General features: G+C 40.7%; 5 protein-coding genes and 1 long non-coding RNA gene across 15 annotated transcripts; 3 read left to right on the forward strand and 3 right to left on the reverse strand.

The window, feature by feature from the left end:
• The first annotated feature begins 2547 nt into the window (after nucleotides 1-2547).
• Nucleotides 2548-10295, forward strand: znf740b (zinc finger protein 740b). 6 transcript variants are annotated; one of them, XM_088436630.1, is made up of 7 exons: nucleotides 2556-2649; nucleotides 4220-4363; nucleotides 4541-4771; nucleotides 4906-5025; nucleotides 5142-5271; nucleotides 5991-6109; nucleotides 8654-10295. In XM_088436630.1, the coding sequence occupies exons 2-7, from the start codon at nucleotides 4319-4321 to the stop codon at nucleotides 8825-8827; spliced, it is 819 nt and encodes a 272-aa protein (XP_088292756.1). In that variant the 5' UTR covers nucleotides 2556-2649; nucleotides 4220-4318; the 3' UTR covers nucleotides 8828-10295. The 6 variants fall into 6 exon arrangements, with proteins under 6 accessions (XP_088292774.1, XP_088292756.1, XP_088292765.1 ...); XM_088436639.1 differs by lacking the exon at nucleotides 2556-2649 and adding an exon at nucleotides 2835-3046; XM_088436648.1 differs by lacking the exon at nucleotides 4220-4363 and having other exon boundaries at nucleotides 2548-2649.
• Nucleotides 10296-21477: 11182 nt separating this feature from the next.
• Nucleotides 21478-24535, reverse strand: copz1 (COPI coat complex subunit zeta 1). The gene is made up of 9 exons (XM_088408800.1): nucleotides 24423-24535; nucleotides 23955-24023; nucleotides 23784-23865; nucleotides 23605-23696; nucleotides 23360-23415; nucleotides 23182-23259; nucleotides 23067-23118; nucleotides 22935-22973; nucleotides 21478-21962 (listed from the first exon to the last, which is right to left on the reverse strand). The coding sequence occupies exons 1-9, from the start codon at nucleotides 24438-24440 to the stop codon at nucleotides 21915-21917; spliced, it is 534 nt and encodes a 177-aa protein (XP_088264926.1). The 5' UTR covers nucleotides 24441-24535; the 3' UTR covers nucleotides 21478-21914.
• Nucleotides 24536-30224: 5689 nt separating this feature from the next.
• Nucleotides 30225-36915, forward strand: nfe2 (nuclear factor, erythroid 2). Its single transcript, XM_088439821.1, has 4 exons — nucleotides 30225-30381; nucleotides 31445-31523; nucleotides 31597-31728; nucleotides 34527-36915. Exons 2-4 carry the CDS (start codon nucleotides 31476-31478, stop codon nucleotides 35784-35786), a joined length of 1440 nt encoding a protein of 479 aa, XP_088295947.1. The 5' UTR covers nucleotides 30225-30381; nucleotides 31445-31475; the 3' UTR covers nucleotides 35787-36915.
• Nucleotides 35871-39792, reverse strand: LOC148428007 (heterogeneous nuclear ribonucleoprotein A1-like). 3 transcript variants are annotated; one of them, XR_015868496.1, is made up of 12 exons: nucleotides 39630-39792; nucleotides 39029-39145; nucleotides 38790-38936; nucleotides 38491-38701; nucleotides 38314-38403; nucleotides 38170-38247; nucleotides 38054-38101; nucleotides 37864-37965; nucleotides 37682-37795; nucleotides 37245-37310; nucleotides 36078-36135; nucleotides 35871-35980 (listed from the first exon to the last, which is right to left on the reverse strand). XR_015868496.1 is itself a non-coding variant. In XM_088439831.1 (11 exons), exons 1-10 carry the CDS (start codon nucleotides 39639-39641, stop codon nucleotides 37258-37260), a joined length of 972 nt encoding a protein of 323 aa, XP_088295957.1. In that variant the 5' UTR covers nucleotides 39642-39792; the 3' UTR covers nucleotides 36728-37079; nucleotides 37245-37257. The 3 variants fall into 3 exon arrangements, 1 of the variants encoding a protein (XP_088295957.1); XR_015868495.1 differs by having other exon boundaries at nucleotides 36053-36135; XM_088439831.1 differs by lacking the exons at nucleotides 35871-35980; nucleotides 36078-36135 and adding an exon at nucleotides 36728-37079.
• Nucleotides 38838-47641, forward strand: cbx5 (chromobox homolog 5 (HP1 alpha homolog, Drosophila)). 2 transcript variants are annotated; one of them, XM_088439860.1, is made up of 5 exons: nucleotides 38838-38970; nucleotides 40958-41142; nucleotides 43800-44022; nucleotides 44178-44278; nucleotides 46799-47641. In XM_088439860.1, the coding sequence occupies exons 2-5, from the start codon at nucleotides 41012-41014 to the stop codon at nucleotides 46938-46940; spliced, it is 597 nt and encodes a 198-aa protein (XP_088295986.1). In that variant the 5' UTR covers nucleotides 38838-38970; nucleotides 40958-41011; the 3' UTR covers nucleotides 46941-47641. The 2 variants fall into 2 exon arrangements, with proteins under 2 accessions (XP_088295986.1, XP_088295979.1); XM_088439853.1 differs by lacking the exon at nucleotides 38838-38970 and adding an exon at nucleotides 39892-40397.
• Nucleotides 47642-53988: 6347 nt separating this feature from the next.
• LOC148428009 (uncharacterized) lies at nucleotides 53989-58300 on the reverse strand. Of its 2 annotated transcripts, none has more exons than XR_015864864.1 (5): nucleotides 58200-58300; nucleotides 57764-57887; nucleotides 56207-56307; nucleotides 55568-56126; nucleotides 53989-54625 (listed from the first exon to the last, which is right to left on the reverse strand). It is a non-coding gene; the product is annotated as an uncharacterized LOC148428009 (long non-coding RNA). The 2 variants fall into 2 exon arrangements; XR_015864863.1 differs by having other exon boundaries at nucleotides 56207-56310.
• Between the last annotated feature and the right edge of the window lie 12525 nt (nucleotides 58301-70825).

The following is a 70825-nucleotide window of genomic DNA, read 5'->3' on the forward strand; positions in this document are numbered from 1 at the left end:
ATGTACTCACTTTTGCGAAATAAAATATATATTAAAAAAATAAAAATAAAACATGTCTTTCCCTTATATTAGATCTGAGGGGTAGAACATGCTGCTCTGTTTGGCATTTTTATGCATTCTCTTAACACAAACACAGGCACACATACATACACACAGGCGTGCACACACGCACACACACACACACACACACGTCTTCAGGTAAATTTTTCACACCACTCAATGGAAACATCAATAACATTACTGCAGTGTACTGTATGCAATGTTAAGGCAAGTTACTTCATCGTTATAATATGACTGTATTTGAAATGTAATGCATTACACTACCATTGCATTACTTTTATAATACTCTCACCAACATAATTGGAAATACAGTATGGATTTGACATTCTTAATGTAGATACACTGTATTACACTGAATTAAAAACTCATTTTTGACCACTCTCGGACTCCCCTGCACTCATCTCAACTTTGTAGCAACAACAGAACATAAAACAATGACACAAATACAGTAGACCCCTGGTCTGCGACATCCCTGCCTTTCATTGTTTTCAGTTTAAGACATGGATTGTGACATTTTTCGTCCCCTCTACGGTATTTTTCCCACTTTACGACAAAAACAACAGTCATGACCCTAGGGGTTGGTTGTATTTGTGTTGTTTTGTATCCATCTCCAGACGTTTTTAGGTAATTGCTCTTATTTGCTGGTCCCATCAAACTGCCTGCACTGCAACGCGTCACTCAGATGCCTGTCTGCTATTGGTCAGTGTCACGGTCAAAATGGTAGCATGCTACAGACTGGATGCCGTCTGAGTGATTAAAATAACATCTTTATTGCGCATTTTACTGCTTAATTCAAACTTCAATGGGTTAACCATGGGTCCCAAGATTGTTAGTGATGTTCAAGAGGGAAGTAAGAAGATGATTTGTATGGAAACGAAGCTGGAGATAATCAAGAAATATGAAGAAAGGTAAACTAGCCCAGGCTACCCGTCCTAGGAATGCTGCCACAACAAGCTTGTCACATAAAGGTAAACAAATTGTCATGATCTGTTTTTCGTTGTGGGGTTTTTGGGTTGTGTAGTTTCAGTTATAGGTCCTCTGTGTTCCCCTCGTGTGTCATCACTAATTAACCTCACCTGTCGCCCGCGTGTTCCCTCCAGTAAGTTTCCCCGCCCATTGTTGTCCCCAGGTGTCTTGCGTCTTAATTAGTTCGTTTAGTACTTAAGCCCCAGTGTTTGGCCGCGTCCCTTGTCGGGTCATTGTTCGTCGTCCCCCCGCTGCTTCGTCTCACGCTCCTTGTACGTCTTCCCCTCGCCGTCTTGCCTCGCGTTGCCCTCCTTCCCGTGCTGCCTCCCGTTCCTTGTCGCCCCCCGTTCCTCGTCGCCCCCAGTCAGCTTCAGTTCAACGTTTTGGTTTGCACTTTGTATTTTTTGATTCCTTCAACCCTGCCTTTGTTATTAAATCACCTTACTCGAACCTACCCCAGTCAGCCCTGCATTTTTTTGGTTCCGCCTTTCCAACATCCCGCACCTCCTCAACCCGCCATGCCCCTACGTGACACAAATAATGTTTATATTATTCACTTATGTACTTTAATTGTACACAGTATATGTATATTATATACACATAGCACTTACTATACTATTTTGATACCAATTTTTAATTTGTATAAACAATTTTGAAAGAACATGGGGCTTTACACGCATTAGCGAATTAACATAGGTTTGGATTTCCCGCCATACAGCAAATTCACGTTACCATGCCAACCGCAGAACAGCTTAATCTCGTAAATCAGGGGCCCACTGTATGTACAAACAATCAGATTTTCCAGATAATAATATCCACACAATGAAAGAATACAATTGACAAACTTTAAACAAATTAGAATTAGAATGCAGACTCAATTTCCCTTTTCTATTATTTGCAACTTAAGACTCAAAATAAACATCTATATCAGTTTTGAATATTTTAAAACATGGAGTGAAATTTTTAAAATTGCCTTTTGTGCATGTGAAATTTGACTCGCAGATCATCTACTTCCCCTACCAAAAGAGCTATCCACGCGAAAGATTCGTGCACAGAAAAGAATTGAATCCACAAACGGCAACCCACGTGAAGGATTTGTTTCCAAACGTTAAGTCGTGTATCGTGAAGAGTTGTCGTGCAAGAGAGAGCTGTAGTAAAAAAAACTTTGCACTGGCAGGTTTTCGATTTGAAGTCACAAGAAACACACAAACAATGTAGAGTCGAACTCAAACGAAGACAATTGAAAGCCACAAAATTTAGTGTCGTATTCACACGAAAAAAAAATCAAAACACACAATTTAGAGTCGAATTAACAAGCTATTACTTTTTCGGATACGAATGCGTGTATAATTATGCATTGGTCCTTTCAACAGCGACCTGACTCAATAAAACCGACTGTGGACCAGTTCTGCAAGTCAACGCGATACCCTGCGTCATCGGTCCCTTACTAACATGGCCGCAAATAGGGGTCATTCAGGCAACCACATGGCCACGCCTGTAAACCAATCAAAACACTCCTGCGGGGAACACTTCCGGTAGCGTTTCCTGTCAGTGTTTGTAAACTGAGAAAAAAAAACTGTGATTGCGTCAACTAATAATCCACAAAACTGCAGAAATTAAAAGGTAAGCAATCCCTCATCGAGCACAGTTTATTAGTCTGTGCATAATCGTTTGCTTTTGGATTTGTGAGTGTTTTAATACAGGCTGCGGTAGTGTTTTTGTGTCCAGCTCCGAGCCCGCACGCCCTGCCTGGTGTGCCTTGTGTGTGCTTGGCTGTTGTTGTGTAGTCTGGGCGCGAGGGAGGTGGGGGAGGGTGGGGGTCTCCGTCCCGCTAGAGTTCCCCCCAGAAACCGAACAACTAGCTAGCAAGCTAACAATCCTGTTCGCTTTCATTTGGTGCAGATTCCGTGTCTTGGCGTCACACTTTCACAATCCTTCTGAAAAATCAGAACTCGCGATACAGAACCGTCTTTTTGATAGACTTCCGCACAAGTATCCATTAACGCCAACCTGTTTTCTGGTAAGTTGCTAACTAGCCAACTTGCACAGTTATAAACGTGTCACCTGCTTCAGATCGTATATTCCTGCAAACGAAAACCCAGAGTATTACCAAGATAAAGGGATCTGCAAACAACGGGTAAATTTTCAGGAGACATCTGCAGCTAGGAGATGCTTTTCCATTTGCTCTTGATCGAAAATAGTTTAATCAAGCACAATTTACACAACATGGAATTAGAGCGTTTTTTTTTTTAATTTATACGGTATATGTATGTATATAAGAGCGTTTCTGACGATCATGTCACCTTACTGTGAAGGAAGTAGGGGAATTGGTACCTTTCAGAAAATCGATATTAACATGCAATGTGATGTATTAAAGAAGGAGAGAGCCCTCTTCTGGATAGGCTTCAGCGATTCATTTTTTAATGCAATCTACGGACCTTTATCAAAATACGTGGTGTGATAAATGTTGCGTGTCCAAAACACTCAACGTGATAATAGGCGAGTTGTATTGTAATTCTCCTTCTTTGGATCGTTCACTTATTATTACCTAAAATCTATTTATATTCAACAACAACCGACCGATAGTTACGTAGTGGTTTTTGTTGTTGTTTTGTTTTGTTTTAGCGTAAGGGAAACCCTTGATTTTGTTTGTTTTTTACTCAGACATAAATTAAACGGTGATCTTAATAAATTATTTTCCGAGTTTTTTTCTTTTGAAGCATCACAACAACTACAGCAAGCACAAAGCACACAAGCCATTTGTCATTTTTTTAAAGTTTCTATGCACTGTTGTGTAATCATGAGACTGCTATAATTGTTTTTTTTAATGCTGTACAACATAAGTTCTCAGACCAAACATACTGTTGAGAACTTTTCTCAAACCTTCACATCAATACATCCCTATTTATCGTGCTCAATTGTTTCACTTACTGTATTACATTGTCTGTCCGTGTTTGCCTGAAATGCCTGTGTCATATTTGCTTTGCTGTTGTGCTTTTTGGTGCCCTTCAAATGTTCAATCAATGTGAATCAAGCCGTCGGTGCTCGGTTGCCTGAGAACCTGGCCATTTTTGTGTGAGACCGGTCTGGTCTCATCCCTGTTGCGCCTGCTAACTTGATGAACATACATATGAAAGTAGAATGCTCCTGACTGAAGCATGTAGCTTTGTTTTGTCGTGCTTCTACTTTTCAGGCTTTGGGTGGTTGTGGTCTCTTCTGTTAGCACTCAACCTGACTGAGGTCAGCTCTTTCCCCCTCCCCGCTAAACACATACAAATTCAAAAGTACGGCGATGACACACCATTCAAACAACTCTGTTCAACACCATATGAAATGGGTCAGTGGAAGTCTCTTCATGTGCAGAATCAAAATCATTACAAGTAGTGCCCCCAGGCAGAGGCCTGTGACCTGTCTTTTGCATTTTTACTTCCATCGTTTTGCCCCTCTAGCACCTTCTCACTGTCCCCGTAAGGAGTCCCACGACCTGCTCAGGTGTTGCTGTTTGTGTTGCTAGACTGGCTTGCTCGGCTACGAGGCGGTGCTGTCCAGCATGGCCCTGATGCAAGCCAACAACATTCCAGGTCAAAAGAAGATGATGTCATCCCTGGGTCACGGGCACCGGGCGACTCCTGAGAGCCATCAAAGCCACTCGCACCACAGCCTCAGCCATCACGGACACCAAGGTCACCATGCTCAAGCCAACAGCCACGTAGGCCATCTGTCTACCGGGAGCTGTCCACCACTGGTGAGCGTGACCATTCTCTCGCAGAAAGATTTCATTTCATTGTGCAGTAAAATAATAATATTAGTAATAAGTACGTAGAGAAAATTTTGTAGCCGTGATTGAACCCTATTTTGTGTATTTCTTTTCTCTCCAAGCTTATCCAAAAGGATGGGGATTACCACACCTCGCGAATATTGGATGGGAAGAACATGCATAGCAGTCAGCACATCAAGAAAAAGCACAAAAAATCTGTTAAAGTAAAGGAGGAAGTACGGGTATGTTTCATCATGAGTACACACGTGAATGCACAACGGTATCGCAAAGCATGAACGATTCATGAACGTATGGACTAGGGATGGGATAAAGATACTTATTTTGTCATCCTTGGTAGCCTTTATTGCAGCAGCTCGACATGGATGATGACAGTTCTCTGAAAGTCCAGAAGAACTTCATCTGTGACCACTGCTACGGAGCTTTCCGGAGCAGCTACCATCTCAAGCGGCACATACTGACACACACCGGTAAGGAGCGAAAACCCTCATCAAAAAAGAAAAGTATCTTCACTCACATCCTTAACCATACCCACGTAGTTTTGAGCACAGAATTATCCAAAATGTTTTGATAGGATAAAGATGCATGTAGAAAAAAAAGGAGTTTCTCAAGATTGATTTGTTGTTTGAGACCATGTCCATCAGCCTTCATCAAACCTTGAGAAAATTGTCCTAGCCTCTTTCCCCACTCAACTTCATGGAAATTCCATTCGTCCATTCCATCCTCACATTAAACTATGTTTTTGCGAGCAAAATAACATTCTACAATGTTATTCCACTAAAACCTGGCATAATGACATTAAATCAAATATAAAGTAATTAAATCAGTTTTTGCTTCAATGAGTGGAAACTAGTCATTTAGCCAGCATACTTCCCATATGCAGTACAAAGAAGCAGTCTCAGTTCTTGTCGCTGATATTAGTATTTTTTTTATTCCCAGAAGCTCAAGAATGAAGTCCTGTTTGTATTGTTATATTGTCTTTTCACCTGTACTGCTCCACTGTCTGTGTTCACATAGCTGGTATTGTTCAGTTTGGGTTTTAAGTTAGGCCCTTACTGTCAAATAGAAATGTCAGAAAAATATAAATTTGCTTCAATCCAAATATTTGATAATATATGTACATTGCAGTTTACTTTTCAGTCGTCCTGAGAGGATTGTACCAATACCGATATCTTGTGGATGTCTGCAGGGGAAAAGCCTTATGCCTGCGACAGCTGCGATATGCGCTTCATTCAGCGGTACCACCTAGACCGACACAAGAGGGTGCACAGTGGCGAGAAACCCTATCAGTGCGATCGTTGCAATCAGGTTAGTCAGATTTTCCGGCAACTACATCAGGTACTCGACCTGCGCAACTTAATGAGAACCAATACAAGAACTGTATCAACCTTCCTGAAATTTCCAATTAAAGCATGCTCGGGTTTGCTTTATATTAGGGGAAGGATATTTAGTTCCTTGCAAGAGTATTTTCCCCCTTTGTCAGCTTTCTGTATATTTATCACTTGTATTTTCACGTTTAATCATACCAATATTCATAGCACACACTGAGACAACCCAAGAACTGTATATATAAAATAAGGTTCTCTGAATGATGATTTTGTTTATGATGGGGGTGGGATACAAACCGATCTAACGCCACGTGAACATGTAATTGACTCCTGAACCAACTCATTGACTCTGCCATATTAGATAGTTTACTCGCAAAAACTCTCCGTTTAAGGTCACACTGCAGCTTTTCTATCCGGAGTTTGACTTGGCCCCACCAAAACCAAAATTTTTTTTAGTCTTTCTGGGGTTGAATTGATGGTTGTTTTCCTTCAGGACAGAATTATTTTTTTCCGTTAATCACAGCAAGTTCATCCTGGTCCTTGGGAAGCAAAGCACAGTCCCAGACCATCACACTGCCAGCACCATGCTTTCCTGTTGGCAGTGTGTTCTTTTTATTAAATACTGTGCCATTTTACTCCATGCATATTGGGCTGCACACATTTCAGGAGCCTTTTGAGTTTTGTGACATCAGTGGTTTTTGCCTGCGAACCCTACTATAGATGCAATTTTTTTCCAGTGTCTTTGACATCATCAGTTTTCCAGAAGAACAGCTTGAGCAATGATATATGTCCTCTTTTCTATTTCTCGTGTTTATAAAAAATAGTTAGCCTTACTTGAATGTCTCACTCTATGTCACGCAACCCTGTTATGCATGTACCCAGAATTAGACAATGTTTTTTAATTTGCTTTCTTTCTTTTTTACGTAAATAAGTTTGTCCTCTTGGTCAGCGGTACTAGTTGCTTAAAGGATAGTTACTCCTCCTGAGAGAGTGCAGATTTGCAACGCTGTTGCCTGCAACCCTGTTTTGTGATTAGAATAAAAATGTTTATTTATAAAAGCATGTCATAAAACGTATAGCAATGATCTGTAAACTGCACTAATCCATGTTTATTACCTACGATTGATGAATATGTTGCAGAAAATCAGAAATTTGAAGTTTGACTTTTCATGAATCTTGATTTGACACCCCAAACTGGTTGCCAGCCAATTGCAGGGCACACAGGGACAAACAACCATTCACTCACCCAGTCACATTAAGTGACAATTTGGAGTCTCCAATACACGTGCCATGCATATTTTTGGCATGGGGGAGGAAGCCGGAGTGCCCAGAGAGAACACTCGGGCTTGAGGGAGAACATGCACACAGAAAGGCTGCAGTCAGCCCGAGTTGAACTTGTGACTGAACTGTGAGGCGGATGTGCTAACCGCGCTTCCATCGTGCCACGGTTTGTCTCAGTGTGATATTAAAATTGGTTTCATTGAATGAACCCTTTGCAAGTGATTAAATATGCAAAAGACAGATGGGGGACAATACTTTTTTACAGCACTGTATATAAGTCTGTTTTTGGGCTTGTCATTTGGAGATAAGTCAAACTGCATTGCTGCAACTTGATCTCCTGACCTCATAGGCATTGACCACTCGGTTAGGCTAACCCTAACACTAAATTTAAGACCTGTTGGGCGAAAAAAAAAGTTTGGGTTTTTTTTTTTTTTTCATCCTACGTAGCCCCCCTGGTGCCAGGGTATTTAAAAAAAAAAATGCACCTATCCGTACGCAGTTTAGTAATCCGTACCCTCAGGACCGTGTGTATGGTTTACTGTAGACGCTGAATTGAGAAAAAAAAAAAAAAAAAAAAGCTATATTGAAGGAACCAGTTGAACAACAAACTGTCGATCTTGACCAATCCAAACGTCCATTAGTAACAAGCAGGGCTTGATTTCCGGGCTCAGCAGGGCAATCAAAGATGTGCTGCCTGACCATCAGCGGCCAATACTGTCAATAACACGCTTTTAGAAGTCTTCACGCGGCACGGTTTCGTAAACATACGGTTTACCAAACCATACGCACGGATTACTAAATAGAGGAAACGGATTACTAAACCGTGGGTACGGATTAGTACAAATAAAAAAATGTATACCCTGGCACCAATAGGGCTCCGTACATTCCCGACTGTCAAAGTTGTGTTTATTTTGTTGTGTTTGTGTAAATTTCTGTCTTCATGAGAATGTGATCTGCTGGGCCTTCCTAATCACTATTCGGCCCATGTAATAATATTGATAATAAATATAAATCTTTGTCTGACAAGGGTACAGGTCTCTAGAATTTAAATACAGCAGTGTATTTAACAATGTATCTCCATTAACTTGATGCAGCTCTTTTATTTATGGGGGGGGGGGGGGGTAAATATTGATTCTTAACTGCGCAAGTGGATGGACGTGGCACAGTCGCATGCTGTTTGCGTATAATATTGGCGGCGTATACATGACTTTATGACAGCCATCATTCTCGTCTCACTCCTCAGACCTTCTCACGGACAGACAGGCTGCTGAGGCATCGGCGCTTGTGTACCGCCGGGATCAGTAAAGATGACAGCCAGTGTTGTGATAGTCGCTCATCGGCATACTCGCAGGGCACATCTGGTCACACGGCATCCTGGAGCCCCTTACAGTCATCTAGCAGCCGCCTGACTGTCTGACCTCCAACCCCCTGCTCACCGCAAAGACCTAATGGACAGTCAGCGACTCAGTGATGTTGATTGGCAGCTTCACAGAGACCTGAACACAACTTAGATTACACACCTAGCTAACAACCAGACATAAAGTAGTTTGTCATAGGTTTTTTTTTTTTTTTAATGTACCTTTTTATTATCCTTTTCTCTTTGTTTTTGTGAGATCAGAGGGGAAAGACAAATTCTCATTTTCCCAACAAGGCTCTCTCCTCACTGTGTGATGGCAATAAGTGGATGTCATGCACTCACAATTTATCACACTGAAGACTTCTAATTGCGCTGCTGGCGTGGAATACACTTAAGGTGTTACTGACAGTATTGGCCGCTGATGGTCAGGCAGCACATCTTTGATTGCCCTGCTGAGCCCGGAAATCAAGCCCCGCTTCTTACTATTGGACGTTTGGATTGGTCAAGATCGACACAGTTTGTTGTTCAACTCTCTCCATCGTGTAAGACTCCGTTACCTTGCAGTAGTAATTAGCAACTCATGTAATATTTTAGGTTTTGTGTTGTAATTGAAAATCAGTGTATATTTTAATCTGTACAAATTTAAATGAATTGTGAAACAAGAAGCTGTTCAACTTATTAAAACAAACAGTACCAATGGCAAAACTAAGGCTCATATCAAATACAAATATGCATTTAGTCCTCCACTTTGCCTTTACTTTTTATTCTGCTTATTTACAGTTGTAACTCCAGTAATGAACCTGTTTTTGGATCTAGTTCAAGTTGATTGTGCAATCTGTTAGTCTTGTTTTTAGGTCCATGTTCCAGTTCGTTCGTTCCTCCTTTCTAGACATTTTGTGGTAAGTGGGACAGAAGTTGTTTTATTTTTTTGTTGTTTTTTTAAGTTTAGCTATTTAGTTTTAGTTGGAGTCAGAGGCCAGTAAACGTTTGTATCAGTCTTAACATGATCGAATGTGACAACACTGTGTCAGTTCCTTTCATCTCTAGTGTGAAATAGTTTAATATCTTCAGTGAAGGTGCCATGGGGTTGGGGGGGGCAATATCCTAGATTCTACTCTGCTGTATATGGTTTAATGTTTACAACACATTGAACGGAAGTAATTAGCTCGGTTGCAGTACAGTTGACCTTTTCCTCCCCAATCTATCTAGATTTTTTTGGGGTGGTTCTGTTGGTATTTTTAAACTATGTTAAAGAAGTTGGGAGGCCCATCAATTACATTGCTCACTGCTTATGAAGTTTATGTATGTTGAAGGGGGTTCTTCTTTACAAATGAAAATATAATTAAGAAGCAACCATTTTTTACCCTCACACTTCAGGTGTTGCTATTTTTTCATTGTTTACTTTTCTGCATTTAAATAAATGTGTAAACCTCACCTTTGTTAAGCATTTCAAGGTGAAATGGTGTACATTTTGCGTTGTGCATGGAGTTTTAGGGTCATAAGTTTCAATAAAACTATTCATTTGTAATCATGCTATACTTACTTATTAAATAGGACAGATATTTACATTTTTAAAACTCCTAAAAATGTTCAATGGCAAAATAATTTGAGTATAATAGTCTTAACACGCTGCAATGATGTGTACACAAGTGGTCCAGTTCCCACTAAGAGAATGTGTGCTTGCGTGCGTGTGTGTTTGTGTGTATGCGTGTGTGCGTGTGACTGTTTGTCTCTATATGTGCCCGGTGATTGACTGGCGACAAGTCTGATAATAAATCTTTTCACCTTGTTGTCGGCTGGTATTTTTACAGGATTCCAGAAAACTGATGGATTAATTTTTACTTTGAAAATGTAATTTATTGTTCGCCATTCCCTAACCCTAATCTTGCACGGACAAAAACTGTTGATTTACAATGTAATGTGCAACAGATTTTTATTATTTGCTTAGTTTCCACATCTAATGTGCTAAAAGGAAAGGCGAGCGCCAAAAGCAATACCCGTTTCTGCCACAAGAGGGTATTGTGTCTTAGTTTTTTTTCTCGGAGGGAGTGAAGTGTCCAATGACGTCAGATAAACAACACTGTCGTGAGGAAGTGTATCCATGTGGTCATTACTCACAGAAAGTCTTTATTTTCGAACATTTCAAGAAGATGGGGCCAGGACGACTCAATTTGCCAAACGCACGCAGCAGATAACTTCGAATTCCTCGAAGGGAAGGACAGTGCGTTCATTGCTCCATTCTTCCCAGCATGTGTCGTCAGCGCAGCTCCCTTGCCTCTGGCACCTCTTTGCCAATGACCAGTTCTTTAATTAAAGCATTAGGTTAGGCTGCATGAGATCAGCCCTGAAGCCTGCTGGGAGTGTGCGCTCTCCCCCCATGGGAGACATCCCTTCCCTCCGCCGTCAGATTTACAGCACCCACAGGCCCCCGGCACTTAACAATGGCCCTCTGTAAGTGAGGGCGATTGGGAGGAGATCAGAACGGGGGTGAGAACACTCCATCTTCATACACAAAGTGCAGAAATCATCCAGGTTTGAAATCATCTCAGCGAGACAGAGCGATCATGGAGTCGGTCCAGAGGTAAAATGTACAAGTGCTGCCTTGCGTGCAGGCTGGAGGAGACTGATAGCCAGCTTTCTACCTGCTCGCCTCGCCTGTCAAAGGTGTAAAAAATGGGCCCTTCAAAGAGAAATTCCACCACCGGCGAGTAAATCTCAGCTGAGAGGAGACAGTGGGGTTCTGACTATGTGTGCATGTGCATATGTGTGTAAAAGGTTCACAGAAACAAGTTCTCAGTACCAGAAATATTTGAATGCCCCCCCCACCATTTCAAAATGGATAACAATTTCACCAACATGCAAACACTGTAGATGAAAGCATGGCTTTCACAGCTGTGTCTATCTCTGTTGCCCAAGGTGAAGGGCAACCTTTTCATCGTCAGCTTTGATTAATCACAGAAGAAGTGGTTGGAATAAGCATTCATCAGGCTTGTGGCAGCTCACCTCACTCTGTTAATTAGTGATGATATTTAAGCTCCTCTGTGGCTGCCATTCTACTACTTCTCATTCAAATTTCCATCACCCTGTGTGAGTTACTCCTATGTTCCTTTCACACCTCGGTGAACACATCCTTCCAAATCCCCACAATCACAAATGGAATATCACAGCAATACAGCAGGGCTTTCCCCTTACTAAAGAAATTGATGAAGCTGAGGTCGCCTACAATGCCCCACATGCATTTCAATGTGAAGCAATTCTGCACAAATGCAAAACAACAAAAAAAAACATTCTTAATCCACAGTGATATAACCTGCCTGGGAGATTTTCTAGTGTAAAGTGTAAAGGCATTACTAAATAATGATTCCCAAATATTGTAATATTCTTTAGTACTAGGGATTATCATTCAGAGATTAATTATGTATGTGGGTAATATGTGGCCTCACATAACCATAACCAAAGGCAAAGTATGGAATATTCACAGGCACAATATTAGACTAAAGCGAAGATATTTCTTTTTAAGTTTTTTCAACGCTCATTTTACTCATTGTGGAGCTAATAAACAGTGTCTTATTTTCTCTATTTAAAGAGGTACTAAGGGTGGTAGTTTCTGGTGTTCAAACTGCTAGCAAGATTTGGATGTGGCCCCTCTTAACAAACATCCCCCACTGAGTGGTGGGTCTAAAATTGGGCCTCTAAAATGGGGGTCTTTTAAAGCCGCATTGTGTAGACTTAAGAATTGTAACTGGTGTTGGGTGAATGCTGCACTCGCACCTTGGTGTCTCAAAGAGAACCTAATTTGGAAGAATACACCAAACGAGCAAATACAAATACAAATCACAATTCACCATTAGTTTCAGTGCACAACAGCGTGGAATCTACAAAACCTGGGCAAGTACGTCAACATCTGTTAGTTACCCCGCAGACAGAGGTGGGAAGTTCATTGGCACAGACACTAGGTGAGTGACACAAGCGCTGTACAGAAAATCCAAGTATTTGCTAAATGCAAACAACATCCACGGTACAAGGAAGCCATAGCTGCTCTTTTTGCCTGTTCTTTTAAAGGTAAATTCTTGTTATATCGCAATGTCTTTGCTGCGGTTTTCTTTTCTTCTCTTCCTTCTCCTTCTTTAATTCACGATTGGCATACAAACGTTCTATTTCCTTTTTTCCGTTTTTATTTGCGATCGGCATACAAACCAGAAACTCTAAAACTGAAGACCCGAAGCTCGGCTGCATACAAGACACAAACTGGCATCCCAAACATGATTTGAATTATATAGGTGAGAGATTTCCTCTTTCTCTTTCTGTAGATAAAAAAAAGAAAAACATGACTGCCCGCATCTGAGCGGCACTCCCCACGTAACATAAATAGTGATTACTAAACCTACGATTATATTATTTATATATAAAAAAAAGATTTGATAGAACACTTTTATTTACTCCTTATTGAAATTTCCAATGGGTTTTTAAAAGGAATAATTATCCAAAGGTTACACATTTTCCCTTTAAGAGGCCAGTTAAATGCCCTGTTGGTCACATACCCAACCCCATGTTCTCATTTTATTTTGTTTTCCCATGAGTCTCGTGTGTGAGCCTCCAGTTTTGTCCCGAAGAAGTGCGCATTTTGTCTCACTCGAGTTGACTCATCTTTACACGATCTTATTATCAGGGCTGAGCGTCTGGAAAATCTTCATACTCCCCCCGACATATTGATCTGTTCCTAACTCCATACCCTCTATAATTCGCAGCTGTGATCCCAAGGGTAGTGGCGCCAATCGCATCCCACTGCTGCTACCACATCAAACAATGCCGTCTCATGTCATGCCCACGAAGCCACGGGTCTTCATTTACCAACGTGCGTATGCACCACTGTGTGATTCATCAAAAGTTTTGTACTTGAAATTATGATTGAAAATGAGAACGTCCTCAAATCATGCGTGCGCTTCAGGAAAAACACACACACACGTCTTTTACCCAAGATCCGCAACCTTTTGAAACCAGTTACTCATACATTTTTTGAGGTGTGTACAGTCAAGTAAAAATCTCAGTGGTAATGAACCTACCTGTCGAGCAGAAATGTTGTTAAATATGCTTTGCTTTTGAATGACCGTCCAACTTAGTTTCAGCAAAGTTCCCGAAGTACACGCTAACAGCTTAGCGTGACGCTTCGGCACTGTGCTGGTCTGACCACGGGTGCTCGACAAGTGCTTGAGTTTATTCTCTGCTCACATTCAAGCAAATGCTTTTCAACTGCAGCTGTAGTTCTTCATTCACCATGCAGATGAATAATGACACAAAACGTACTGCACTGGGAGCAACTCAAGACTTGTTTTTTTGCCTATGAATGGAATATTCTTCAATGGCCAAGTCTGTGACCAGATTTCAAGCCAATGCAGCATGTTTTTCACTTACTGAAGACAAATGTCAAGGCAACACATCCAACTACCAAGCAGCAGGTCAAAACGACAACAGTGAAAGCCAAGAAAAGCATATTGAGGGTGGGAAAAATGACATTTGATGATGTCCACGGTCCTAGTATTTAGGACATTTTGGACTGTAAATAATATCAATGCAAGCATTAAATGTGATGATTATGTATCTTTGAACACGATCATTTTGAGCCTCAAAAAAGGTCCCCTGCACAGAATGGCTGTAGCCTACTGCAAATGAAAATGTATTATTTTTAGGCAACCTACCACAGTAAAGCGGAAAATCTACCGTTTCGTTTCGAATTCATTTAATGTTTCTATTTTCCGGATAACTTTGGACTTTACAAAGGGGAAGAGACTGAAGGAGTGACCAAAAAATTGTGGTTGACTTTGCGATTTAGCCGCACTTCTCATTTGTGGCAGAGCACTGCCTCCACAGTAATTGTGGCAGTGAGCCCAAATCCTTTAATTCTGCATAATTTTCCATATTCATTACCGCACATGAATGGATTAAAACGATTTCATATAAACGTTAACGTTACTATAATGCTGTACTTTCAACTTGTCCAGAATTACCTTGTTTTTTGTAAATGCCCTTTTCTTTTAAGAAAAGAAGTTTTTCATCTTTCTACGCATGTTCATGAAAGAATAATGAAATTTGTATTTCTCAGTGGCCTGAACACAACCCAATAACCTGTTTTCACTTACTGAAAACAGCACAGATGGCAGCAACATCCAAACCCATACAGCAAGTGATGGCCTGGCAAAGCATCGGTGGAAAGGAAACTGAGAATAAATATGCTCAATGGGCTGTGAACAAAATGATGGCTATGCCAAACAACTGTATTCAAAAATAGAAATCAATTCTTGGAATGGAAATCACCATTTTTTGTAATTATAGTTGAATTTGGCCACAAACAGAACATTTATATCATTCCTTTTGGGTAACGAACTAATCAAAATTACTTAGCTTTAACGGCACATAAGAAATAAAATCTTTGTTACAACAACAAAACAACACACACATTCTTTGCCTGGGATTGCAATGTGATGTTTCATGATGTTGCCTAGGTTCACAGTAACAGATGACCGAGGTAAAAGACAGGAACAATGTCATCAACATTCCCAAACAAAAGGAACGACATCAGGGCGTCGTATGGGGATGTGTTAAAGTGCCTTTTTTCTACAAGGGGAGTGTTATGCTTTATTAACATACCTTGGCTTTACGCCACAGTTTACATACAGCTGGTTTGGACAGGTTAGGGCTGAGCTGCTTCTGTAGTGAACAACTAGCGAGCCCCAGTATGACTGGCTCAGTAGGAGCGCTCAGCCTTCTCTCTATAATCACTATAATCGCGCAAGACTCAAGCACTCTCACTCAAACTTGTAGCCAACTTGCAGTGGAGGACATTGCGTGGACAAATGCAATATAATTGAGGCAGAGCTTTTGATTCCTAGTGACTCAACGCTTAATATTTTGACAGAAATTATCTGCAGCGCTTACAAAGGACACAGGCCGTTTTATTGCGGCTGCATTTTGTTTCAAATCCCTCTAAAGTGAATATAAATTGTCGAGAAGAGAGTCGTTAACAATCCTGTCATGTGTGAAAGATTAACACGCTGTGGGTGTGTCCACTAAGTGCGCTGAGACCACACCCTGCTCAAATGTCACTCAAATACCTCTATACTATAACCCGCATTCCCACACTGATACTTATTGTAATTGATCTAAAGGCTGCCAGTGAATGAATCAAAGGACAGTGAGTTAAAATAATCTGTATCATAATTATAGTGACAACAAGACGCATCTTTTGACACCTCGTTTGCGCGGCTACTTTGAACAGTTCGGACCCTATTCCACGAATAAAAAACATACCAAAATATGATAAGTAATAAACGGGGTCCAGCAGCTCCGTATTGAGTTCAAGGAGGGAGGTCAGAATGACATCACTGCTTTTTGTCAGCTTGCCTACGGTGTTTTTGCATTGTGCGTTTGCATCCACCCAGTGGAATCTCATCAAGCAAAGTCATGCGGTTGTTTTGAATTCACAGCTCTTTGTTTTGTGTAGTTTGTTGGTGAAGTGCAGTAGTATTAAACAGCCTAAAACGTCTACTATGAAAATGCATCCACTACGCCAAAGTGCAGTTTAGTGTGAAGTCAGCTAAGATCATTGCCACCGTACGATTATCACATCACAAATTTCCAAAATATCCTAAGTCAGACTTCAGAGGAAAAGTGTAGAAATCAATTAAGAAGACGGACTGATTTAAGTCAGTGCACTCATATTTTACTTCTCAAGCCAAAGCCATGTGGTTGACTTCGCAGTCTGAAAGTCATTGCAGGGCAGTAAAGTAGTCACGTCTGTACAACCCCTGTCATACATGCAATAAAAACGTCTTTTTCCATAATATCTCTCCTTGCAGGGCAATTCAATTCACCAAAATCGCACGATGGCTCACTCTCGGACAAGAACGATGGTCATTTTAGGGAGCCACGATGTCTTGTCACCGGCACGGCAGCCTCAAAGGTACGGCTGCGTCCCTTAAGCCTTGTGTATCAGAGTTTAAGAACAACCCTTCAGTTGGAGCCCAGTAATGAGCCCATAATGCAGTGTTTTTATACTTATTGTACCTTCAGGAAGAGGAACAGTCGTCCAATGCATCCCTAGTTTGTGCTGATTTTTTTTGTTTGTTTTTTTAAACTGACTTCACACAGCAACACCCCGGAGTAGCTGGCCTTACGTCTAATGTGAAATACCAAAGCGAGGGATGCGATATCCTAGGGAAACGCTGAGCGAATTCGCCCGCAGGTTGATAGACAGGGCAGGGGCAGCCATGCTATTTACCCATGGAAATTTCCACGGGTCAAGGTTGTTACGAGGCCGGATTTTTGGTGAGGACGGTCTGTCAGGCAGACGACGATTGTGTTGCATGTTGCTGAGAATTTCAAACAAAAGGTGATCTCGTTTTAAGTTGTACAAAATGAGGTACTTTATGCTCGCCATTCAGATTGAAATCATTGGTTGAGGACTGGTGTGAAATCGTCCCTCTGTGGGGTTTTTTTTTGGATGCCTTACCCAAGCCCAACACACATTTTTCTGATCTTTCTCCCAGCGCACAAGGTCTCTTGAAGCCCCTTATGACGTCAGAGCTATTATGCTGGAGCACCACCTCCCTTCAGGGATAAGACTTTACGATTGCAACCTGACACCGTTTCTGTGTCCTATAAGCCACTGAGCAGTAACTCACTTCAAAGGCAGGAGGCATCAAATCTCAGTGCGCCCATAAATTAAGATGTCAGCTTTTGGCCAATGAGAGAGAGGCGTTAAATCACAGCTGTCATGCTGGCGGCCAATGGAAAGACGATGGTAGTAAATCTGTCATGGCCGTCTCTGTTAACAGTGTTGTGGTGTGGATGGGGAATCCACGGGGAGGGAGGGGGGAAGAGAGCAAATGACGGGGAGGAGGGAGGGGCAAATAGGAGGCTCAGAGGTATGCCGGATTATATGCTCTTTTTACGTTCTTTTTCTCCTGAAGCTAAACACACATAGAGATATAAGTCCAAACTGAAAAGGGCTCCTGGAGGATTTTTTTCTGCATAAAACAAGACTAAACACGCAAGGGGGAAAAACTGACTTGGGAAACATTCGCAAAGCTTAAAGGCTACAATCGTGTGTTTGTTTTCATGCGTGTGTGTGTGTGTATTATTGCTGACGTCTGCAATGAAAATGAATTATCAGCATTCTTTAGTACTGTTTTGTATCATCGCTGGTCCAAAAGTGTTGACTGCTTGATAACAGCAGGAACCCTCGGCTGTCATGACACAGCGCCATCAGGATTATGGCCTGTGGTGGACGAGGTGGAAGGAAGGGGGGGGGGGGTCGTCAGGAGGGGTAAGGTCCATTCCAGATGTGCCCGACTTGTAAGCGTGTGACCATGTATACTTGCCAACTGGGGAAGCAAGGCTTGAAGATTCCATTTGGCCTGTTCCATCAAAACAGCTCCGGTCTTTGCATAAAGTGCTTTTGCATAAAGAGTGGATCCATTTCCATTCCTTCTGGGGCATGCATTCTGGAATGGGCTGAACCGGGGAAGGGAAAATGTTGGGAAAGCGGAGGGGAAATACATCGCATTGAATATCTACGGAATTAACAATGCCCTTGGTAGACCACTTTAATTTTCCTATCAAGTTGGACATTTTCATGTAATAAATCTTACACGTATCATAAAATAACTGATCTTGCAAAGGCTATGCTATTCCAGTCCAAAAGGGGTGGGAGGGAAAAAGCTGTAACTTAACAAAGCCCACAATTTTTTTTCACCAACCTGTAACGACGTCCAATAAACCAACCACATTCACGATGACAGTTTTATCTGACGTCAACAAAAAATAAACATTAGCATCAAAATTTACAGTCATTTTTGTCATTACAATGAATGCTCTTTTTTTCGGTGGGAGCATAAACAGCTTGCTGAATTATGGCGAAGGCAGGCAAGAGTGCAGCGGTGAAGGTGTTGTTTTTGGACGGCTTTTTCAGGAGTAGTCGTGATTCTCCGTTCTATGGGAATCCATAAAGAGACCTAGAGAGGCCAGCGGGGACCATAAAGCACGTCAGGCTGCAGAGTTGCTGCATGCCCAGGCCCAGGCTCATTTCATCTCCTCCTCCTCCTGCACAAGCACACATGCACAAGCACGTGTGCTCTAGCATAACCTTTAATGGCCTCTTTTTTTTTCTCCATTCGGATTAGATTACTGTTTATTTTTACTCATTTCACCTCATTTAGTCATTTATTTCGAGTTCTATTAGTATCTTTACATTATTGCTCCTTACTGGACGGAAATGTCGGAGCATAAAATAGCCTTGTTAATTTTAACACGGCACATCATTAAATATCACGAGGGTCTCGCTCTTTGTCCTGCTCAGCCGATACAATGGCAACCGCTTTAATATATTTATCGCATGGGATCCAAAATGGTGGCATTGTTTTTCTCAGTCGTTTCTCATTTGCAGGCCATGCTATCAGATGGGTGCTCAGGTTCATTGACTATGACATAAAGACTCTAAGCTCACCGATGATGACAATTTATTGACTAATTCACACAGTGCACTCTCTCACTTACACACACACAGGCACACGCACACTCATACCGGCGCAAAAGAAAGTGAGGGACTATTTGACTGTACTGTATGCATCCATCATGTGCAAAGGTCCAGCCCACATGTCTCTGACAAGTTTACTGCATGGTTATGTACAGCGTTGTCAAGCCGTGGTGTTTCAAACTCTTCCTCCGATTCTTGTATAATTAATATAACTTAGCGTGCTTGTTTTTTTGTATTTTATTTTTTTAACGATGGTGCAACTGTAATTAGCGGATGGAAGCAAGTCACTGATCTCCCTGTGGTCCCGCGAGGCTAATCTTGATGAGGCAAAGAAGCAAAGTGGTTGCATGTGTACTTTTAGGATCCACGATTGCATCTAATCACATTTAGTGCTCTCCTAACCTTCGTGTCACCGCGCTCATACACGGTGACTTAAACTGTCCTCATTCTGCGGGCAAACCGGTGCGATAACAGTAAACTGGTGCGATAATGGAGTCCATTTAAAATGATTAGCTATCCCCTCGCACGGCTCCTTCTCTAGTAAAACACTTAGTATGTATCAGCAACGTAGCGCCCATTCATGCTTTCATCGCAGCTCATAAAGAGGCGCTCATTCAAGGTTCTTTCGAATCAGACAGGAGCAGAGCCAATTAGGTAATAAGCCCCACAGGTCGAAGGCGATAAGACAATCATTGACAAGTTTTTTGTTTTTTTCCTATGGCGCAAAAACATCAAGCCGAGTGAATGCATCTGGACCTGTGTTGGCATCGGCTACACGACACATTACATTGCTGCAAACCACACATTGCGTTGCTCTACGGCACCATGCACACGTTTTAGTCCAGTCGTGAAATGTTTACAATTTTAGAGAAACATTGGGAAACAATGGAAAAAAATTGTGCGACTCAAATCGTAAGAAGGTATAGGTTTTGTATGGACTAAAAAAAAAAAAAAACAATACTTGGAAGTAAAAGTGTCAGTGTCATCTAGTGGACACATTGGTTAAGACAGTTTAGCGGTACCCTTGTGGTGGTCAAATAAATAAGTCCTTCGCTGTAATAATTCAACACTTCTTTTTTACGGGTTTGAATTTATTTCTGTGTGTATTTGAACACACAAAAATGCCTGTACATCCCTTAGAAGCCCTTTCGACTGTAATTGGATTCTGTCTCTTCAGACATGGGTGAACGATATTAAGCACACAATATTTTCTGACGTCCATACAATGCCAGACAATTAGCTCCAATCAAGGGTATACAACTTCACTGAGATGGGGAATGCCAACTGTATTTGATCCAGTGGAAGGGGTACAGCACTTTCCCTTGGGTCATAAAGTTGTACAGTATTTCTTGCATTTATGACTTGTTGCGGGCTGACATTACCAATAAAGTGTTAAAGATGCCTTTTGGGTAACTCTTATGACAATACGCACTTGTTTTATACTTAGACATCTAGAGAAAATGACCAGGTATTAAATAATGTCAGAAGCAGAACATTTCCATAAGTACTGGCTACGTGTTTGTTTTTTGTTTGTTATTTTATATATTTTTGTCGGAAAAATGTTGAACCCCGTCAGTTACAACTTCTACGTAACGACAAGAGAATTAAAGCATCATCCAATAAGATGCGCTGACTAGCATGGTTGCAAAGATGGTAAGAAACACCAGCACAATTTACATTGTGTGTGAAAAGAATGCATATAATCATTGTCCCCTATAATATTCATATGATGTAGTGCTCATTCTTAATCCATTTCACTCCGCTGACTGTCCTTCATTTGCATTCAAATGAGTGTATGAAAATAGAGTGTGAAGGTGGGGAGGCATTCATAGATGCATAGGATTTATGACGCATGGTGGCGGAAGAGGAGGAATGAATCAATTAAGACTCAATAAAACATCGCACACACATGAGAACACACACCGGAAACCAATCTGATCATGGCAGCATGAAGGAGGGAGTTGCATTTCGCCGCTCCAGCACTCTCAAGTATCAGTCGTTTCCGTTTAAATGCAACTGTTGCACTGAAGTGAAAATAACAGCAGATGGCGCCATCGCTTTTATCAAACATGAAGGACAAAACCTTGTTCTGGTTAAAAGCCATCCATCCGTCCGTCCATCTATCTATATAGATATATAAAGTCAAGATCATGACAACTACACAGTGTGACAAAAAATCTGTCATTCCATCAATAAAGTTTTATTCAAATTGTTTGATAATTACAGAAGGCTAATTAAATGACAATCTGCAACAAGTGATGACATTACAGTACGTTATGCTCCGATAATAATAATAAGAAGAAGAAAATGGCAAGCTTGGAATGTTGTCACCAGCTATGATGAGAATAATTAGGGAAAGTGGAGAGATGTGCTGGTTTCAATCATGGGAAAAATACAAACCTGGTTAGAGGAATGTCTACCTTATTTAAACTTGTTATACTTCACACAGGTACACAGCTGTACAGAAATGATTTTTTTTTTTTTTTTTTAAGTGAAGAGCAGTCGGGTGAGATGTGATGGGATTTGCAAGCTCACATCAGTGATTGTATAAGAGGAAAAGGAGAATGTGGATCAGTGCCATGAAGACTGAGCTGTGCAGAGGCGCTTCTGCTGTGATTACCGTAGCAGTGACCACTTGATCTGGTCTTTGGCAGACTGAAGGACCTGGGAAGGAAACCTTGTTTCTTAGTAGTGCAAACATACAAGACAATAATGATAATCTACTTTTATACACCTTAATCCTAAATGCCTTTAGGCTTTGTATGAATTGTGGGTGTGACTTCAGATATGAACCAACATTTTGTATGTTGATCCACTTTCTATGATAGTTACAGACTTTATGTGGGACCGCAACCTGGCGCAGCTTAAATGGGAAGTCAACCCCTCACCAAAATTACTTGAAAATATGTTCTACACATAAACAGTGACAGAGCGAGAAAATCAGACTTTGTTTTCAATCAGACTTTGTTTTTATGCTGCTCCATTTAATTCCAGATTGGAGAAAGTTTCATTGTTTTTTTTTTCTGTCATAAAATGAAATAATGAAATAAATTTAATTGGGGGGAGGGGCGTATATAAGGCCCCACATTAGTCCGAACAGAGCATTCTGATTAATATTGCATTTGTGGCATTTGTATGGAGTGGAAAATTCCACCTGTTTTTATCCAACTCAGGGAAAAGTCATTTTGGCACTTGCAGTTGACATCACATCTCATGACATCACAGTTGCTAAGGGCTCAAGTAACAACCAATCACATTCGTCAAAATGGCCTCCCCGAGATGGATAAAAATGGTTGACTTTGCTGCTTAACTCACATAACACAAACACAATATTTAATCAGAAGACAGATTAAAAAAAAGACTTGCCTTTGAGTAGGATGTATTTTCTCTTCTTTATTATTTTTTTCTTTAACCAAGCAAAAATGTATAACTGTTATTTTTAGTGTAATACTTGTTTATTCAATCATTTTCAGTAGTGTCCAAATAGCAAAGTATTCAAAGCTGCAGCCCTATCTTTAGCAAATTTCATGTGAACAAACTCAGATGTGGAAGACATTAATAATGATCTAATTCCAAACATTAATCCGAATTGATTTGTCAGAAGGTTCATGTAAGTATGACTGATGTATTACCAACCTGAGTGACAGTCTGTTCGGTCAAAGGCACATCATCCCCCTAAAAGAACATTTGTTTTATTTTTTTTATTTAGGATCACACAAATCTCACACAATTCGTCTGAATAAACCGAGATTAGGTCGACGGTCTTACTCTTAGGGCCACACGATGAACAACTTGCTGAGGGTCACTCTCAAGGATTACACTGCAGAAGGTAGCAAGCACAAGCCATAAATAAAAGCCTGATCAAAACGCTCTGTTAACTTACCCTCCATCAACAATTTCATCCACAGCAAGGAAGAGCCCCTCCATGTTGTCCAATAAAGCTCTACGCTCAACATTTTTCCTAAATTTTAGGAGAAAGAAAAGATGTTTTTTGTTTGTTTTTTTTCCCTGACAAGTTAATAGAAACTGCCACGTTGTGGTAAAAATGTTCAAAGGCATACCTCAACATCTGACTGAGTGAGTCAAAAAGACAGTTCAGAACAGCCATGAGCATAAGCTGTTAAAATAATAAGTAAAAAAAAAATCTAATTTCAGGAAACTGTACTTTAAATAAATTTTAAAATGAAAGTTGCTTTTAAGTGAATAAGCAAGAATAATACGTCTGTACTGATGTTATTTTGTTCCATATACAAAATGTATTTCCAAATGGTAAAAGTTCAGATGTGACAAACAAGTTTAAGCTTACCTCATTTTCATGTGAACTTCCAATCACATAAAAGAAGAGGTCAATGTTGCTCTTGTAGACAACAGTAAGGCCTTCCAGTAATGCTATCTCACCTTGTGACACACATAGTAAACATACAATTTGAATATAATGTCAAGAGGCAAAATGAGATTTCCTTTTTATGAAATGGAATTTCTTACTGTCTGTCCTATGTGTTTTGTTGAATATGTTCTTCTCAAAAGCTTTCTGTTCCTTCACTGTGGGGTATGTGTCATCGTAATACTGAAAGTAATAGTAATTGAGTGTATTTATTGCTCAAGCAATAGACCTGCTATTTTCTCACAAAATAAACGACATATATTCCACCGTACCTTGGCATAAAGTCTGTCTCCATCATTGTCCAGAATGAGAATTGCCTTCACGGTGTACAAAGATGGTTCCTGTTCAAACAACGCATCGTTACAAACAATAAATGTGATATTATAAACGCCAGCTGTTTGTGTTTCTTCTACTCAGTTAGACATGAACAAATGATCGTATCTCCGTGACAACACACAATGAAAAATTGCAATTGAAAATAGCCCAAACAGTTGGTTGTAGCTCATTGCTTTGGGTACTGACAATAGTCAAATGCGTGAAACTTCCACATCACCGCAACCCACGAATTCCGAGCTAAACTCGAAGCTAGCGAGTGGCTACGGTATGTTCCAGTTAGCTTTCGGCGAAGCTAACAAATAAACGCGTCACTGTGATGGGAACGATACAACAAGCCGTCGTAGGAAACGGAAAGCTTCTTTGACGCAGCTACGGTATCAAATAAAGACGAGAAGCAAAATTACCAATATCGGAGTATCCATCTTGTTTCTTGTTAGCAAAACCAGTGTACAGTTGTGGACTAGCCGCAGCCCACGTGATACGTTTCGGTAAATGAGGCTCTTTTCTATTGGCTGGTGCAGCCTGAACTAGGAAGTCATACCGGCGGAGCTGGTTGAACACGCGAGCAATCTTTTTTATTTGGCACTCTTGCTTATAGTTAAATAATTATAATTCAGCCACTTTTTCTTTCTAAAAGCACCAAGTAACTAGTACCGATTTCATTTTTAAATTGTTTGGAAACTTACAGCAACGCGCACGCTTTCTCCGCTGTCAATCATTCATGAAAACACTCAGCCTGACTGCCAAGTTGCAGAGCAGTTCATTTGATGTTAAAAAGTTGAATTTATGAAATGAAGTTATTTTTAAAAGTTGCAAAGCAACGTTAATAATCGCTAAATGCGCTTGCCATGTGTGTTTAAATAATTCAGAAACCACAGGTAAAACTACAGAAATATATTGACTAATATAAAATTATATAATATATCAAGAACATTTGCATACGCAAATAAAACATGACGAATAACCATAAATAAATAATTAAAAGAACAATTATTTGGTTTTCCTCTAGATGACAAAGTACAATTAACCTGTCTAATTCAATTTATGGAACAGAAATGTTGTTTTGTGCTCAACTAAACATACCAAAATTTGAGAGAAAACTGAGATGAGATCACTACTGGGAACAGTAGTTTTTTTTTTTTTTTTTTTTTTTTTTAATAAATAACATTTAAAAAGACCATAGTCAACCAAAGTCGGTACAGTAAAATAAAAGTGCAAATACAAACACGAAAATGCTTAAAACACACAAACAGGCTAAGACACAGATAAGACAGGACTTCAGGGATGTTAGCTTTCAGGAAACTTTACACTGACTACTCATCTACCTTGTGATTACACAACATCAGGGCAACTGAGGGGCCAGCATCTTGTTACGAATGTTTTAAAATGGTCACAATCGCCGTGGATTGAACCCACAACCTCTGGGTTGCAATTACATTCACTATTTCACTAACCCAGAAAACAAAAGAAGTGAGTGAGATAAAATTGTGAAAATCGACAGTGCAACCTCAGCCTTTGTGTGAGAATCATACCAATTCTGTACGAGTGCAAAAATAGTCAAACTAAAATGTTCCAAACAATACAATGATACTAAGACAAAGGTACATCAATGTCATGTTTTTCATTTCTAAAGAGGACAGGGACATTTTGGGTGGAAAGTTTGCCCTTTGGTGACTTTGGTCTCCCTGTGCTCATCTATTTTTTCACCCCAATACCCTCCTACGTTCAACCAACTCCAATTACCCTACCTCCCACTTCTGGGAAGCATTGGGAAAACCAGGCCAATGGGGTTTTCCCTCTATCTCAGCCTAGAAATGACATCACAGTTTGGCCTGACTCTATATTTTCAGTTCAGAGTAAAGAAAAAAAAACATAACTGTGTATCGTGGCAAAGGCAACAGCATTGTTTTTTTTGTAGACAAGACAAAAGTATATGAAACAAAATAACTCTGTGGGCAACCATGATTGTGCACAATATTTATATAGTTGAACCATGGATTCCAAATTTAGTTTTACTGATAAAAATCCTATGTTCTGCCTGAACAATGTAATGTTGATGTTTGAGCTAGGATGAAAATAACATTAATATTGAACTGGAGGCCACAGTAGTCAACTGGATAGCACATTCATCTCACAGGGCAGAGGTGCAGGTTTTCGTTTGCAGCTCCCGCTTTCCTCCTTGGAGCTTGCATATTCTTCCTTTGCCTGCGTGGGGTTTCTCCGGGTGTTCTAGTTTCCTATCACATTCCAAAAATATGCAGGGTAAGTATGCTGTATTGGATACTATAAATTGCCTTCAGGTGTGTTTGTGAGTGTGAGCGGTTGATCATCTTTGTGTGCTCTGCATTTGGCAACCAGTTCAGCCAGTACACTGCCTATTGCCCTGAGATACCTCTTATAGACTCCAGCACACCCACAATCCTCGTGAGGATAATGAATGAATGGATGGATGTTGAACTATTGTACAGTATGAAACTTCTGTATGTGCTGGCTCAGTCTAGCAGTGGTTAGCACGTCCGCCTCACAGTTCAGGGACCGAAGTTCAAATCCACCCTGCTCCGGCCTTCCTGTGTGGCACTCCAGCTTCCCCCCACACTCCAAAAACATGCATGGCACCCTGATTGGGTATGCGTGGGTCAAGGTGTCCCCCGTCTACTGCCTGAAGTCAGCTGGGATAGGCACCAGCAAACCAGCTACCCTAGTGAAGATAAGCGGCTATAGAAAATGGATGGATGGATGTATCCAGCATGTGATGTAAATGTAAGAGCTGCTGAAAAGGTTAACCCCCTTTGAATGCATGACTAATAAAACCGGAATATTATTAAACAATGAGGCACTGTCTTTCAGTTTTGATACAATAAAGTATTTAGAAATGATTTATGATTAGTTGTATATTTATCATGTCTGCGATGTTTGTTGCCGAAGAATATTAAGTATAGAAAGAAAGTTAACCTTTCTCTCCGTACTGTATGCCAGCTTGACCACAGGAGTTGGTTAGTTCCTTTCCTTCAAATGAAGTGTTCATTTTATCAGTTTTAAGCAGAACTTCCGGTAGCCCACATCCTCCTTTCCCTGCCTTCTTTCTTCATTTCTGCACGCAAACATTCCACATGAATTACCCTTTTCCAACTTCCTGTTTTCTGTTACCTGTGTTGAAAAAATATCCCTGATTGAGATGGAACCAACTTCAATGTATATAAGAGTGATGGAAGAAGAAAAGTATGAAGACGGTGGCGAATAAAAACAATGAAGAGGGTTTAAATTCCAAAAGCTGTCACATATGGTAGAGGTATTATTAAGGCATGAGCATAATATGGCTGCTATTGTGATGATTTGACAAAAAAGGACTTTCATCTCGACTGATTGGATCATGCATTACAGACTGACACTGTATCCTGTACTTTGTGTCGATGGGTATTTACAATTATGTCAGTCGTCCAAATTCTGAGAAATTATCTTCTTTGCATAAAATGTCTTTAATTACCAAAAGTAAGTGCATTTTTTTTGTAAACCCTTTTAAATCCAACCTGAAAACCTAAATGTAAAACCTAAATTGCATGTTTCAGTTCAGTTCAATTGCATGCAAACAGTACAAAACAAGAATTCCTGTCTGTATTTCTAGATAAGATCATCTAACTTTCAGAAAACAATTACGAAATCCAAAAGTTGTTGCAAATCTTTATCTTGATCAAAACACATTGAAATATACGCATACTCCGTTGTGACATTTGGTGAACAGTTCCTCATCTGCTGCTATTGGAGTTTTGATGTGTGAAAACCATACATGACAGATATTCTCAGAAACAAAACAAAAAGAATCCTTTTAAGGTAACATCATCCATTTCACACATACCTACTCAAATAATCAGCTACGTGTTTTTAGTCAATAAATTTGAACTTTTTTTTCCACAAAAGAAACCCCATTGAGAACATGTCTATTTGTTGTCAGCATCGGACCACAATGTAAAGAAAAAAGAAGTTGACAGCAAAACAGGAAATTAAAGATGCAAAAAATAATTAAAGCAAACAAACAAAAAGAAAGACCGTGGTCGATGATCTGGGAACTGTGTCCATATCCAAAAGCGCTGTGGTTGCAGTAATAATATGGTTATGTTGGCGGCTTGTGGCGGTGGTGGTTGAGTCAGGGGCTTGCTGCTAGGAAAGCTGGGAAGTCCTTGCTGGAAGTACTCGGGAAGTCCCTTCCTTCATTTCTGGTAGACGTTCACCTTTCTTGACTGTCAGCCGCCTACATTGTACAGTAAGGCTTTAGAAGAAAAACGAGTGTCTTCATTTTTTTTCTGAATACACCATCTAAAAATGTACATTTCCGTGGCAAACTCAGTTACTTTGGGCAGTCTTAGCCCTAAATTGTAATGTTTTCTGAGCAAAAGCTGATGGAACATGTCTAGCACTGTGGTTTTTTGTTTTTTTTTTGCATTAAGCTAAGTGATCTTGCATGTTTATACATGTTTATCTTTCAAAATATATGTTGCCAATATGATAGTGTCATGCTTTCATGTACAGTATTTACTGACTGCATTTGTCACAAGAGACCATTAACAAGCACCATGAAGAAATCAGAAAATCTGAGAAAAGATTTCCATATGTAATTTAATATTACAGGACATATTCATCATTTTCGAGAGATGTCCTGATCCCGATCACGTTCGATCATGGCCTATCACGACATTTTCAGCTGGTTGGAATCAGAGGGAAAACAACGGAGCTTCGAGACAAATGTATTTTATTATTATCATTATTATTATGGTATTACCATATTTAATTTGTATAGTCAAGAAAACAACAATATAAACCAAAGTACACAGATATCATAAAAAGAAAACAGAAATGTGTTTTATAAACACGCAACATCATAACACAGCTAGAAACAGTGGAAGTATACTCATTCAGTGGAAGAACGTCTTGGTCGCTGTCACTGGGAGCTAATGTGAAGCTAGCGTCATGGAACAATAAGTTCAGCAGAAAGCAGCCAAGGGTGGTCATACTCTAAAAGCAAGTTTTGACCCTCAAAAACAGAGCTGAACTTATTGGGGTCCACCAAAATGGTCCTCACAAGTACAATAAGACAGTAAACCCAGGGATTCAGTCCTAAACATATAGCAAAACTAAAGGCGCGCGCACACACACACATACACGCACACATTTAATTTAAAGGATTTAGGTCGACAGATTCTCAAAATTAGGTGACTCGGACTCAGACGGGGTAAAAAAAACGGTGATCGGGACATCGAGCATTTCCTGTTTTCTGCTTGGATTTACTGTTACTGAATATATGCTGTTGGGGTAAAAGTGTGTAAAATAAAAGGTGAACTAAAATAAACCAAGTAAACGTGGTTGCACAAGTGGGGACACCCTCTTAAAACAGCATTGAAATTGAATCAACCACATATAAACATGAGTTTGATTGTTGTCAGCACACAGTTGTCACAATGTTACGGGCCTTTTTTTTTTAACCCTAAATTAAATGCTTGAGCAGGCTCTTCCTGTCATTTATGTCATTTCTGTTGCAGATGCCTGAGGATTTTCTGCTACCACAGACTGATGGTGACTGATGGCTCTTTTGTCATTTGTAAAATTTCAAAATAATGTGTCCCATCCTATTTTTGTAACAAAAATGGCATTTTAACAGGAGTGTGCAGTGTTTTTATATCCACATTTTTTAAGAAATCAACGACATCATCCATTTTCTATACAGCATGTACTGTAAGTCCTGCTCCTCCATTCTCTCCCGTCTGCTCTCTCTCCCTCTCCCTTGATGCTTTCTCGCCAGGTGAAGGAACAATGTGGTCTTTCTTACCTGTTTCAGGGTGTGCATTCCATTTGTACTCAACTAAGTCTCAATCCCACCCCTGTTCAAAGAAGTCTTCATCTGCGTGCAGGTGTTCCACCTCACACAACTTTAGTTTGGGAGGTTTTGAAAGAACACACTTCTTCCATCACGTTTGTTTTTGTCGTTGTTTTGTTGTCATCGCCAGTAGGATCTTAATTGTGTGCATATTTTGAGGGGATTTGTAAAGCAGCAGAGTGACTGAATCATTGACATGGATCATGCCAGACTGTTGGTTTGTGGTTCGTCATGTGGGCAAAGGGGAAATTTGGAGGTTGGGGTGCAAGCATGCTATTGAAGATGCAAGAACTACTTCAGAGGAATATTGCCTTTGAGTGCTCAGAGCCATCCCACTTTTGCTAGCGACACAGTGTGTCACGGAGCAAAGAGAGCAAGACCGTTGAGATAGAAAAGATCGCTTCGAGAAGTCTGGGTCAAAGAGTCCAGAGCAGGATGGTGCTCATCATCTGACATGTTCACTGGGCGAAGACATACATATACAGAATGTTGCTCAGGTATGTAATTCACATTCGACACACTCTCTGTTGGCTGACTGTCAAAGTCATCGCTGAACTAAATGTGACACGACTCGTCCATGGCATATAGCATGTGATGAGAGGAGCGGACTGTTTGTATATATAACTCATGTTCACTTTTATTGCTTGTCATTTTTGCACAAATAAGTGACGTCAAAGTCATTTCAATGCATTTTTGAGTTTACGTTTATGTCAGTATAGCTTTCGGGCACTTTTTTGTCAAGCGTTAGAGAGCGTGACATTTTCTCATGTCAATTAAAAAGTAGCCTATTAATAATAATGATAATCATTGTAAAATTCATATTGCTCATTTTATTCATCGCTAGACACGTGGTCTATGATACATTCAAAGTTAATTTCGTAAACTGTACCCAATTTTATATGTTGCAGAAATCCCTAAGTATTCACCTGCGTCATCAACAAATTAGAAACTAGAATAAGACTCGACAGTTGATGAACAATCACGATCTATCATGGTAACTGATCATTTAAAGCAAAATCCAATTTAAATACACTACCAACATGTAATTAAATAGCACAGCACTCTTTCAGTGCTCATGCAGTTTTGGCAAGTTGTTAGTCTACTAATCAAACATACAGTGACAGTATTATCCATCAAGTTGCAAAAAAAAAAAAAAAAACCTACCAACCTCTCCCTACTTAACATTTGGATTATAGTTATTAGCGCACCAGTGGTCCAAAAAAATGGTAGCCGCTCTTCCATCAGACCTTGACCAGTCTTGCAGAATATGCTGTTTTCCTGCAGATTGTCTTATCACTGGTTGGCACAGCTGATGGGAGGAGTCAACTGTTATGTGATCATAAAAAAAATTCACTGAAAAAAACTGACAGAATTTCTCATGCATTGACCTTAAATAATATATAATAAATTGTAGTTAAGACATTTGACTGCTGACTTTGCAGAGATCCTGTGTTTTTGTTTTTTTTTACATGTGTTTATTTATGCCCAAGTATGGTTTATGTAGAGGCAGATTAGTTGATGACAATTGGTTATTTACTGATGATAACTGAATCCATTTAGGTTGAAGGACTGCAACAAGAGTGTGTCCTAAATGTGTTCGACAGCCAACTACGTGCTCCAACCAAGGGGAACCTGTGAGGTAGGCACGACAAAGACTGACTTAACAGCACGGCACTGTACTGCATTTACTATGGTTATTGCTCTATTTCAAGGTATTAGCCTGCTCCTCAAGCAGGGTGTGTGGGGAAGTGCCTGTGAATTACTTCCCCGGTAGAGCAAATGGGGCTCAACGCTCAGACATGGACGCAGCCTGGCAAGAACTAATGGCCATAACAGAGCTGCAGGTAACTGTGTTTTAATTTTCAAAGGCGGTTTTTTATTGAAATGTATTTTTGGAATGCGGCATTTGCTTGTGCATACTATTTTCTTGTGGAAGAACATTTACTGGGAATCTGAGCTTTCTTTGGGTGTGAAATGAGAAAAATAACATTCCAGAATGACTCCCTCATCTTGCATGCTTTTCCTCCAAAACGTTTGACTTTTAACCCCTTTGCTATCATCCCTTTTTCACACTTAATAGTCATTATTCATTCTGACAGGAAATTCATTTGCATTATTGTAAATAGGATACTATGCGATCACATGCACTCGCAAAAAGTTGGAGATATTAGTGCCTGTTTTTGCGGGCAGGTATCTTTGTGCTCAGCAAGAAAAGCACATCTCAATTTTGCTGGCGACCGATCACTAAATACAAATGACTAAACTCAGAAAACAAGTGAGCTGTAATTGGTTGTTACTTGAACCCCGAGACAGGTGAATTATAACTATAGGATATAACCCCAAAAATACAAATGAAAGAAATATCTATTCCTGATAGAAATGAAGAATCAAGCATGAAAATTTTGAACAATTTCTCAGGTTTACAATTGTTGGTATTTTTGTAGCTTTGTATTTTTTTTTTAACTTTTTTTTTTTAAGTAGTAAGCGTTTCTTGCCTTTTCGATCCTTTCGCATATTTATTCCATAGATAAATCCCCTCCTGAAATACACATTTGCTTTATGTTTGTTCTTGTCTTTTTTTTATGAAAACACCTTCGCCTCTTAGCGCATAACAATTCTTCCTAATTTTGAGCAGCTTTTGGACACCATGGCAAAATTGATAATTGTATACTTTAAAGATCAATGGAGATGTTTTAACTTAAGCTCCATCAGAGGTTTGAAGAAGTTTGAACTTGATAAAAAATCTGGTTTGGTGGCTTCACATAATTTGAGCAATTAATCATTTGTATGGCTTTTTTTGGAATATAAAAATTGTCTGGATGCTTTATAGGAATTAATCCATAACGTCCAACAATATGTCAGCTATGGCAGTAACGTTATGTGTTGATTGCTTCTTTAGAAGATCCTTTGTTTCATATAGGATACTTATAATTTTAGATATTTTTCTCATAATATGATCTATATGTGATTTCCAGCATAACTTTTCATCAATTATTACTCCAAGACATGTGGCATTTACTTTTAACTCTCTCCATTTCAATTGAATCAACAGTAATGTTGACTTGATGTTTAATTTTATCTGGTTCCAAAAATTAAATACTTTGTTTTGCTTAAATTCGATTATAGTTTATTAGTATCAAACCATTTTTTATATTTTTTATTTATTGTATTAAATCATTAATTACATCTTTTTCTATGCTCTTCATATGCTGTTTGAGATTTTCTCCAGAGCAAGATAAAGTCATCTGTAAACAATACCTTCTCAAGAATTTTTGGGACACACTTCTGTTTTGCTCCAATGGTACCTGATAGTATTGTCTCTTGCTTGTTCTTATATTAATTTTTTTTTTATACTTATTTTTAAGCCCGGCATATTTTGTTCTTAAATTCAAGAAACGTTTGTATAACAGTTTTTTTTTTTTTTTTTTTTTTTTTTTACATACATCCTTAACGCCCTGTGTCATCCATGGCTTACTTAAGATAGCATGTAGTCTGCTCACTCTTATTAATGGACAGTGTTTATCATACAGTGAAGTTATAAAATTACAATAATAATTGGTAAGCAAGATTGGGGTCTACATTTGTACATACCTCTGACCAATTTTATTTTCCCAGTTCCATCTGTAAGTCACATGGTGTTCTATGCCTTTTTTCTAATGTACATTGTTTTCATTTTACTTTTGTCAAAATCATTTTTTAATAAGTGCAAAGGTAGGCAGGTAATCACATATCATTTATAATAAGTCCACTTAGTATTTCATAATCTATTTTATTTGTAAATATATTATCAATTACTGTGGCTGTATCTACTGTTATTTTACTTGGTTTTAGGACTAATGGAAAAAGACTGTTAACCCTATGCATAGTACTGATGAAATCATGTGTTTGGTGGCAATTTAGTAAATCCACATTTCGATTTGGCCCAAACTCATCATTTTACGTGGCCCGCGAAATGCTGATTTGACTTCAAGTTTCTGACTGAATTGCGAAATTTGCATGTTGTCTTTAACTTTTAAAAACCCGGGGGTAAAAAACAAGCATTTTTAGTTAATATTGTTTGGGTTGGCAAATTATGCCACAGCTATGCAGAACACTCAATACACTCTCTCACACACCTTTAAACAGCATTCGCATCAAGCATCATTGCATATTTTATAGGTATTTTCTTTTTATTTTGTAGTACAATTGATTGTGCCATCAAATAAATGTAAAGGTTTAGAATGTAGAATGTAGCAGCTTGTGCTGCTATGCAACACAAGGATGGAGAGTGTGGATAGGCAGCTAGCTACATAGAAGTGATAGACCAAACTGACAATAGAGGACACAGAAAATTACACAATGTTGGTGGTACACAACGGAGTGGGTGAAATATTTGAAAGGTTTGTCAAGTCAACGTTTCTGTACAATATGTTCTGTGCGGCCCCAAGAGTCCAAATGCTCTCTGGAAAACACCCTAAAAGCAAAATATTGTAAATACAATAAAAACAAAATCCACCTGGTAAAATCTAATAATGGTTCGGCTTACAAAACTCACATGACTAGAACCTGGAAAAAGCTGCTGTTAATATCATTTTACTTTATTTGCAACTTTGCCTATCTTAAAAAACCTCTACCAACTCACCTGGCCTTATTGATGTTGCAGGGCCTGGAGACATCGACTGAAAGCTCCTTTGAAACAACACAATACCAAAACAATGGGACAATGGTTTCTATGGGCACATACGGGACTGACAACCGCCAGACCGTGCCTGTTCCTGCTGTGTTCGACATGGGCACGACGGATGCGTATGATGGAGGTTACTCTGAAGTAACCACTGTCTGTCATCGTCCAAGCACCGGCGTAGTGCCATCCTATGAGCAATCTGCACCATACCTCAAACAGAGAAATGTGTCTGTCTCATCACATCCCCACCACTCTCTTGAGGCCCTCGCGGAACAGATCAGCTCATCGAGTACCAGTCAAGGTAACATAAGGGCCAACAGCAGTCTTCCTCAGGGTTCAGGTCTGAATATGAGATGGACAGCACTAAGGCAAAACTCATTTACTCGTGGAGCTGATGATCTAGAGTCTGACTCCGGCCTCTCTCTGGGCTCCAGCCCACCTTTGGCCTCACCAGAAAACTCTGCCGCTGGTTTAGCAGGTTACAGGGGTGTGGACATACCGGTTACATTCAGTGATGGCGAACCAGAAAGCGTCGCCGACCACAACAGAAGAGCACACAATTACCAGACAAACTATAACCAGCCGGACTCTTATCTTTGCACTGACGCACAACCATCTTATTTCACATATCAACAGCACTCGAGCCATTCGTGTTACAACGCAATAAATCTGCGAGTAGCGAAATACAAGCCCTCCAGTGAACTTTACAACCCTGAGGTAGCCAGCAGAGGGAGCTGGCAACTCGCCTTGAATTCAAAAGCTGAGGGAAGCGTACAGACCACGGCGAGCAGGGATGAGAGGCGGGCCGTGGCGTTGAAGATTCCCTTCCCAATGGAAAAGATCATCAATCTGCCGGTGGATGACTTCAACGAGCTCCTGACGCAGTACACCCTGACTGATGCCCAACTGACACTGATTAAGGACATCAGGCGAAGGGGCAAGAACAAAGTGGCTGCCCAAAACTGCCGCAAGCGCAAGCTGGACAGCATAATCACTCTTGAAAGAGAGCTGGGTCAGCTGCAGGCTCAGAAAAACAGCCTGGTACAGCAGAGATTAGAATTCCAGCGGAGCTTGACATTCATCAAGTGTCACCTCACTGAACTCTATAAGGAGGTCTTTGCTCACCTGAGAGATGAAACCGGGCAACCTTATTCGACAGACGAGTACTATTTACAACAGATGGCGGACGGTCAAACATACTTAGTGCCTCATACGCTGATGCACAATAAAGAATGCTAACATTTGGTATGTTGTATCGATATGCAAATATTACGTTAAGTTGCCACCTTTGGCGCTTTCCATGCTCTACAAGTAAAACACAACTTCCTTTTAAGAAAATAAAGTTTATTTTTTTTTAAAGAAAACATGTTATAAAAAAGCAGTAAAAAAATAAAGTAATTCATTAAAAACTTTGTCTGTCATTCTTCAGCATCCTGCAAGACAAACAGTCAGAGCATGAAGCATGCAGACTTCAAAACAGAACAAGCGTATGCAAAAAGTCTAACCTTCTGTGTGCAAGAGCATGACTACCTTAATTAGCCATTGCCAGTTATATGAGGGCGGTCCACTACGCGCACTTGCATGATGCCTGAAATTAGAAATGGGGGAGAAAAAGAAAAACAATCCTCAATGCACATTCAAAAATGATTCCCAGCATGCAAATATTGAGACAATGTAATTAGGATGCCCATTTACCAACGTTTGTGAGAACAGTTTAGTCATTACAGTGCCACACATCTGACTACCACAGCTACATGATAAAGCAAGGTGTACTGTCAGTAGTTGAGAAGTCTGGTCTTACCTACAAGAAGCATATATGGCTTTGGTAGCTGCTGCCTTGCTAGCCTCAGGATTCTGTTCTCACTCTCCCCTGCTTCAATGATCCTGGCGATGATTGCTACTTCTCTCCCTCAGCTGGCTTCCATGGCTAGCCTCAAAGACTGCATGTAAGCTAGCATCACCCAGATGATCTGTGTAGCACTCTTGGGTAGACTTTGTACCCTCTGCGGACAACCTTTTTGCACAGCACCAGTCATCCCTCAACCAGTAGAGACCTACATTGTGAAAGCTCATTCATTCAGGTTTGCTCACACCGCAATGATGTATCTCGCCCCAACTATACAGTTTGCAGCAAGTTTTACACCGTCCCTTGTCCCAAAACTAAAGGAGGCTAAGAAAAGTTTGCAAAAAGACTGAAGTTTGTTTATTTCAGCTCAACTTTGATGCAGTTACAAATAAAACCAGAGATTAAGGACAAAATATCTACATAAAACCCTCATTGGAATGGTTGCTTTCCAGGAACAGGTAAAAAAAAAATTAAAAGAAAGAACAAATAAAAAATAAAAACACAAAAACGCTTAATTGAAGACCCTCCATGATTTTTTTTTTTTTTTTTTTTTAAATCTAATATATGTCTCTTGCAGCAGCAGTAACCTGCCACATGTTTGGCTGAGCAGATATAGGAGGTACCCCTGCAGCTGCCCTGTCACTTCCTCTCCTCTTGCTGTCACTTCCTCTCCTAAGTACTCAGCCCTGTTGAACAATACGGAACAAAATTGTTAACCGTGCGCTGACTTCATACGACCTGAGATCCAGTGATTTTTTTCTTTTTTTCTTCAATAGGGTATGAGCACGGAACTACGGATCCCTGTTACTACAAAGACTGTAAAGTTGGTGGCCTTGGTATGAAATACTCACCACGTCTATCCTCTCAAAACCGCCCATGACGTCCATAGCCACTGTTTGAGCCTCCACCATATCCACCTGGGGGGGGGGGGGGGGGGGGGGGGGAAGACACACCACCATTTATGTGTATTAAGTCTCAACATGGCACAATAAACTTTCTAATCCATGGGCTACATTGAACCGGAGCATGTTAAACACTACAGAAAGTATGAAATCCAAATTTGGTTTTAATCAGTATGTTAACTTCTAAGGAACAACAATATTACAGGTCAATATGACTTGGAGGTGTGTTTATTATCCAAGTGTCAGATGGAGGGGGGGGGGGGTAGTATTACAATCACTAATGGTTATAAATGCAGTGATCTGAAAAAAAAAAAAAAAAAAAAACACACACACACACTTAAATAGGCACTGCAACATTCAAAAAAGTCAGTTGACCAACCACTCACCGTAGTTCCTGCCACCACCACCGCCGCCATAGCTGCTCTTCATTGGCCCAAAGTTAGACGACTGGGAATCATAGTGACCCATGTTGTTGTAGCTGCCGCCGCCACCAGAGCTGCCTGCAATACACATTACATTATTATTTTACAATCAAACGTGTCAAGATTCCGCAAGAGACAGAATTTACCATAACCATTGCTGTCATAGTTATTTCCACCATAGCCTCCTCCCTGGTTGTAGCCCTGGTTATAACCACGGCTCCCTCCATTGTTATATCCACTTCCATAACCTAAGAAACAAGTACAATTCAGTACAGAAGTCCCAAAAAAGTGATTTAGTCTAAATCTGTCACACACACACACACACAACATATTTACCACAGTCGTTGCCGTTGTAATGGCTGTCTCCATATCTTCCCCTGCCGCCTGGAGCGATAATGCCAGGTTAATAACGACCAGCACTCTACATCTGCAGTGGTGTACACTATGCTCACCTTGATTAAAACCTCTGTCGTAGTCATAGGGTCTTCCACCTCCACCTCCACCACCACCACTCCGTCCACCTGAATATCCTGTAAAAGACTTATGTTAGGAAGGGAGGTCATGCACATAATATTACCTATAGAAGCAGCAACTACCTCCTCTCATTCCAGAAGACTGCATTTCTTGTCGTGGAAGGGCCTTTCTAACTTCGCAATTGTGGCTGTTAATGGTGTGATATTTCTGAACTGCAGAGAAGAGAAAAAAAAATACATGCAGGGTAAGGGCGCAGCATTTTTTACCAGTTACTCCAAGCTGCAGAACATCGCACTTACTGACAATCCTATCGACTGCGTCATGGTCATCAAAAGTCACAAACGCAAAACCCCTTTTCCTTCCAGTGTTACGATCCTCCATGATTTCAATGGCCTCAATCTTGCCAAATTGCTCGAAATAGTCGCGCATGTGTTGGTCCTCTGTGTCCTCCTTAATACCCCCAACAAATATTTTCTTGACGGTTACATGAGCGCCTGGTCGATTGGAGTCCTGCAATTGGGAACCTCAAATAAACACAAACCCTTCCCCCATCCGACCACATCAAAAATCACAAACATGGTTACAAAACACTTTTTACCTCTCTGGACACAGCCCGCTTGGGCTCAACCACCCTTCCGTCCACCTTATGGGGACGGGCTGCCATAGCAGCATCAACCTCCTGTACTGACGAGTAGGTGACAAAGCCAAAACCCCTGGACCTCCGGTTACTGGAATCTCTCATGACCTGAGCCGGAAGAAGAGATATTTAAAAACACGAGGTAAAAATAATCACACGAAAAATAACACGCGCAATTTAGTGACAACGAATTCACTTACCACGCAATCGGTAAGACTACCCCATTGTTCAAAATGGGCTCGCAAGCTGTCATCGGTTGTCTCGAAACTCAATCCTCCGATGAATAGCTTGCGGAGCTGCTCCGGTTCGCGAGGAATCTACATAATAGGAAAAGCAAGCCATGGGAGTCAGCATCTCGCATGACCTTAGCGTTGTACAATACGCATCCAGAGAATATCATTCAGCCTCTGCTTTTCTAGCCGAAGAAGCGCATTCAATCTCGGAATAAACAGCGAAGGTCCCGTGTTGCAATCGAGTTCTGGGTGGGGGAGGGCGACACCGCCGCCATTACGCCACAGTAGCTTGACTTATCGATGCCCAATAGTTGCTGCCGAAATCGCACTCGCAACATTACATGGTGCAGAGTATTGGATGCTTTAGTTGCGACAAAAGAGATATAACCCCCAACATCGGGATAGTACAGTCATTTCTAAATCTTAACAACAATAGGCCACGAGGCTTGGGCTCTTATAAAATGGCGGCTCTGCGGTTCGCGTATTTGAAATGAGCAAACACGAAGAAAAACACGTAACCCGTGGGGTACAGTTCTAGCTTTTAATGCGACGCCGGAAAAATACTCACGTCTTTGGACATCTTGCTTGCAGAACAATTCAAACCGGCGCACTTATATTTCACTGAAGAAGGCGAACTGCGTCAGGCAAGCTAAGATTGCCTCCCAACAGTAGAATAAATAGTAACCGATCCACCTCTTCGGCTCGGCGATTGGTTAGTGATTCCCGCTAAGGTATGACGACACTCAAACAAGCGTAGTCATTGGACAATATTCTGTCATTCACAATGACCTCCAATCGCTCCAAGAGGTAGGCGTGTACGCGTCCGCCAGACAAGATGTGTGTCGAGTACTTTAGGCATCAGTATTATAAAACATACAGTTTTAATTTCAAATGGCGTTAGTGCGTATACATATATCTTTGTCAATTAAATTAGTCAACCGCATTTCGTTTTTGATGCACTAAACGTCATTCAAGCCGTTATTGTACTTCTTATTCGCGGTATCCACAATACTCACTGTAACGATACATATGCATGTTCGTTTTTATTTTTATTTTTTTCATGCATTAATCATTCAAGATTTGCCCGATGGTGCGAATGGGGAGCAATGTTTGAAAAGACTAATAGCTGTCGGTGAATATAGGTCACAAGCTGAGTGAGGGGCGGATACTTTCATTGTCAGCATTAAGGCGCGCTTTTCACGCACTGGGGCAAGCAAGCGCACAGTACCTTTATGTGATCTAGTGCTGTATGCTAAGTTAGCTTCAGCCGTACTCCCAAAACAAGCGTCTCATCACCTTGTAGTCGCTCGCCACGGATGGTCAACGCGTTTACAAGGTAAGCAAACGCGTCAGCATCCCACCGGAGAGCACGGCTGTAAGTAGCGCGATGTTTATGCGCTGCTTCGTTGTTAGCTGAGCCCAAGCGAAGAGTCTACCCGCGTTAGCACGTTTACCTTGCTGTTACCCATTGATTAGTAAGCTAGCTTCAATCAGCATGGTATCAATTTTGTTTTGTGTCTTGGGGATGGCAGTGCAGGATATTGATCGTTATTGCCGTTTTAACTTGAGCCTCACATTTTATTTCCCTAGAAAACGGATGCACATAATTGTTATGATCGCAATGCTATCCCTGAGCAGTTAGCCTATATTTTCCCCCCAACTTGATGCATTTTTTTTTAGTACAATGTGTTTTCAGGTTCATTTTCACATGGCTTGTTTTGCTAGTGCTCGTTTTTTTTTTTTACACAGTGTTGTAGATTACTGCTTGTTACTGGAACTAGTGTTTTTTTTTTTATTTCTGTTGTGTGATCAAGAAAGTCTCCGTCTTTGTGGGAACCCGAACTATTCAAGGCCCATTTTATTTGTAAGCATCTCAAATTGAATTTGTATTTTCAGAAAGTGCGACTTCACCGAAACGTCTTGTAGAGTTCTCTGCTAACCAACTTTGCAATGGGCAAAAAGTCTCGTGAAGACGACTCATCATCATCAGATGAAGAAGAGTACGTGGTGGAGAAAGTCCTGGACAGGAGGGTGGCAAAAGGCAGAGTCGAGTTCTTCCTCAAGTGGAAAGGATATTCAGAGTAAGTTTTGTTGCGTGTTCAAATACTGCCCCCCCCCAAAAAAAGTGTGTGTGTGTGTGTGTTTAATAAAAATAAAAAAAAAAAAAAAAAAAAAATATATATATATATATATATATATATATATATATATATATATATATATATATATATATATATATATATATATATATATATATATATACACAGTACACAAGTACATACATAACTATGGGTCAGTCAAAAGCACTGATGCGATACATAATTCACTACTCGGTTAAAAAAAAACATTTTGTTTTCCAAATAATTGAATTTAACAAGATAAATGATGAATTTCCATCCTTGTAAAAAAAATAAAATAAAATAAAACATTGGTTTTACTCAAGAGCACAGAAAATACTTCACAAAAATATGGAGATAAAATTCTGCTAAACTGTTGATAAATCCATCCATCCATTTTTTAAGAGCCGCTTGTATTCACAAGCGGCGCGGGCTCGCTGGTGGTGTCTGTCCCAAATGGCTTTGGGCACTAGGTGGGAAAGACCCTGAACTGGTTGCCAGCCGATTGCAGGGCACACAGAGATGAACAACCATTCACTCACCTAAGGACAATTTAGTATGTGCCTGAAGAGAACACACGCGGGCTTGGGGAGAACATAGAAACTCCACACAGAAAGGCCGGAGTGAGGTGGATTTGAACATGGGCATCGACACCCTGTTGATAATTCTTTTAAAGCAAATGTTTGCAATCTTTAACATAAACATACTGCTTTTTTGAGGGATCACAGAAATCTAAAAATATGTTATGTTACTAGAATGAAATTCTTAGTGTTTTTTTTTTTTTTTTTTTTTTTTAAGGTGAAGGACTGTCTCTAAATCAGTTGTACCCAATCACTGGTTTGCGGACTGGTCCTGGGCCACGGCCCACCTGACATCTGCCCTCAAGCTTGTCCCATGTAATGGTAATTATTGAAAGTAAGATTAGGGCCAATATTAAAAATGCACATGTGTGCGTCAAAACTCTGCTTATGTGGATGGCAGATCAATCTTCCTCGAATGCGTCCTGTATTTGGGGAATTGCGGTACCTTCCTCGGGCAATGTTAGAAGGCCTTGGTGATTATATCTTCGAGGGTCGTGACGTATGAGCAGCTGCAAGCTGTGACAAAATTTATGAAATCACTCATCAACAAAAGAAGGCAAGACTATAAAATAGAAGCACCCAGGTGATGAAGTGGATAGAAAAAATTCAAGTGGATCTTGCTCAGCCTTGCCTGCCTGCCCACGTAACATTTGCAATTAAGCCGCTACAAAATAGCAGTTTCAGTCAACCACAGTCGCCGGAGTAACAATCAATCACGTTATCAGAAGATCATGCACATTTGTAAGTACCAATGATTTTAACCTTGTATTTAGGCTCATTTTGTTCGAATTTTTTTTCAGATGTGCTCATTATTCCCGAGAGAGTCATTTTCAGTTTTTTGAACAAGCGCTTTTTTCTTCCAAAAAATGATGACCAACATATGTGTGCGTCCTATAAAAAGTAACTTAAAAATTAGATTTTTTTTTTTTTTTTTTAATTCGACGCCATTCAAGGAGGACTGATCTGTCAGCCACATAAGCGGCGTTTTGACGCACAGATGTGCATTTTTACATCGGCCCTATTCTTACTTCCGATATTTACCATAACGGGACGAGTTTGAGGGCGGACATCAGGTGCCTGCTGAGGTTGTTACGGCATTATTTTCAATTAAAGTGACCAGACTGAACCACGGTCCGAGTCCATCCTTGTTCATGCACAGGAATGGTACTAAAACTGAGAGGATCATTTGAAAGTCATGATGTCTCCGGCTGATTCAATTAAGAATGCACTGGTAAGCGAACATGGGAAGGTATTCCTTTCGCCGGACTTGTTTATTAATTGCAATCTTTTGGAATATAAAGACAATCATAAACTTGGTGAAACATGGATGATGCCCAACTTCGGGTATTTATCTTAAAACAAACTCGCGTCGCAATGATAAGGGAAAAAACTGCTTTGAGTTCATTCAGTTACACCGGCGAGTTCACTGACCGCTTCCTGCATGAGATCTGAAACAATTAAACGCAACAAATTTCTAACTTACGGTTATGAACAAAAGAAGATATAGAGTTTACAAAAGATGCGATTTATTCTATTTTGCTATAGTTTTTACATTGTTGCCAAAGGGTAGGTGCGTCTTATACATGGTCACATAGAAAACACCAGACGTTGACACCAAAATTGAGGCATCTTATACACGGGGGCGTCTTATTTTTTGGCAGTTACGATATTTGTAATGTGTGTAATTTTTTGTTAGTGTTGTTGTATTATTTTTATTTCAATAGTTGTTCTATTCATATGATAAAAAAAAAAAAACAACCCCTCATTCATTCGCTATACAAGTATTGCTTTTTTTCCTCATAAGAAAGATAAATGTTGTGCCTTTTTCCCCTCAAAAGTGGGCATGTTCTACTACATGTTGTTACATGAAAGGCAATTGTTTTGAACGTGATCGTGTGGAAATTTCTCCTATCAAGGGTCCTTGGAACACAAAGGTGGTTTTTTTTTTTAAAGAAAACTCATGCATATAATATACATATATTTTTAAATGATGTACAGTACTTAGTGGCCCTGTTGACCCATATTGTGATTTGTTCTCAGCAAGCACAACACATGGGAACCAGAGAAGAACCTCGACTGCCCAGAGCTCATTTCAGAATTTATGAAGACTTACAAAAAAAGTGGGAGCACTACCCCAAGTACTGCACCCAGCAAGACCAGCGCAGCCCCGTCAGGACGTGTGAAAGACTCCAGCGGCTCAAAGAAAAGGAGCTCAGATGATGACGACGATGAGGGTGGAAGCAAACCTAAAAAGAAAAAGGAGGTAATACCTGCCTTATCATCCTCCATTGCTTCTGCTTGCACAGGTCTTGTACTGTATGATTTATTGGGAACTATTTTTCCTTTCTTAACAAGCTGTATAGTCACACCCCAAAATCCAGTTTTCTCTCCATATGTAGTGTTTGCGTTTCTTCTCAGGACGAAATCCTTGTGGCCCGTGGCTTCGAGAAGGGTCTTGAGCCAGAAAAAATCATTGGAGCAACAGACTCCTGTGGCGATTTGATGTTTTTAATGAAGTGGTACGTATTTTTTTGCATGCTTATTTCAGTACAGCTTTTACCAACCCATATTATTCATGCACTTGCTCTATTTGAACACTACACCTTTTTTGAATAATAGAATAGCATTTTCAGGTCACTTTGAAGTCGCTGTGTTTGATACATTTGAAGTTATTTTACACAACTCATAGAAGTCACCATTTTGGGATGATTTATAAATGTAAGGGTACATACAGATCATCAACTACGTACAATTTAGAGTATAAAATGAACCGAACGTGGCTGTTTTTGGAGCGCTGGCTCAAGATTGTAAATCTAAGGCAACTGGCAAAAACACAGAGTATCTAACCTTCACGCAAGATTGTCAGAACAAAGATTAAACCCTGGGGCCGATGAGTAAGATTCGACACTGACCTAACCCTAACCCTAACTGAGGTGCAGAGGAACCAAGCGAAGCCATACATTTTGAAATATATATGTAGTGCGCTCCATTTAGCCCGCGTCAGTAACGCATCATTTTTGCCATGGGAAGCACACTTTCAAATCAACGTGCGTCCTCTGGACGCAACGTTTTTTGGAGGGAAGCTGTGAAACACTTGGTTCACACAAGGCAATTTCAACCAGCAGTGGGAGCCTGCTCTCGATGTGACTTCTACTCTTTGCTGGTCTTCGCCAATCACGTTTTCACGTTCTTGTCCCGGTTTGTCTGCTTGAGTTGCCACTGTAAATTACCGCAGCTATGCTTTAGCTACTATCACGCAGCGTTTTTGATCTCGTTCGATAGATAGTTGATGTCGTTCGAGACGTTAGCGGCGTATCGAGCTAAAGTGTGAGTCAAGAAGGCAAACCTATTGAACTTTCCCCACCGTCCAAACATTGAAAGTCGGCTGTCGGGGAGTTTTTTGGCTTTCGAAAACAAGACTCTCATTGACATAAAATGACAGGATCCACATTGTGCTATTTATCAATACACATAATAGTTGAAAGATTGATTTGAAATAAACTACTGGACTACTGCCATTCGATGGCAGGTAATTTCAAATCAGTCATCTTTCAAAATATTTTTGTGCATTTGTACTATAAACAAAACTGTTTATATAATCTACAAAAATGTCTGATTCCCAAAAGATTTAGAATTTATACATTTTAGAGCAGTCATTTGAGAACGCTGATATTTTTGTTCAAGGTTATCATAACGTCAGATTCGGACATGGTCTCATGCCTACTCGCAAACATACAAAATAGTAATATGTTACAATTGTGAATGACATTTCTCCCGACAGGCTCAGAGATGAACAAACTAGCTCACGTTGAATGATTTGCACATAAAGTTTAGACGCTCACTTGAAAAGGTTTATTTTCATCTCTTGTTCTTTATAAATGCACTGAGAAATATTAATCATTTTCACTTGGGCAACATTTTAAAAAATTTTTGTTTCATCTTATTTTGTAATGTAAAAGGTAAAAAACTTAAAGCTAATTTCAAAAAGTAGCAGTTGTCCATGTCTTATTTTGGGGGGAATAACGAATCAAGACTTGGTTAAAAAAACAAAAAAGGCACTTTTCCTTTTTTATTCTCCCTTCCAAAGCAGACTGAAAGTTTGTTTATTCTTTGCACATCAACAGATTGAAGCAGAGATCATTTTTGCGTGAATTGAATGATTTTGAATCAAATTCTGAATTGAATCGGAGACCCCCAAATCGAAAATTGAGTTGTCCTAATTTTGTCCTTTTTATTGCGCAATGTTTGGCCATAATTTTTTTAATGAGTAAAAATGCTACTTTTTAGCTTCAACATGACCAAGGATAACCATAAATCCTGAATTTGCACTGTAGAACATTCACAGATTTCGATTACAACAAAGAAGAACCTATTTGCAGATAGGTAGCAGTCCAGTACTATAATCAAGTTTAAGTACATGTGGAGTCATGGAGTCGCATGCACTTGCGGTCGGCCCGGTAGACCGCAAAACATCAGGTCCATAGCTCAGGGATGAGGTGAAGATCGCTGGTGAAATGATTGTAAATTTGCAGTCCAATGTCAAAAAGTACACCAAACGCTTTATGATGGAAAAGCCGAGCCGTTCTGCACAAAGAGACTCGAAAGGAGCCGGAACGTCACTTTGCAAACTCGAGTTGTACACGTGCCGCTGCCATGTTGCCAGATCAACGCTTTAACTTCCCTGCCAAGCACATCCGATTCTTCTTCTGGGGAGGAGTTTCCTTCGTGAAAAAATGAGGCAACGGCGGGAAAACACTCCCCACTGATACACTTCCTGTTGAAACCTCCGGATATAAGAAAACACACGCTGGGATTGAAATGAGAAGCAAAGGACAATTTACAATATTTCATAGCAATGGAAATCACGCGGACTAGTTTACATAATCGACGCCGTGGACAACGTTGTGTCGGTGGCAGCCCTATCACACGTGAAGACAAACTACCACTCGGGCTCACATTTGTGCTTCTTAGATGAATGAGACGTTGAGATGGGCAGTACCAACTTCCAGTTCTTGCTAAACTTTTTTACACGCCAACAGGAAAGATTCGGATGAGGCGGATCTTGTGCTCGCAAAGGACGCCAATCTCAAGTGCCCGCAGATCGTTATCGCCTTCTACGAGGAGCGCCTCACCTGGCACGAAGACAGCGACAAGAAGGAGAAGGACGCAGTCAGCGCGTGAGTTGCTCACCTCCAAAGGAAAGGAAAACTTCTCCAACAGGGACAACCTTGAGTCAGACATTTTTACCCCCAAACCGCATCCCATATTCTGTACATTGTCCAAGAAAGACGCTAATACAGTGGACACAGACCGTCAGCCAAGACCCACTGCTCTCTAAGACCAATCTTTTTGTCACACACGTTTTATCTAATGAGAAGCTGCAGCCTCTGTCACCAGCGATTGTGGTCTGCCATCTTGTGGCCGAAAATGTCCAACTGCTCAGTTTCTTGACTCAAGGCCTTTCTGATGGCAAGTCTGCAGTTTTCATTTCTAAATATTAGTATGAATTCATGGACATTTTAATGGGTTGATTAGTCATTTTTGCTGGACACTTTAGAATGTTACCCGATCGGGTGTATTCCTGCTGCAAGGATACATTTCATTAGCAAACATTCTTCGGTGTTTTACAAATAAAGTGTTTACCAAGATGAGTGACGGTTTTAAGTGGGTGTCATGTGTTCCATATTAGTTTTTAGGGCCAAATATGTTTTTACTGAGCTTTATTTTACTTAGCAACGAAGCCTTCAATACTGTAGTTATGGTGTGACAGTCTTTATACGTTTTTTTGTTCAACATTGCAGACTCTTAACAAAGAGAGTCGTTCATTTTGTGATGTTACAACAAAGTATGGTGAACTTTAATAAATTGTTTCGATGTTGAAATTGCTGTTGGATTTTACTTTTAATTGCAAACATTTTTAAGATGCGTTCAGGAGTAGTTTTTTTTTTTAACTTTTACAATTGCAGTGCAAGGAAGTGAATTTATGCTGAAAATATAAAATACAAGGGATTTTGCAACATTCCGTTCGAACAGTTGAATAAAATGCAAATTCAATGTAACAGGTTTGTAACTACAAAATGTATTTTTTTCGGGAGGAAATGTCTTGTATCACCAGCAGGTGTCACTGTTGGGCATAACTTTTCTTCTGCGTTGCGTTCTGGCTGAAATGAGAACTGTATGCCTGCCGTCTGGTCCCATAAAACGCTTGTTCTTAAACTGTCGACGTTCATCTGTTATAATGACGGCCTTTTTGGTTTCCATATAATATAAACAATTGTAAAACGTGCCGATATAATTTCAGTCCAATGCGTCAATAATTTTAACCAATGAGTTTTCCACAAAACACTCAAATTAAAATTTTTGGCATTTGTTTGAATATGTCTATTGGACATAATATGTAGAAAATGTCATTTTTTTTCTTTGAGCTTACTAAGTAGACATTATATTCTGTGTGCCCCCCTAGTGCCCCCAAAACCACTTTCTCTCTGCGCTTAATATTATTTTTTGTCGTCTCCTTCCATACAAAGAGCTGCTCAGCTACAACTAAAGTGATGGAATTTCCCAAGCAAAAAGCCTTTTATACCGTAACTATAATGCAAAGGTCACTAGTAAATTTCCAGCCCCAGGGACCATTAAACTGGGCAAAGGGATGAAGCAGCAGGCTGTTTTATGGAGCTTGGAACGATTCTGACGAGCCCTGGCTGGTAGATTTGGTTGGGAAAACCACAGTAGCACTCAGGGGAGGACTACTGCTCATGTGCAGCTATACACATGTAGCGTCACAGAGCGGGCATCCACAACGAATCATTGCTTTCGAGCTAAATGTCAAAATGAGGAAAATGCCATGTATGGCCAAGAAACCTGTGCTTTTTTTTTTTTTTTGGCGCAACACGCAACACATTTATGGTGGACTTTCTCAATGTAGAAATACTATTACAACATTCAAGCCAAAGAACCAAGTGTGTATGTGTACATGTATATACTGTTGAAATATGTAAGCCTACATTTGTGGCTTGACTTCTGACCCTACATGCCCAGCTTCTTCTAGCCACAGATCTTGTAGCAATGAGTATTGCGTGAGAATTCTTGAGAGTGTTGGTGTCAACATGAACAAGTCTTTCTTAAAATGATCCTCCACCATCTTAGACATCGTTCATCTGAAAGGAAAACAAGAAAAACAATGTCATTCTCATACTTCATGGAAAACTAGACATAAAAATGAGAAAAATATTAAAATACATGAATAAATTATGAGTATTTTAAAATGGGGAGTTACTTTTCTGTCACCCTATACAATTTCAGCAAGTCTTTTTACAGAAGCTTTTCAATGATAAATCTGCTTTGAGTATCAAGCATGCATTTCAATATTACATCACATTATACTTCCATTGTAAATATGCTGTTAAATGACTCGGACTATCATTAAATTATTACTGTTATTGTTTTTAATAGAAAGTCCATCTGCGAAGAGCTACTTGTCAATTTTGATGCGGCATGTGCAGAGCCTCTTTGAAGATTTTCAAGGCACACTTGACAACGTGACCACAAATGTCTGAATCAATAGTAATGCTTTTGAATACCCTCAGAGGTCAGTCTTGGGTAACCTTATGAAAATCTCATTCAACTATGTCAACAACCTCATCAACAATCTCCTTGTGTTTGGGTGCGCATAATGAACAATCACATGCGTACACATGCTTCTGGTCTTATATTAGATTTCACAGCAGCCTCTACTTCAAACACACTCCCAACCCCATGCTCCCAACTTCCAGTACAAATGAGTTCCACAGGGCATTGCCCACGGCAGAGGAGGGTCCTCTAGCAGCACATTACAACAAATGAGTGTTGGGGGAGCTACTGTGCAGCTGTGGTGAGGAAAGCGACTGCTGCAGAGGTTGTAATCAGTGTTACACAGCGTGTTCGAGGGGGTCCCAGCGAAAAAAAACAAACAACAAAAAAAAAAAAAAACCCAGCAATTACCCCCTCACTGCGACACACTGCGCCATTTTGCGCACAAAAGGCAAACACGGTGGTCAATGCTTTAATTGTATAGGTTTGCTATGAACTGGCTTCTGTAATGTTGTGGTCATGCAGGCACATCCCAGCCACAGCTGTATCTGCCCATTACCTTGTTGCTTGCTGATATAAAGCGCGGTGGTGATGGCTGGCGCACTGAACTGTGTGAAGGTGATTGCGATGTGATGCTCTAATTTGGGTGGCTATCACACTTAATGTGCGGTAAAGCACCGGAGATAAAGCCGGCTCCTTCCAAACGCCCAGCACCCCCTCCCCGACCGCTGCCCCACGGCCAACCCACCGCTGGCTCGGTTCCCCCTTCAACACACCCCCACACCCTCCAACACCACCCCCTCTCCCTCATCTCCTCCTTCACCAGGGGGAAAGAGTTATAGCTGCCATAAAAGGCAGGTAATGCATTGTTAACTAATTCTGCCTGCTCAGAGCTGATATATCCTCTGCTCTAAATCTCAGCGCTTCTAATAAAATGCAAATGCTAATGCTTGCCCTCTATGAGCTGATATCATTTTTAACAGGTTAGAGGTAAATGCTTGAGACTGGCGGGTTGGGCCTTGTGAGAGGTGGGTGTGGAGGCTTTTTGGCACCCTGTCAGTAGACCACCAGACCTGTCCATGTGTGTTTGAGCGTGCAGCTGTGGCTAAAGGTGCTCATGTGAGACTGAAACGGCACATATTTTACAAGCTAGCCGTCTATGTGCAGCATGTGTTGGAAACATGCGTTTTCAAGTCTGTACTGAAGTGTTTTTTTTTTCTTCTGAAAGTGCAAAGGCATCTTCACCCTCGACATTAAATGAGAGCAACCAATTTGCCTGCGGATGTAATGCATCATATTTCCATCTTAATTGTAAAGTCACACTTCATGTAACCTTGGGCTTCTAAATATTGATCCACTTCTAGATTTTCAATTATCTTGTGTCATTTTTCTGCCAACCGGTAAGGAGCTGTGATTTGTGTTCCTTCATATCTGGAGGCTTGTCCAGTAATTAGACCATAAATTAATTTGCAAAAAGAGAAGGAAAAAAGAGATTGAGAGTATTAAGTAAGTCCACTGCAACCATAGCACAGTCACAGCAGATCGCAGCAGTGTTTTATTCAGAGGGAGATAATTGGATTACAAATTCGAACGCCATAACTTTTGTGCGCATGCCTGTTTTTCTTCCAGTTAAAGCCACGCCGTTGCGGCTAATGATGGTTGCTAAATCTACATGGAGAGAAATCATCCACCGGCATAATTGCCCCTAATTACTGGCAGGGCAGCAGCAAAAAAGAGCGGGAAGTATTGGCTCTATTAATGTCGTAACGTGTGAAATCTGCAGTCAAATGTGCTGTGAATCCTTTCAATGACCCCCACATATGCCAAGAGACACAGACAACAATTGTGCGATTCAAACTTAACTCTTATTTACTGCACAGCCCGGGTGGCAGTCCTATAAAACGCAAAGGCATCTTGATTGGTTTTAAATTGCAGGCACGTGGTCTCCTGCGAGATTAGCTCATTGTCCCCTGCTGCCAAATTACACGTTGTGATTCAGGCTGTTGCCGCACTGTGTCTGACGACTGCGTCTGCGTCGCGAAATGCCCATTAGACAAGCTCAACATCCTCACTCTTAGCAATTAGGAGTAAAAATCATGCAAAACAATGGCCCCCACTTGGGGGTAGCAAATGTTAAATCAGCAGGGTCTGTGTTTAAAGCACACACTATAAAGCCTTGTTGCCACCAGAGGACGACTGAATGAATGCAATTATTTGGATTTCCATTGGTAAAAATAACCTGAACTATTTGGCACCCTTACACCGCAGTATGTTTCGTGGTCCACTGGGAATAGGTCAAATGAGTAAGGAGAGCTGGAATAGGATGGGATAGGAATAAAATGAAATCCAGCAAAGAAAAAATTGAATGGGATCATCTTTGAGGAGACGGATGCCGGGACATTGTTACAGTCAGGTGACAGGTCATGCCTCAAGCCTCTTCTTGTTAGAGATGTCGTTTCGCATTTGACAGATGGCTTCTTTCATACCCCTCGTGAAGCCAGCTGTGCTCCCCAACCAAAGATGCGAATGATGCTCTCCTTGTGGCTTCCGTGCGTTTGTGTAAGCCTGCTCGTTTTCGCCGATGTACACGTTGTTACATTTCAGTGTACTTGACAGAAATACATATTTTTCTTTTTTAATACAAGACACGTGGATCACTGATTGGCATGAAGAACATTTCATGCCTGGCAAGTTGGCAACAGCAAGAACAATGACCTTGTGTTGACAACCAGGGGCAAATATACTCTGAAACATTTGAGTTGGACAAAATGTCAGTTAAAAACATGTCTAACTACTGCTATTACTAATAATAATCTTATTTTTAGAGTGTCTTTCTAAATTTACAAAACGCTAAAAAACGTTTACAGCTAAAGTATTAATGGTAATAAAGACAATTTAGAGTGAAAACTTGTCATAATGCTGTCATTTGTGAGTGCATCTCCGTCGTCCTCAAGAATACACTGCCATAAAGATTGCCAGTTAACCGCAGAGTGCATTAAGCATGTGGTGGCAGGGAGCGCGAGTGGTTAGCACATATGCCTGACAGTTCAGAGTTTGCGAATAAATTCCGGCTCCGGCCTTCCTGTGCTGGGTTTGAATGTTCTCCCCCTGCCCTTGTAGGTTTTCCCCTGGTACTCAGGTTTCCTTCCACATTCCACAAAACAGGCAGGGTTGGAATACTGGACACTCCAAATTGCATTTAGGTGTGTTTAGGAGTGCGAATGGCTGTCTGTCTGTGTGTATCCTTTGAGGGGCTGACAACTAGTTCAGGGTGTCCCCTGCCTACTGGTTGGTGACACCTGAGGTCAGGTCCGCGACCCTAGGTAAGATAAGCAGCTAAGAAATCGGATGGATGCATGGATGGAATAAGCATGTTAAAAAAAAACAGGGGCCGGCATAGCGTCAGGCAAACAGGCAATTTCCTGGGCCTACGCCATTTCCAGTCGGCCCCCTACAAACATCGAATGAAAATGGAGCAATGCATTCAAAAACGCATTCAAGTCATTAATATATAACGATACAGTAGTTTCAAAGCTGCCTGAATCCTTCTCATACAATGGACTGCCGCGCACTGTGTGCGTCTGTCTCCCAACTTGCCTATGTGATTTTGGGAAGATGGGCCTCAAAAGAAACTAGTCAATGCAATTTGTGATTATGAGGTTAAAAGGAGTGAAAAAGATAAAAAATACAAAAAGATTTGAACATTCATCGTTATGACGATGCAAACACAAAGTGTCACATGTTATATACACTGCAACGCACTAATAACAACATGAGCGATGATGATGACATGAAATTTGAGTTGATTTACCTTGTCATTTACATTAAAAGAGTTGAGATTGCCCACATCTTTGATAATCATCAAGAAAGGCTTTGAGAACTTGATCACAAGCTACAAAAAGAGGATTTTCTGAAATTTGGAGATGGTTGCCATTGCCGGCTCTAGACAGCAAAATTCCATTTGAACTCTGCTGGAAGTGAATGAGTTATTTCTTTTTTCCGCCTGCAGCTTTTGAAGGAAAATGTTTGGACAAGTCTGGCGTAGGTGGAAATTTGGAGTGGTCTACCTGTTTGGCTGAGACCCATGGCTGTTAGTGTGTAAGGCCACAGCTGCCTGTAAACTCGAGTCAGGGCTTGCAGGGCAGCACTTCAGGAGCAAAGTCAGCCAGCGCAAAGCCCACCTGCTCCCCTTTTCTCCATCACGCCACCCTCCCCGGGGTAAATCCGGCGTACAGGCCGACTCCCTCAGACATCATGTGTCCCTGTATTTATGACGGCGACTTATTGGCGGCCTTTGCTGTTAAAAGTCGTCTTGAGTTTCCCCGTGCGGCCGTACGTGTGGTGAGTGCTAATCCATTAGCATTCGCAGCAGACACGTTCAGAGGCTGGCTTTCAGCCATGCCTGAGACTTGACGGTCTTTGACCCACAGCTGACCACCACTTTGTCCCGCCTCAACATCGCACAATGCTGTAAATGTTCTCATGTTGCAACTGTATTTGTACCTTACATGCTTTGGGGTTTAATTCGGCGAGCAAATAGCGGAGTGAAAAACGTCCCGGTGCTGATAGAAGGGTAAAAGCACATCTGTTTATTGTAAAACTCTACACGTATAATATTTTAATGATACCGCATCACGTGAACATGACTTTTCTAGCCCCTTTCCATCGAGGATTAGAGTTGAGAGAACAGTGAAACCTAATGCACTCTACATCCGCACGACTGATATTCTATATTAACATGTGATGCTGAAATGCTGCAGACCTCACAACAGAAATCTAGACTTTATAATTTTTAGAGGCTTGTAAAGGCTTGATAAATACTTTATAAAGCCACGTTGCATAGCAAATCTAACACATAAAATATGGCCTGGCTGTAACACAGCACAGGATAAAGAGGATCTTGGCAGGTTCTTGAATAAGTTTTATATTTCAACATTACAACCACCATCCTTGTTCAGGGCCTGTCATTACCGGGGACTCACAAGATATATATAGACCATATATAAATATACGTTAAAGACGTATTCAAGCGCTTACAGTCTAGTCCATTACGCTGATTAGAAGTAAACACATTTGTAATAAAACTCAGTGAAATAGAGCCGGCCGATGATTCATGGTGGAATCTTGTTGAAGCAGATTGTCTCGTAGGTGTCGTACTTCTGAGGGCACACGAATGATGCAGAGCTATACACTCAGGCTCTGTAGCACATATGTGGCCATTTATCCAAACACTTCGTGTCCAAACATTCACTCCATCTCCACTGCTGGACAGAAATACACACAGAGTGGGCCCAGTCCTAGAAATGTGAGGGAAACAAAGAAAACACAAGTTTCTTTTCTTTGCGGCATTGGAGGAAGTTCGAGGTGAAAAAGAATCACTCATAAAAGTTTCTTTAAACAAACAAAATGAATTCACGTACATTTAAACTGTGTACCCCTTGTACACAACATGTGAATTTACACTTCACACGTATTGCTCATTTCCAAAATGGTCATGCTGACGATTTCGGCCAAACCAAACTTTGCTATTCCAAAATATTGGAAAACAGAAAATACAATGTGTATTATCACGTACTGTATATAATATGCATTCCACTGTCCCCGTTATGCAGAGTTGAATGTGTCCAACCGGAATATAGGTAGGCGGACATTCTGTGAACTACGGTAACTACAGACTAATGACATACTCATCAGAAGTTCAAGTTAGCGTTAGCTTGGAAAACTGTAACGTTAGAGGAAACCGAAACGTATTTTCTATCAAGTTCTTTCAGCTAAGATTAGCTGCTTGCTGTCGGTTGTATACAAAAAATGCTGTTTAGCATTTTTTGTTGATTGCATCTTGTGTTTTATTATAAATAAAAGTTACACAGCTAATAGTTTCATCACAGATGTAAAATGAGTCATCCGGCTTATAGGTCTATGGAAGACGTTTTAGACTTTGCCCTTCAAGTCCAATGGATATTTTCGTCTTTGCTAGTGCTTGAAGCTGCCTTGTGTAAAGCGGCGGCACTGGGTACGCTTTTTTTTCCAGGTCTCCTGCCATGACGGTGCTGTCAATGACCAGAACTTGGAGTAAGTGATTCATCTTGGTTCGTCAAATACAGAAGTCGATTTTTACTTAAAAATACTCCTGTCGTAATGGAGAGAACTTTGTTTTGTCACTTGTAATTTCCTTGCAAGTAAAATTGAGCTGTTTTATGTTGCATTTTACATTTCACCTTTTTTTTTTTACAATTCACCTTTTTTGTGGCTTGGGTAGTAGTCGTTACAGAGAGAAGAAGAAAGCGCTAGGTCATGTATTTCCACTATTGACCCCTTCCACAGCAGCATGGGCACACCTGGTTCAGTTTAGAACGTGCAGTCAAAGACTACATGGTGACTGGTTCCATCTGCAGAGAGGAGGTGTACATGCTTAAACCACAAACTTTCTTCCAAAAAACAGTAACCTTGTGCATCAGATCATCTTAGTATGTTGCGGCTGATGCGTCTCAAAATAAATGACTCGTTCCAGAACCGTACGCAAGGCAGCCTGCGTGACTCCACGCTACAATTGCAAATGATATTTTTGTGTTTTTGTCGTTCCAAACCGGCCAAAATAATCAGCTTGTACAATTTTTAAAGCAAGGCTGCAACTCTTCAGAAATGAGAGCATTAAATGAGAACACCAGCTATGTGAAAATGTATGTCAGATGTGTTGCCCTGATGAGGAGCGCCAACTCAGACTCAGAGGGGCTCATCTGTTTCCTATTGGGGTCGAGCAATTCTGGCAGGAAGGCATGGGCAGCAGATGAAGGCAGCCTGTGTTGGAACAACGGTAAAAAGAGATTAAAGGAGTGGAGCAACAGGAAATGACAGTGTCACCCACTGGGCCCACTTACCAGTTTGCCATAACCCCCTGGTCAGAGCCAACCCACTCGGTCTACCAGTTTCCCTCCTCCTGTAAAAATCTAGATGCTCCAGAATGAAGTTCTTTGTTTGTCTGCTGGAGTAAAAAAAAAACAAAAAAAAAACTTGCACTTGTTGCAATACAGTAATTACTCTTGATTATAGAAAGCACTCGTTCTAAATTTACAACTTAAATTCCAATTTTTATACCATGAGATATTATTAATTTTTTTATTTATGTATTTATACTACATATATATATATATATATATATATATATATATATATATATATATATATATATATATATATATATATATATATATATATATATACTTTTAGGCCTTCAGTGATTCGACTTGATTCGAGTGATTCACAGACTATTTTCCAGAGCATTTAAACATCAATAAACCCGCATCAGCAATTAAAACTTATCATTAAACGTGATACTGACAAAACCTGAAATAATTAATATTAATTTAAAATTATTTGTCCACAAAGTTTCATGAAGTCCACCAAGAGCAGGCAAGCTTTAACAAGATTGTAGGCTGAATTACAGTACAACTCGCAGTTTGATATAAGAAAATCATTTTATTTCTTTACCACTTATCAAATATGAACAACATCAAATGATGTTAACATATTAAAAATTAAAAAAAAAAAAAGAATAAATCAAATGCTTAATGACCAAAATGGCTTTCTTTCCTCAAAAAGACTTCAGTGACTTGCTTGTAGTTTGTCTGTGCATTTCATTTCCAACAACAAATCAAATCTAGTCACATGGACGCCAATACTGAAAGTCACATCTGTCCAATTTTCGTTTTGTCGTCTTCAGCCATTGTGGTTTAAAAAAAAAGTGAGTAGATGGATGCCTTTAGTGTACATGAGCCAAGCAACATGGTTATCTTGGTTGAGCAACACATTTTTTTTTAATAACTTTATTTAACATCTTTCAACGTAGAAAACAGTTGATCAACATAGCATTGCCTCCCTGCAGTGAGCATCCAATTACATCACGTTCAACGTGAAGCTTCTAGATGTGGCCCTCTTATGAGTTGTTTTACTATTGCAACTGTCTATTAACTACTGTATATGGGCCCATTCACATATGCGTTTGCGCACTGCACATATGTCTTCGTGCCCTCAACTCTGGACTGGAATGCCCTCAAATGGGTCTGATTGTAGGCTGATTTCCTACAGCCTGGTGACACAAGTCAGCTGAATTCTAACTGGCTAAAAAATCTAACCAAAAACAACACTGGAAGGAGCATAACCAAATGGATATCATATGACATGGAAAGAACAAAACATGGAGAATAATTTTATGTATAAAAAATATGTAAATATAAGTTAAAATTAAATGACTTTTATAATAGATATAATTATAATGATTATAGTTTATTATAGTTATGATAATGATGTCAGGTTATGTTCGGCCAGCAGAAAAGGCCTTGCTGGCCCTGATGGCATAACATGCAGTGAAGCCAGGCTCGCCCACCACTAATATGAAAGGCGGCTCTGTGGCGAAGCGATCAACACGTCCACCTCACCGTAAAAAGGACCCGTGTTCAAATCCATCGAGCTTCAGGCCTTCCTGCATCTTCCTGTGCAGAATTTGCATGTTCTTCCCAAGCCCGCTTGGGTCCTCTCTGGGCACTCCGGCTTCTTGCCACCCTCCAAAAACATGCATGGCAAGTGAATTGGACAAAATAAATTGTCCTCAGGTGTGATTGGGTGTGTGAATGGTTATTTGTCTCTGTGTGCCCTGTGATTGGCTATATATATATATATATATATATATATATATATATATATATATATATATATATATATATATATGTGTGTATATACTTCCTTGTATCTACTTGTTATCAATATTAGCCCAAGCACTCCTTGCTCCTGACTGCCCCTGGCATGCTGAACGAGCATTACAGTTGCCAAAGCTCAGAAATCATTCCTGTTTCTATCCATAGCGTTTTACAATACCTTCAGCGCTCCCTGGTGATGGATTAATGCACTGTTGTTGTCATTTTATTGCCATTTTATTGCCCAAGTGCAATTTAGCAGGCTTTTATGTGCCTCTGCTGTCCGGTCGAGCAACGCGCAGGCGCAGAAGGTCACCACATTCTTGAGACAGGGTGGCCTGATCAATGCGCATGCGCAAAGGGTTGCCAGCATCCTCAAGCACACACACACGCGCGCACATGTAGATGCGAGCAAACCGCACACACCGACGATCTAAATCAAACGCACAATTCATTGAAACACAAATGGGCTGCTATACAAGTAGGCAGATGAAAATACGAGTAGTGAATCTTTCAGCTGGTTGACTTGACGCTCAGTCACAGCCGTGCTCCTCTCACCACCTGAGGGCAACATCATTCACGTGGCCTGCAGCTATAGCCGCATGCAACTTACTCAGTTTCGACAAAGTTTCGAAAATCTAAGATCTATACGGAATCAACTTTTTGTCTTACGACCTGTATGCTAATTTCGATGCAATTGTCACTCTGATGGGAACAATTTGGGGAATGTCAATCTATTCGGAGAGCTCCTGAAGAAAACATCTTATGGCTATAAATATGATTTTTTTCATACCCCTGAAGGAAACAAGGTTACAATGAAAGTTCAACATAATAATCAAAATAACAGCAAAAAACAAACAAACAAAAAAAACGGATCCACTGTACACATACACACACACACACACACACACACATCATACACATATATATATATATATATATATATATATATATATATATATATATATATATATATATATATATATATATATATATATATATATATATATATATATATATATATAATTAAAAACATCAACAATAATGATAATAATAAGAATAATGAGGTACGTGGCTCTAGAAAATGGATGGCTGGATCCTTATCATCATCATCATCACCATCTAACCCTAACCTAATATCAAGGACATACTAAATTGTTCTTAGCTGTGACTGGGTGCATGAATGGTTGTGCGTGTCTGTGTGCCCTGCTGTCTGTCTCCTACTGTCTGCTGGCAACCAGTTCAGGGTGTCCACTGCCTATTGCCCGACAGCTGGGATAGGCACCTGCAAGCCAGTCACCTTTGTGAGTATATGGGGCTGTAGAAAATGGATGGATGGATCTTTCATATTAGCCCTAAAGATGCATGCACTGATTTTACATTTATATTTTATATATAGTACATACATATACACAAGGGGTGTATGAAATGATTTTAGTATCGTGTATACAGTAAATGAAATGTTGACACAAGTCACAAACAAAAAAATCCTACACTGGGACTGAAGTGCCTCAGCAAGAGAGTTCAGTACTGTACATATATTTACCTTGACACACGCTCTCTCTCTCGCTTTCTCTGTATCTCTCTCTCTGTCTATGTGTGTGTTTACTTCTGTACTGCTGAATATAATGTTCATTTTTAGTTACTATTTTCTAAAGATTCATTTGTAAAAACAATTTTTTATACTACTCTGTTCATAAAATGCCGTAACCAGCAAATGTTCCCACAGTGGAATAAAATACATTTTATGTAACTGAAAATAAAATCATGAGAATGATGTGGTTTGGTTCAGCTTGCACTTCAAATCATACTTTTCCCACGCACAAACCAAACTCTATTTGTCTGTATAATCTACAGTAAAAGCTACCTTTTTTCTTAGCTGTAGTTCTTTTCATCCGATCCACATACAGTAATTCCAAACATAGCAAAAGACATTCGAGATTTCTGAATAATACGTGAAAGCCCCCACCCGCAGTTAAATCCACAAAACATGCTGCTCATCTGAAGTGGCTGGAGAAAATTTTGTCACGTCGTTATCTCAACTTTGCAGTGAGACCTAAAAAAACCCATTCACTAAAATAAAAACAAGTAAACAAAACACAATCTTGGCATGTGCCTTAACGCTTATATAAACAGACTAGTATTTATAGTCATTCAAATGATCACGTCTTTTATGACATGCATGATTATACTAATAGTAGGTTAAGTTCAAGATTGACAAATGGAGGCACGTTAGATAGTATTTCAGAGGTTTCCTGTTCATATACGTGAATGGTTCCTGCTGTGTGTCACATGTTGTCCCCATAGCCAGAAGAATCCACCAGAGGGAGCACAAGCCCTTTTTGCGTCTGTTAGAATCCGTTCAAGGTTTTGCAAACACTACTGTAACTTAAATCGTTACCGCTGCTTGGAATAAAATAAAACATAACAAAACACAAACATGCACTACTGCAGTTTGTAAAGTATTTCAATTCATTCTTGCCTTCACAAGTCTCCTTTCATGTACTCGAGCTCATGTGAGTGTACACCTGTATGTACATTTCCGTCACAATAATCGCATTTTTTTTTTTTCCTGCAGGAGCCTGTAACCTCAGAGTCACTGACGCCCGGAGAGTTGCAGATCCATCACTCTTAATGGAAGAGGATAAGTTTCAGCCAGTGAAAGAGAGATCAGACAAAGGCAGGAGGATTTATGGCAGCCGGAGAAGTGGAACTGGCTGTGGGCCTTGATCTGAGCTGGGCTATGGCTAGGCGAGGTGAGGTGAGGCATTGCCTTGGGCCAGGGTCATTCTCATGCACGCTCGCCCAACACACAACGCTGTACGGACAGTACACCGGGCCGACTGAGCCTAAATCTACACACCCACCACATCACAAAATCCAAGCCGTGTCTTTTTTTTAAGCTTTTGAAGTTGGCCCCCTCCCTTTCCCTACACCCTTCATTAAACCCAACTCTGCCATTTCTATCTTTCCCAATGAATGGAGAGGTCTCTGTGGTGAAAAATGGAGAGGGGACCTGTTAGGTGTTAGCTTAGGAGATGGCCCCGGTGTAAATTATGTGGGAGTCCCTGGGCAGCTTTATTTATGAGAGGGCTGTCAGGTGTTTAGGTGTTGCAGTGAGATGTGCGGCTTACCGCGTTTACTTTGGTGTAAATCAGGTCATACAGGCATGCCTGTTTGCATGGCATGTGTTTACATGCGACTGTGTTTGAGGCGGTCTTGTGCAGCTATCGGGGCCTTGGCGTTAACGCTTTGTTGCTAGCGGGAGGGCGTGCGCATGTGTTTGTTGGCGTGTTTTGTCTGGAGGCCATCGCCGTTTACACAGATGGTTTGAAACACTAGCCCGAGTTATTACACTGTCAGGCGAACAAAGATGCTTTTTACACCACCTACACCTGTCATCGCCGGCAAACATTATGAGGACAATGAAACGCAAGACTTTTCCTGTTTCTTTTGTGGTTCTTTTATGATATACATCCCCCCGCTCTATCCCAGACATATCATGTAGTGGTGTCGGTCAGTGACTGCAGCCCATCGGAGGACATCGGGTATCACTCAGCGAGTAGTTAGAGCCTTCACTCCATGATTGATACCGGCTCTCAAGCACAGGAAGTGCTGCGAACAGGTTGCGCGGACCTGTATGCGTTACGATTATTAGGCTCATCTGCGTCTCCTCTTGCTCCCATTGTCTTGTATTCTTTGACTCGACCATGCAAGCAGACTCAGCTGGCGCTTTTTGTTCCTCTTAAGTGGGAGAGAGTCATGCCCAAAGTGAAAATGGAGCAAAGTGGAGATCTGAGTTGAGTAGAGGGTGAAAGGGGTTAAGAACATGAGACAAATCTGGTGCGGGATAGAGAATAAGAATGAAGGGATGGAAGAGGGGACAGAGGATGATGTGCTGGAGGCAGGTACATCTGCATTCTCTCCAAACACAGCACTGGTCTGTCTTAGGTATCTCCATCCCAGCAGCACTGTGGCAGATTTACAGCCTCTCTTTGTGCATGTGTGTCTATGTGTGGCTCTGTATTGGAGCGGCGAGGATAAATTGAGCGCAAGGAGGGAGAGAGAGCATGCGAGCGGAGGTGAAGGGCGGCAAGCAAATAGCAACCATGTTGCATTCCATCGATATCGCAATCCCCCTCCGCCCGATCTACGCCATATTTCATCATTCCTCTAACTTTATCCATCCATCCTTTCCTCTGTCTCCTCTCTTCTTCTCCTGGCGCTCACTCGCTCCTTCCATTGCTCAGCTGGGTCGCAGGCCGTAAAGCCCTCTCAGGGGGAAGGGTGTAAATCAGTCTCCCCGTCTCAGGAGATTTCCTGGAGCTCAGCAGACTCAACAAAGCCTGGCTGGTGAGGAAGACCAAATGTTTGAACACAACACGCGCATTTATTTGTAGGTAACGTGTGCAGATATCCACTCATACACACTTTCCTGCAGGGCTGCTAGATAGCTGGAGGTCCAGGGAGCTCCGCTGTTGTCAACGTTTGAATGTTTGTATGCATCCAGAAAAAAAATCCTACTCCCACTCTCACCCTCAGGCCTTTTGTCCAGGAATGGGGGGGAAGGGGGGGGGGGGGGGGCGACAAGCTTGTTGTCTCCCTTTATTTTCTCACCCCCCACCCCCTCTCTTTTCTCTACTACTTCCCACTCTGGTTTATTGCACTTGATTCTAAGCGTGGCCATTCCTGAGATGGCTCTGATCGCAGCTGAAGCTAAATTGCCCGTCATAAAGTATCTGCGAAAGCAATGTAGCTCTGCTGCAAAGGGGTACGAACGAGGTGGTGAGGGTCTACTATGAAAATACAAGGTCCTCTTTTTAATCTTTATATGGGGAATATGAACTCTGTCTCAACATCCACAAATCACGAGAATCTTCCTTAAACATTAAACGATTCGGTTGCATGATCGATTCCCTAAGTGCCTCCTAAATCACTTTTATGCATACGATTTTCAGGAGGATTTGGCCATTTCAGTGTGAGGGTTTGGGGGAAAAGTGACGGAAAATCAAAAATAAAATGATCTAACGGTATTTTGGGACATCAAAATACTTCTCCGTAATACTTCTAATTACTCAGACAAGACAGGCCGGATAAAGTGAGATGCAGTGATTTATGAGCCAGTCGTATATTTGGCTGTGCTATGTACCTGTCAGATGGCTGACAGATGGATGACTGCTGGGCTGTAATTTCCCATCCTGTTTGTATCTATTCTTGTGCAACAACAAACGCACTTGCGGGCTTTTGGCTGTAGAGGGTGCTCATGTAAAGATCTTTAAATTGATAGCGTCACAGCTTTTCTCTTTTTTTTTTTCAACCAAAAAACCGAAGAAGTAAGGTTAAAGTGGACTGACTGAAGGGAGGTTACCAGAGTAGAGAGTAAACCAGGTAAGACAATTTCCTGGGTAGGAAAAGCAAGTAAGAGCAAATACTATATGTTCCACCAAGCCTTAGCGCCTTTTGTAACAACGCATTTACTCTGGTGTGATCCAAACTGTGGCTGTGCTGCGCCAAATTAATGGCAACAAAGATTGAGCATCGTCAACACAGTAGCAGGCTACTAAGAGGAGATCAAGAAAGGGACAGTCATGTATTCCAGTGAGATAATGCCTCACTGCTGTTTGCTCTTACAAAATCAGTTTTATTTAAGGCCTAAAATCAATGTCTTGGTGCTGCAGTCATTGTCGTTTGTGACCTTTTTATCAATTCTGGCTACGCTGATTCAGAGAAAACAACAATATTGTTTGACTTTCAGCGTAGTCGCTGTTACTACTAACGTAAGTGTATGTATATTTTGCACATCTATGTGTGTTTAACTGCTCATTTGAACATCACAATGATACAACACAGAAGTACTTTTTGTTGATTTAAAAAAAAGCTGTTTCCTATTCATTGTTAACGTTAAAAATTGAAATCTTGCTTTAACTTTCTTGTAGATCTGCAAGTACTGTAGGTCAACACAATTACTTATAAGATTTTTGAGGTTGTTGTGATGGCCAAGTCAGTGGGGCTGATTACTATGTACCCCTGAATACAGGGATACGTCAGGCAGGCACTCGACCCTTTAGAGTGAATTTGGAGATTTGTTTTAAAAAACATCCATGATAGTGTTAGTGTAAAAATCCCCGACTGTGAATGATGATGTACTCAATTACGTATGGCGATAGCTATATTTCTGTTTGCCTGTTTTTTTTTTTTTTTTTGTCATGGCTGAAATAGTACATCACGATGCACTTTGAAGCCTGGCATGAGTGCCCCCTCTCTTGTTTTATCAGAACTTATATAAGAACTTGAGCACTTTGCTCTGGTTATCTGTGACATCCACTTAACAACTTAGCTTAGTAATGCATCCTCCCTGTGGATCATTCTCTAGCATTGCTGCTGTGAGGTCATCATTGTTGCGATGTGAAATAGTACCACAGTGACATGAGATGCAGTATTTACCTTATATTCCATCCACTAGACAAGAGCCTTTAGGCAGCATCTTCTCAAACAGCTCAAACATGTTAATATTTTTAGGCAAGATTCTATCTAAAGTGGCATGGGAACGTGGAGTGACTTACAGCAGAATCAGCAATTACACATGTTTGTGTGCACTCTTAGTTTTGTGTGCACATATTTTCATAATTTCAGCACTCCTTAATCACAATTAAGTACACAATGAAACCACGCAAAGGAATCAACATATGTGACGACGTCAAGGCATCGCCTGACTGCAAGAGAAGGATTTCACTTGAGCATATGCAGCGACAAGAGCAGCCGTGTTGCAGCCATGTTGGCAGGAGGCACGAGGAGTGACACCATTCACTCCTGCCTCCCAGCTAGCCTTGCCCTTTGACAGATGAGCCCAATGACAGCAGGACGCAACAACCTGCAATTGAACATTCCCCCGCGATCTGTCATTGTCGTCGTGGCGCTTCACTCACAGGAAACCACACACGCTCACCCATGCATCTACACACACACCCTCGCGTGAATTCACTCCTAAAGTATTAGAAGAATCAGGGCCTGAAACGCCCTCTCATACTTGTTAAAGGCCTCATACTTGTTGAAGGTGTTTTGTTTTTTTTAACTGCAGACTTACGCTGCTTTTGGTTGCTAGCACAGGGAGTTGTGGTTGAACAGTATTTTGCAATCATTCTTGTAGTGTTAAATTGCCAAAGTGAAGTTCAGTTGATTTTAAATCTGTTGTATATATTTAAATATACAAACCCATTTTAATTACAAATGTGTTCAAAAAGGTATAATTGGTGTTTACCTTTTATGTACAATGCATATTAATTGATAACATTCATTGATACTGGATTATTAATTGATAATTCATTGTTTTTATCATTCTCCTCTTCATTTTAGAGCTATGTTAACAATTTTCAATCTGTGTGTCATACAACAATGACGGATAATAATATTAAATATTGTCACAGTCTGCAAGAACCTCCAATTTGGTCATTGAATTTTTTTATTCCACCCGAGGTCAAATCCACCTTGCTCTCCGGCCTTCCTGTGTGGAGTTTGCATGTTTTCCCCGAGCCCATGTGGGTTCTCTCCGGGCACTCCAGCTTCCTCCCACGATCCAAAAACATAGATGGCAGGTGAATTGGACATACTAAATTGTCCTTCGGTGTGGGTGGGTGCGTGAAAGGTTGTTTGTCTCTGTGTGCCATGCAATTGGGTGGCAACCAGTTGAGGGTGTCCCCCGCCAATTGCCCGAAGCCAGCTGGAATAGGCACCAGCAAGCATGCTATCCTTGTGAGGATAGGCGGCTCTAGAAAATGGATGGATGGAATTTTTTTATTCATTTATTGTGTCACTCTTCACAGTTTTGGAAATTATTGACCAGTCAGGGGTATTGAAAACGGCTTGATCTCTTTGACGTTGGAATCTTACTGACAAAGCAAAGGTTTTTATTTGTTTATTTGATTTTGCTCTTTGGGTTTCCTGAAAAGTGATGATTTGGATTCATTCATATGCGAGGATTACATCTGATACAAGCAATAATCTATCTTGGAACGTGTTTTTTTTTTTTTTTTTTTTTCCACATGTTGGATTGAGCGATATGGCCATGCAGAATGGTAGCTCTGTTTGCTTTTTTTATTCTGGAACCATTTTTCTGGGAGCTTGAAATCCCAATGTTTTTTTTTCTTCCTGTACTTTATTGCGGTATTTGTTGAAGTGCAGCCGGACCAAAAGAGGTTGGTGACTGTGAGAAAATAGAAAAATAGATCAGAAATAGAATGAAAACAAGGACGGATGACAATTGTCACATCACACATCAGCTTTTTGATAACTATCATGCCTACTATGTACAGTAAATGTATTTTAATGTTGATCATGATGGTGGCGGTTGGTTGGCGAAACATTAGTTGGTGGTACTAAGTATACATAGTTTGTGATTCATTGTTACGGTAAACTGTTAAAGCTAAACCTGCCTCCTGCTCTTCTCAATCCTGTGGCGTGTGCGTTGGTGTTCCTCTGGTCCTGCAGTTCCCTTATTCGACCACAAGGTGTCACCTCACTCACAAAGAGCGCAGGAAGGCTTCTAGCCTGGATGAGTCTCTATTTTCCGCTTAGGTGGTGGTGCTTTGGTGTAGCACAGCAAAATGGAAAAGGAAAAATGAAAAGCAGCACATAAATGTGTTTGCGGCACACAGAGTTTAATGAAGTCAGCCTTGCCAGGACATTAGGAACAAAGACAGCAGAGACAGAGGCACTGAAGGACAACACATAAACACTTCCAAAATGTATAAAAATGGAGATAACAGATGAACGCTAGCCCGTTCACTGCAAAGCTGCTCACTGATTGTGGAAGTTGAGATTTACTTCCAGTGCAACTAGCTTTTTATGATCAAGCTTGTACACAATGGCTGTGGTTTGCAATGTGGCATGTAACAAATGGCACTCATCGAAGCAGTCTGCATTTGTCATATTTAAGCGGACAGAACAATCACCATTGACCGTTTGGTGCTCGAGTTGCTCAAACTGGCTTATTTTTATGTGAAAATGCAGGATGAAGACAAATGGACTTCATATATGTCTTTTGCACTGTCCAAGCTCCCCTGACATAACTCAAAGCAATAGCGGGAGCCTTATCATTACCCTAAGCCTGGAGCATTAGCTTGTTCTTTGTTGTATCGCAGAGAAAATTATTAAATAAACCAGCTGTCCTCGGTTGCTTGTTGCAAAGTAATGATCGCTCGACTTCACGGACATAAAAGCGCGTGCTAAAATTAATTGTTACAATCAATCAAATGGTCAATTTTGTAGCCATCAAGCTTTGTCCAAGATCACGTGCATTTTCTTTAGCCTTCTCCGTCAGGATGGGCCTGGAGTATGCTACATGATTGATGGCCCCTGTGTGTGTTGCATGCATATACAACTACTATACAGGAATACTGACAAGTACACTCACTCAGCGTTTGCACATATTGTGTATGCGCACATTCCGAGAGGATGACACACGGCAGGGAGTGCATCATGTGAGGAAGCAGGATGAGCACAGGGGGAATTCTTCCGTGTATTCTAAGTACGGCGGTGACACAGGCAGCTAAACATAGCACGGGAAAAGCAACCGCCGTGGCTTCTATGGACAGTATGCCTCAAACTTGTACGTGACCGCTTCCTGCACTCCTACATGTGGCACATCCTCATCTGCGTAGAAAATGCAAACGCACACAGGCACATACGTGTGTACAGAGGAGGGCCAAGTGCGGTGGCTTGTTGTTAGCGTGTTGTTTCTGTGCTGTGGCTTGTGGGCCTGTCTGCAAGGCTGATCGATGGTCCTTTACTGCTTCCCCAGGATTATCGGTCGAGTTCACCGGGAGGGGAAGGCAATTCATCAGAGCGCAGGGAGAGAGGAGAGGGGACGCAAAGAAAAGGAAAGAGGGATGTGAGGGGCATCTTTGCGAAAATGGAAGCAGAGATAGGGGAAGGTAAAGGTGTGAGTGCAGAAAAAAAGAAGGAATGAAGATGGTGGTGCAAGATGAAGAGGAAATGTTGAACAGCATCACCTGGAAATGTCTCTAACCACCGGAGGTGCAGACTGATGTATATAACCAGATTAGTTGATGGAATGTTAGCACAACCTCACACTGAACCCTCTTAATATTGTTTCTTTAACATTAAACATGATCAAAGCTCAGTGAAGCACTGCCACTTTTAGGCAAGGCAACTGTAAAAGTACTTATTATTCACAAATACGAATGGTAGAGCTGTGTGATACTTGACATTTTGTTATAAATCTACCAAGTAAATAGTGACGCCAGTTTCGCTGATCTTGTTGAGTGATCTTGTTCTTGTTGAGTTTTTAACCATGCCATCATATTGGTAAAGCACAAATATTGTGGTTGTCAGAGCAGAAAGCGATGTTAGCCATGCTTCTTAGCTATCGTAGTTTCTCTTGCTCGATAGCCAATGTATGGAATTTATTCATGAATAAAAACATGTTTTTTTTCTTGTAGCTCGTTGCAAACAACTTAACTTAAGACTGTTTTCTATTCATTATTCATGTTATCCTGATTTTGTCGAATGTGGCACTCTGGCAAATGCGGTACTATACTGGATGCTTTGCCTCATTTAACATTTCCTTCGCTTCCTTTACTAAGCAGAGGTACCCCAAAATGTTTCAAAAACATAACTTTTTCGCTAAGTGTCAAAGTTGAAGGGCTCGTTAACTGTTCACATAAATAACAAGAGGAGTTGCATTCAGCGCCTGCACTGATGACTCAAATATTAAGAAAAAAAACAATGAAAACAGCACAAACCACTAATTATTTTCTTTGGTAAGTAACATTTTGGAACCACAAAATACAGTAAGATGAAAACAGTAAGTTATAAGAATTTTGTGCATTTTGGATAATAGAAATTCTATGATGAATACTAAATATTTAGTTGTCATTAGTTCACAGTTATTGTCAGCGCAATATTTAACTTAATATTTTGACAAATGAACATACATAGATCTATATCTATCTATCTATCTATCTATCTATCTATCTATCTATCTATCTATCTATCTATCTATCTATCTATCTATCTATCTATCTATCTATAAATATATATATATATATATATATATATATATATATATATATATATATATATATATATATATATATATATAGATAGATAGATAGATGGATAGATAGATAGATAGATAGATAGATAGATAGATAGATAGATAGATAGATAGATAGATAGATAGATAGATAGATAGATAGATAGATAGATAGATAGATAGATGGAGAAATCATATACATTAGCACATGTACATATTACCGGGCGTTAAATCACTTTAGTCGTTTATCAGTTTATTAGTCGTGGGTTCTCGCTGGGCCCTCCGGCTTACCTCCCACACTCCAAAAACATGCTTGGCAGGTTTATTGGACATTCTCAATTGTCCTTAGGTGTAAATTGGGTGCGTGAATGGTTGTTTGTCTTTCTGTTCCCTGTGATTGGCCAACAACTAGTTCAGGGTGTCCTCGCCTACTGCTTATAGACAGCTGGGATAGGCACCAGCGAGCCTCCGACCTTACTGAAGATGAGCGGCTATGGATAGATTGATGGATTTAAGAAATAATTACTAAATAAATGATATCCATGCGGAAAAGATGTGGTTAGTTCTGCTACGTGCAGGAGCGTGTTGAAACATCTTATACATGGGCCTTGCATACGACACATGTTCCAGCTCATTCAGCCCACAGGAAGGCAAGGTGCTGTGTGCAAAGGTGCTTGTGCACCATTGGCAAAACTCCTAGTGTGGTGAAGTGTGACGAGCCCAACGGATGAAATATGAAAGTGCTAGGCACTCTCTGCACATACTCGACAGCTCCAACATCAATATGCGAATCATTACTTATCTCCATAACGGCCAACAATGGCAATAAAAGGGATCTCCTGTAAGTAACACGCAATGGAGAGATGAAATGATTTTCAAGTAAACATTTAACATCCAACTTGGGTAAATTGTTACATTTTTAACATTGCTGTCGGAAAATGCAAATGTTTACTACTTTAGGCTGAAAAGGACATTCCATTCCAATTTTTTTTCCTTTCGTTGCATCCCTCTCTTTCCAAACAGTGCCACCTCGCTCTGCTTCCCTCTCTCCATCTCCATCTCTCCACTGATGGATGGACGGATCATGTATATCCAATCTAGTAGTGCTGCTGATGCGGTTAGGGGCTGTGACAAGTCTCGGGGCGGGAGAACCGATTGGAGCGGAGCGAAGCGAGGGAACGGGGTGACGAAGAGGACACGACATCTGGCGCGTTTGCAGGAGCGAGAGAATGCAGCAGTGACGGAGACTGCTGAAAGTGTCGCCACGTAGGCGTGTGCCTGTTTGTGTGACAAAACATGGCCGCTCCTTGGGCCGCTGTACAGTTCTGTGGGTGACAGTCTAATTGGTTGACACGCTGCAATATCGATAAGAGCAATTCATCCGTGTGTTGCCATAATTGCGCTGACCTGTTGCATGCTAATTGAGTGAAGAAGCGGTGTTTCCAAAGCTACTGTATGTAACACACAGCGTTGCAGATGGAGATTGATTGTTTGGGCGGCCGTTGATTCTCATTCATTCGCTTGAGTTTAGCATGCCCATGCAGACCTTGGCCACTAGAGGGAAGTGTTTTCTTCAGGGAAGATAAAACTGCCTGAGCTCGCCTGGCCGAATGTCTTTTTCGGAACGAGCAGAAGTGGATTTTCTGGGGTATCGCTTGCAGCAGAGTATGTGGGTGTGGGCGTGTCTGTCTTGTCAAGTACGCCATATCTGGGTTACTTAGGCAATTGAATAATGTTTACATGTGCACTACATA

The sequence above is a fragment of the Hippichthys cyanospilos genome, chromosome 2 (assembly GCF_059441005.1).
Source record: "Hippichthys cyanospilos isolate Australia breed blue-spotted pipefish chromosome 2, RoL_Hcya_1.0, whole genome shotgun sequence".
NCBI lineage: Eukaryota > Metazoa > Chordata > Actinopteri > Syngnathiformes > Syngnathidae > Hippichthys > Hippichthys cyanospilos.

Coding starts and splice junctions, on each gene's coding strand:
- znf740b (XM_088436630.1), top strand. CDS start 4,319: ATGACACACCATTCAAACAACTCTGTTCAACACCATATGAAATGG. Junction 4,772..4,905: donor CCGGGAGCTGTCCACCACTG/GTGAGCGTGACC, acceptor TTTCTCTCCAAG/CTTATCCAAAAGGATGGGGA. Junction 6,110..8,653: donor AGTGCGATCGTTGCAATCAG/GTTAGTCAGATT, acceptor CTCACTCCTCAG/ACCTTCTCACGGACAGACAG.
- copz1 (XM_088408800.1), bottom strand. Junction 23,697..23,783: donor CAAAACACATAGGACAGACA/GTAAGAAATTCC, acceptor GTGTGTCACAAG/GTGAGATAGCATTACTGGAA. Junction 23,416..23,604: donor GAAGTTCACATGAAAATGAG/GTAAGCTTAAAC, acceptor TTATTTTAACAG/CTTATGCTCATGGCTGTTCT.
- nfe2 (XM_088439821.1), top strand. CDS start 31,476: ATGTGTTCGACAGCCAACTACGTGCTCCAACCAAGGGGAACCTGTGAG. Junction 31,524..31,596: donor AACCAAGGGGAACCTGTGAG/GTAGGCACGACA, acceptor CTCTATTTCAAG/GTATTAGCCTGCTCCTCAAG. Junction 31,729..34,526: donor TGGCCATAACAGAGCTGCAG/GTAACTGTGTTT, acceptor TTGATGTTGCAG/GGCCTGGAGACATCGACTGA.
- LOC148428007 (XM_088439831.1), bottom strand. Junction 38,248..38,313: donor GTCTTCTGGAATGAGAGGAG/GTAGTTGCTGCT, acceptor AGTCTTTTACAG/GATATTCAGGTGGACGGAGT. Junction 37,966..38,053: donor TTACAACGGCAACGACTGTG/GTAAATATGTTG, acceptor CTTGTTTCTTAG/GTTATGGAAGTGGATATAAC.
- cbx5 (XM_088439860.1), top strand. CDS start 41,012: ATGGGCAAAAAGTCTCGTGAAGACGACTCATCATCATCAGATGAAGAA. Junction 44,023..44,177: donor AACCTAAAAAGAAAAAGGAG/GTAATACCTGCC, acceptor GTTTCTTCTCAG/GACGAAATCCTTGTGGCCCG. Junction 44,279..46,798: donor TTGATGTTTTTAATGAAGTG/GTACGTATTTTT, acceptor ACACGCCAACAG/GAAAGATTCGGATGAGGCGG.